This window comes from Pelodiscus sinensis, chromosome 22 (assembly GCF_049634645.1).
Source record: "Pelodiscus sinensis isolate JC-2024 chromosome 22, ASM4963464v1, whole genome shotgun sequence".
NCBI classification, from domain to species: Eukaryota; Metazoa; Chordata; order Testudines; family Trionychidae; genus Pelodiscus; species Pelodiscus sinensis.
Window position 1 is genome coordinate 5,459,270 of NC_134732.1, and position 72,089 is coordinate 5,531,358.

The following is a 72,089-nucleotide window of genomic DNA, read 5'->3' on the forward strand; positions in this document are numbered from 1 at the left end:
AGACATTTCTTTCCCTCCCAAAGGAGTGGAAAGGGGTGGCAGATTTTAGTGTAACCCTGGACAATGCCGTTTGTAGTAAGTTGAGGGTCAGTAAAATGGAGTAAGTAGGTCTGAATAGAGGCCTGTAACATGAAAGCAGCAACAGGCCTAGAATCTAGTGAGCAAGACTTTGGTTCAGTAACACAGGAGCCAAGAAAGAGGTCCTACTGATAACTGTGTAATTGTGTAAGAGGGGGTATGTCTACACTACAAAGTTAATTCGAACTAACAGCTGTTAGTTCGAATTAACTTTCATAGGCACTACACAGGCAAACCGCTAGTTCAAACTTAATTCGAACTAGCGGAGCGCTTAATTCATACTAGGTAAACCTCATTCTACGAGGACTAACACCTAGTTCAAAGTATGTAGTTCGAATTAAGGGCTGTGTAGCCACTTAATTCGAACTAGAGGGAGGCTAACCCTTCCCAGCTTGCCCTGGTAGCCACTCTGGGCATCACCAGGGAAACTCTTCTGCCCCCCTCCCAGCCCCGAAGCCCTTAAAGGGGCATGGGCTGGCTACGGTGCCCATGCCAGGTGCAAACCTGCCAGCACCCAGCCAGCAGACCCTGCACCTGGCTGACCTGCTGACACCCAGCCCTCCGCCTCTTCCCGGGACCAGGCTGGTGGCTCCCAGGAGCCTGCCCAGGGCCGCAAGAGGCGGGTGCCCACCTGGTCTAGTGCAGAGATCGTGGACCTCATCCAGGTTTGGGGGGAGGCCTCCAATGTCCATGACCTCCGCACTAGGCACAGGAAAGTGGCCATCTAGGGCAGGATAGCTGCCAGCCTGGCCACCAAAGGCCACATGCAAACCCAGGAGCAGATTTGCATGAAAATCAAGGTGGTCCAGTAGCCCTCCAATCCTGAGCCCTGAGCTTAGAACATAAGAACATAAGAATGGCCGTATCAGAGAGGGTGTGGGGCCCTTGCTGGATGAGGGAGGTAACCAAGTGACAGATGATGTGGAAAAAGCTGAAGTACTCAATGCTTTCTTTGCCTCCATCTTCACGGACAAGGTCAGCTCCCAGACAAATGCACTAGGCAACAGAATATGGGAAGGATGTGGACAGCCTGTGGGGAGGAAAGAACAAGTTAGGAACTATTTAGAAAAGCTAAACATACACAAATCCATGGGCCCTGATTTAATGCATCTGAGGGTACTAAGGAGTTCACAAATGTAATTGCGGAGCCTTTGGCCATTATCTTTGAAAGCTCGTGGAGATTGGGAGAGATCCCGGAAGACTAGAAAAAGGCAAACGTAGTGCCCAACTTTAAAAAAGGGAAGAAGGACAATCCAGGGAACTACAGACCTGTCAGCCTTACCTCAGTTACTGGAAAATTCATGGAGGGGATTCTCAAGGAATCCATTTTGAAGCACTTGGAAGAGGGGAAAGTGATCAGGAATAGTCAACATGGATTCACCAAGGGCAAGTTATGCCTGACCAATCTGATTCGCTTCTATGATGAGGTGACTGGCTCGGTAGATATGGGAAAGTCAGTGGATGTGATATATCTTGATTTTAGCACATTCTTGCCAGCAAGTTAAGTGAATATGGATTGGATAAATGGACAGTAAGATGGATAGAAAGCTGGCTAGACTGTCGGGCCCAACAGGTAGTGATCAACAGCTTGATGTCAGGTTGGCAGTTGGTTTCTAGTGGAGTGCCCCAAGTGTCTGTTCTAGGACCAGTTTTGTTCAACATCTTTATTAATGAACTTGATGAGGGGATGGATTGCACCCTCAGCAAGTTTGCAGGTGACACTAAGCTAGGAAGAGGTAGATACGCTAGAGGGCAGGGATAAGATCCAGAGCGACCTGGACAGATTAGAGAATTGGGCCAAAACAAATCTGATGAAGTTCAACAAAGACAAGTGTAGAGTCCTTCACTTGGGACTGAAGAATCCCAAGTATTGTTACAGGCTGGGGTCCGAATGGCTAAGTAGCAGTTCGACAGAAAAGGACCTGGGGATGACAGTGGATGAGAAGCTGGATATGAGTCAACAGTGTGCCCTTGTAGCCAAAAAGGTGAATGGCAAATTGGGGTGTATTAGGAGGAGCATTGCCAGCTGATCCGGAGAAGTGATTATTCCTCTTTTTTCGGCTCTAGTGAGGTCATATCTAGAATATTGGGTCCAGTTCTGGGCCCCGCACTTTGGAAGGATGTGGATGCATTAAAAAGGGTCCAGCAGAGGGCGACCAAAATTAATAGGGGACTGGAGCACATGACCTATGAGGAGAGACTGAAGGATTTGGGTTTGTTTAGTCTGAAGAAGAGAAGAATGAGGGGGGATTTGATAGCAGCCTTCAACTTCCTGAAGGGAGGTTCCAAAGAGGATGGAGAGAGGCTGTTTACAGTAGTGACGGATGGCAGAACAAGGAGCAATGGGCTCAAGTTACAGTGGGGGAGGTCTAGGTTGGATATTAGGAAAATCTATTTCCCTAGGAGGGTGGTGAAGCACTGGGATGGATTCCCTAGGGAGGTAGTGGAATCTCCATCCCTAGAGGTTTTTAAGTCTCGGCTTGGCAAAGCCCTGGCTGGGTTGATTAAGTTGGGATTGGTCCTGTCTTGGGCAGGGGGCTGGACTCGATGACCTCCTGAGCTCTCTTCCAGCTCTATGTTTCTATGAAACCAATGTAAGGGTTTGCTTGTGCCAGGAAAATGGGCTGTGCCTGGAATAGGATTGCTTCTGAATAAACCTTACAGAAAAGAGGTAATTTGGAGAAATTTGGAGTTGTGCTCTGTTTTGGCACAGCTAAACCAATGCTTATGATCTGAAAACTAGAAGAAAATATTATTAGAAACCAAATTATCTACAACCCCCCCTTTTTTAATAAAACACAGAGAATGTTAAGAATACATTTGATGGAATTCCCATTTAGAAATAAAAATATAAAGTTAAACAGAAAACGTTTAATAATCCGTTTTTAAAAGAAATCTGAAATAAAAATTAACTTAATAAAAATAACACTTTAAAAAAATTCAATCATTTAAATAGAGCATGTACGTTTTCCTTTTCTTTAAAAAAAAACCAACCACCTTAATTGCGGTTTGGACCCAAGTAAATCTGCTAGTGTGTATAAACAAGTAACATTAACTTTTAAAAAAGCTCATGTTCAATTTGAATGTAGGGCAAAAGATATAACAAAGAGGTACTTGTTCATTTTGTTTGGACCAGTAATTTTATCCAAATCAATTCACCAATCCCTAACAGGAAGCCCTATTAGAATACAGAGGGGTTTTTTTTTTTGTTTGTTTTGTTTTTTGTTTTGGAAGAAGGACTGGATTAAAAAACAGAGAACATCTTGTGTTCACTGTAACAGTAACAGCAATGGGTATGGAATAATAACTTGAGTAGATAGATTCTTTCCCTAGTATCGTCACTAGCTTATGTGATGATATTGATTAATTAAGGGCCTGCTACTGCAATGTACTGTGTGACTTCAGGGAGACTGTACCCTGAGTCAGCTGGATGTACATGAAAGACTCAAAGCCACAAGAAACTAGAAGCCTGTTCAATGACAGCACCAGGGAGATGTTTATTATTTATTGTGGAAACTGTGTCCCCTGGCTAAGTATAGTCAGCTGTCTTTGGTTGCAAGAGGCACTGTCCCATTAAAGCCATTGTTTAAATGCTTCATACTGCATAGTAAGGTTCAGAGGTGCTTCCGGAGGGTCAGTGGAAATTTGCCTGAGTGTCCTGTAAACATTGATGACAGTCAATCCCAAACACTAGCAGCAAGGAAAAATCCGGGAGGTCTGGGAGAGAAAAAGCAGTGCTGGAAAATTGCAAAACAAGCCTGCTGGAAAACTCTTGATGGTTATGGAGGCGGCTTCTAGGAGGAAAAAATTGATAGCTTCTCTGTATTTCCCCATTGCTAGTGCTGTGATTGTCAGGTGTAATTACACGGAGTAAATGGCTGGAGAGACTGAAGCAAACACACATAAGTAAAACACCTGATACAAAGGGGTAATGACAAAATGATCCGTACCACCCCGACATTAAGCACACATCTCCTGTGAGTTAAGCATGAACTCTTTAAGCCAGATTTCTGTTTTTACTAGAAGGACAGAGTAACTTTCTGCAAAGTTTTATTTTAAAGGTCTAGCATTTAAAATCACGTTCACAATGATTAAGGAAAGGCTCACTGGGGGTGTGTCTACACTGCACCCTTGCCTCGAAATAAGCTACGCAATTTGCGCTATGCATAGCACCACTTGCATAGCTTATTTTGAAGTAATTTCAAAATAGCTTATTTTGAAATTTGGTGCTGTCTACACAGCACCAAATTTCTAAATAAATTTCTATTCCGACAAGACCCTTAACTGTCATGGGAGGAGGGTTACAGGAATGCTGGAATAGCATGCCCATTATTTCAAAATATATATTTCGAAATAACGGGCATGTTAAAGACATAAAATAGATATCCCGAAATAGAGCTGCTGTCTAGATGTAGGCTGAGTGTCTAGTACAGTGATTCTGAAACTATGTTCCATGGCATACCTGTGTGCCACGGGGCAGTCGGAGGTGCACCACGGAGAACAACAGAGTTCAAAATGGCTACCCTTAAAGGGACAGGCAACTTTTTTTGCCTCCTCAATAAATTTTCCCCAACCCTATTTTTATTTTATTTTTGCTCAATAACTTTTCTCCGGCCTCTTTTTTTTTTTTTTTTTTTTTGCTTGGTGTTCCTCATAAAAAAAAATTATTGTTTGGTGTTCCTCCGTCTTAAAAAGATTAAGAAACACTAGTCTATCTGTCTGGCTTCAGTTCCTTCCAACACTTGGCTACTTCTCCCACGCAACCAGAGATATAATTTGCAGTTTGTGTGGATGTACCGCACTAGCTTTAATCTAGCCAGCCTGCCAAGAACAGCAGTAAGGGCAGAATGGCGTGGGTTGTAGCCAGGGCAGGAAATGCACATACACACCACAGGGACCGGATGGACATATATAGCACACACTAAACCCTACAGCACCACATCCCCTCGCTGGTATTGTCAGTGAGCTGATATGAATGGAAGATGCTCGACACATTGCGGCACCAGGACCAGAGTGAGTCTTGGGCTTTGTCTACACTATAGAGTACGTCTAGACTGCAAGCCTCTTTTGAAAGAGGCCTTTTCGAAAGATACTTTCGAAAAAGCCTCTTTCAAAAAAGAGCATCTAGACTACAACCAGTACTTTCGAAAAAGCAAGCCGCTTTTTTGAAAGAGAGCACCCAGGCAGTCTGGATGCTCTCTTTCGAAAAAGCACAGTTTGCATTACAAAGCGCCTTTTGAAAGAGCACTTTCAAAAAAAGGCATTCTTCCTCATAAAACGAGGTTTTCTGTGGTCGAAAAAACTGCTGCGTTCTTTCAATTTACTTTCTAAAGAACGCGGCTGCAGTCTAGATGCAGGGGAAGTTTTTTTCGAAAAAAGGCCACTTTTTAAAAAAAAAAAAACCTATAGTGTGCTATATAGTCTGCTGCATCTCTATCACTATTCTATAGTCTAAACACACCCTGTGAAGTTTTGTTGCCAAAACTTGCCTTTTGTTGACAAAACAATGAGACATGCACACTGCAATGTGACTTTTTTGTAGGGAAAAATGCACAGTTTTGGCAACAAAAAACATCCATCCCCGTGAGAGACTTTTTCTTTTCCCCTCTCTTCATTGTCAACTAAGAACCAGTGTAGACTTTGCTGATTGTTTTGTCAACAGAGCTGGCTTCTGCCTGTATCCCGCAATGCCTGCCCTGATGGCTCTGCTCAGTGTTTTGATCTCTGATGCTCTGCAGGCACATGCCCCTCCCCTTTCAAAACTCTGGGAAGTGTCTGACAGCTGAGTGATCTGCTCCATTTGGGGAACAAACAAAGAACAAGTAATTGGAATGTTCCTGGTTTTCCTTGCACTATGAGCATAGTGGCAGACAAGTATTGTTCTTCTGGAAAAACGGCTGTTTTTCCAGAAAAACGCTGCAGTGTAGATGCACACTTAGAAAGAACTTGCTTATAAAATCAGACACACATGTACAAATGTATCACAGCACATGATTAGGGATGTTTGCTTACTTTTATTTTTACCATGTAATTATAAAATAAATACATTGAAATATAAATATTGTATTTAACATTTCAGGGTATAGTACATGGAATAGTATAGAAAAGTCATTGTATGAAATGTTAGTTTGCACTGACTTTTCTTGTACCTTTTATGTAGCCTGTTGTAAAACTAGAGGAGTTGAGGTGCCCTTAAAAGACCTCTGGATACACCCAGGAGTATATGTATGCCTTGTTGAGACCATTGCCTTATACTAGCATTCACCTAATCTTATGTGTCTTTTGTTAATAAGTTTATTTCATGTTTAACACAAGCCATCTCAGTGCTGTCTTTAAAATGAAGGGTGCATTTACTCCCAGTCAATAAGCTGTGAGGAAGGTTTTGTTTCTTTACAGGAGCAAAAAGATCTTATTAATCTCTTTCAACTGACCAGGAAAGGGCTAGACATTGCAGAGCACATGGTTTGGGGGGGATATTCGGGGCTGGGAGTGTGTTGGGGCCATCTTGCTGGTTGTCACCAAGGCTGGGGGAAATAAGAGTGGGGCTGTGGACAGGCTGCTGGGGTCAGAGCGGCTGAACCAAGGCTGTCTAGCATACAGAGACTCAGGTCTTATCTACACTGCAAAATTTGTTCAACCTAGAGTCATCACACCAACCTCCCTCTGCCATTAGAATGTGTCCTCCCCAGATGTACCTCCACCTACTGAAGTGAGGCATTGGGGGGCACTGACAGCCACTCAAATGGAGCCCCTGCCTCTGGGGTGACTGCTCCAGCTGTGAGCCCCCCTGCCTCCCAGCACAGAGCATAGCAGCAGTGAACCTGACATTCTTATCCATTTCACACGGCTATCACCTCTGCTCAGAGCAGCCCCACTCCGACAGCCCTGGGAGCACCAGGGAGCTGAGAGAACAGGCTCCCGGTGTCCACCAGCCAGGCTCAGAGGAGGGAGCCCAGGCAGCCGCCTGGCTGGGAGCGGGCAGCTGGGGGAAGCAGGGCTCCCATCAGGGAGCAGGATACTGTGGCAGGCAGCAACCCAGCTGGGAAGCAGCAGGGCTCCCACCAGGGAAAGAGGAGCCCAGCAGCAGCCCACCGGGATCAGGTAGCTGGAAATCCAGGAGGTGGCTGAAGCCCCCCATCTACCCCAGGATGACAACCCGAGATGTGAGCTGTGCAGGATTCACAGCAGGGAACCTATCAGCCTAACCAGGAGGAAGCCATGAAATTGACAAGAATTTTAGCCCGCAGCACTTATGGCCAGTGTCACCCTGACTACACCGACATAAGCCTTACACTTCTTGGGCTATGTCTACACTACACTTCTTTTTCAGAAAAAGGTACACAAATTGTGCTCTGCAATTTGCATGCCTTTTTCCGATTCTTTTTTCGGAAGAGGCTTTTTCCAAAATTGGGCCCGTCTACACTGCTGGGCCAAATTTCAGAAGAAAACCCTTCGCTTTCAGAAGAGCCCTTCTTCCTTGTGAAACGAGGCTTACAGGGCTTCCAAAAGAGCGCATCTGCTCTTCCGAAAAAAATTTCAGAAGAGCAGACGCGTTCCATGGATGTGGCAGAGTTTTTCTGGGATACCTGTGGTATCCCGAAAAAACTCTGTAGTGTAGATGTAGTCTCATGGAGGTGAAGTTATTATGTTGCTGTAGTAGGGCATTGACATTGATGGGAGCGAGGCTGTAGTGTAGACACTGACATAGGCTGACATAATCCGCCTTCTGACTTAACTCTGTAGCATAGACCATGTCTCTGGTGTGACTTGAAGGTTTACTGGGAGCATCCTAGGCTGAGAGCTCCAGCAGCAAAGCAAGGATTTCATGGCAAGTTGTGACAACCCCTTTCTGGTCTGGGTTGCAGCCCTGAACTGTATCACAATTATGTTAAATATGAAAGTCGAACCAATATTTATAGATGATTTCTTGCAAACATTTAGACAAAACCGATATGAACTGATTCAGTTCAAACAAATTGGCATATTTTAATGGAAAACTGTTCCACTAGAAAATGACCATCCAGTTCTTGTTATCACAGTTCTGTGAATGTTGGAAAACTCTGCCCATATAGTTCACTGACATATACTGTAAGCCCTGATGTTCTTTGAGAGTAGTCAGGACACAATGAGTTCAATATTGTACATAATATAAACTAATCAAATCATCCAGAGTCTAGAAGGCTCCTTGTGAATGAGGGGTATTAATCTAGATATAAATGTTTACTTCTTGACTTCATGTATGTTTTTTAAAGCAATAGCAGGCGAATGCCATAAGCAAATCACTTTCCAACAATGTTTCAATGCAGGAAAACAAACCTATGTTTTCAAAGAACAAAAGCTCTTTCTTGGTGCAGCATCATGCTGGAGTTACAAGGCAAAGTAGCTTGTGATGCATCTTTCTTTAAAATGTAGGCAAAAATACTTAAAAGAACTAACTAATACAATCACAGATTTCTATAAAGCTTGCAGAAGTAGTATGGGCTACTATAGTGAGGGTACATCTAAATTACATCCCTCTTTCGAAAGAGGGATGTAAATTAGACATATCAAAATTGCAAATGAAGCCAGGATTTGAATTTCCTGCACTTCATTTGCATAATCGGTCACTGCATTTTTTTTGAAAAACGCTATTTTGAAAGTGAAACTGTGGTCTAGACACAGTTCTTTAGAAAAGAAAAGCCTTTTTTGAAAGATCCCGTACTTCTCAAAAAATGAGGTTTACAGGATCTTTCAAAAGATCGGTTTTTGAAAGATCCGTGTCTAGACCGTAGTTTCATTTTCGAAATAGCGTTTTTCAATTATGCAAACAAAGCACAGGAAATTCAAATCCTGGCTTCATTTGCAATTTCAATATGTCTAATTTACATTTCTCTTTCAAAAGAGGAATGTAGTCTAGACATAGCCTGAGTACTGGTCTAAGACTCAAAGGCTGTGGGTTCTAGTCTTGGCCTTAAATAAATCTTTTTCCTTCTCTGTACCTTAGTTTTCCCACCTGTAAAATAGGTTTAAAGGGCTTTGTGAAATGCCTTGAGATTTACTGATGAAAGAGATGGGTATTATTAATGATAAACCGTAGCATAGAGTTCAGAAATCTGAACAGAATAACCAGGATAGTGTGTAAATAATGATGTAACTATTACAAGCTCATTTTCTGTGGACCATATGTTTCCCTGTTAATCATGAAACTACATGCCACCTTGGCTATTCTCCCCGCCTCCCCCCCCCCCCCCCCCCGCACACACAATGGCTCTGGTGATGGAATCAAAGGTGGACTGAGGACAAAATGGGATGGGGAAGGGAGCTGGCCCTGTACTTAGGGCACTAGAGCAGTGTTTCCCAATTGGTGCTCCGCAGAACCCTGGGGTTTCATGAGACAAAAGTAAGGGTTCCACGAGAATGCAGCATTCCCCTGCCCCCTCTTAAAGAGACAGAGTCTTTTTTTTTCTCAACAAATTCTGGTGGGTCTTTTTCTTTTCTTTTTTGCTTGACAAATTTTACCCTGGCAACCCTAGGGGTTCTTTGAAATTCTTTTAAGATGAAAAGGGTTCTGTGGCCAAACAAAATTGGGAAACACTGCTCTAGAGTAAGACTTGTGAAACCTGAGAAGGCTTTGTCTACATTGGAAATTGAGCAACAAAGCTTTTATTGTCCCCCGGTATTTAACCCTCCCACCCCCAACCACAAAAGCTTTGTCAGGGCAAGTAGGGGTATAAACAGTGCTCTCTTCCTTTGTCAGCGGATGACTTTAGTAGGGGGTGGAAGTTTTTTAGTCAGCAAAAGTGCTGACAAATAGCGTTTACGTTGCTTGGTTTTGAGCAACATGGGTTGAATATTAGGAAAAACTATTTCACTAGGAGGGTGGTGAAGCACTGGAATAGGTTCCCTAGGGAGGGGGTAGAATCTCCATCCCTAGAAGTTTTTGAGTTCTGGCTTGACAAAGCCCTGGTTGGGTGATTTAGTTGGGTTTGGTCCTGCTTTGGGCAGGGGGCTGGACTTGATGACCTCCTGAGGTCTCTTCCAGCCCTAGGATTCTATGGCTCTGTGATTCTATGATGGGTCACCAAAAGTTGTGTAGTGAGACATACGTGTATCTGCGGTGCTACAGACGTCTGCTATCATCCCAGGCAAGTCATTGAGCTTCTCTGTGCCTCAGTTCCCCATCTGTACAATGGGGTGAGCTTGAGTTTTGTTTTTTACCTTTGTTACTTTAAATGCTTCAGATGGCTACCTGGTTGCCAAGCTTGTGGTTGGAGACCCATTCATGTCTGTGAACAAGGTGTGGCACTCTGCATTGTGTGGCTGCGCTTGACTTACAAAGACATTTCTCTCACTCTTGACCATGCTGGTCATGAGACGTCATCCACAAAAGGAAAGAGCTTCTCTCTCTCAGGTGTAAAGGGTGGTAAACGGGTGAGAAGAACGAGCAACATCATTTAACTGGAGGACAAATGAACAAAAAATCAGTCGCTCCATTGTGAAATATCCCAGAAACTCCCCAAAGGGTTTCCTTTGGTTAAAAACTGTAATTGCAGAGTTCTTGCTATTCCTCCATTTTTCTAACCTATTCTGAAAGCCCACCCAGAACCCTGTGGATTCCCAGTGCATTGGCTGAACAGTTGCTGTTCCTAGACAGTTAACCTCTAAGGGGCAAGCTATTACCACAGGAAGAAACAAAACCGAGGTGAAGTTTGGCAGAAGAATTTCTCTCCCACCCCCAGGGGTGGGGTGGGGTGGGGTGGGCTAGAGGGATTTGCTATAATCTTCAGCGGCCTTCAGGAAATGTAGGGCAGATGCAGAAATAGTACATGAGGTGTGTTATACACCAGTCATCGGGGCTGTGTCTACACTGGGCCACTTATTCTGGAAAATCAGCTGCTTTTCCGGAATAAGCTGCGAGCTGTCTACACTGGCCCTTGAATTTCCGGAAAAGCAACGACGCTCTACTGTACAAAATCAGCCGCTATTCTGGAAAAACTATTCTGCTCCCGCTCGGGCATAAGTCCTTATTCCGGAACAGTGTTCCGGAAAAGGGCCAGTGTAGACAGCCCAGTAGTCTTTTCCGGAAAAAGCCCCGATTGCGAAAATGGCGATCGGGGCTCTTTTCCGGAAAAGCACGTCTACATTGGCCACAGACGCTTTTCCGGGAAGAGGGCTTTTCCGGAAAAGCAGCCTGCCAATGTAGACGCTCCTTTTCTGGAAAAACTGAAAACGGAATAGTATTCCGTTTTAAGCCGTTCCGGAAATTCATGCCAGTGTAGACACAGCCGGGGTGTTAGAGAGTGTAAGGGCTATGCTCACTCTTGTCCACCGTGAACAGTACCAAGGTAATACAACTCACCCTCAAGCACACAGGTGAGGTGGCATGAAGTCAATGACGAAACCTGGAGTAAATCCTGAGTAAGTCAATATTGATGTAATTTATATGCAGAAGGGACTGAAGAAGTGTAACAGAGCAGAAGAGTTACTTTACCTTATGCCTTTTTTTAATAATCTCCCATTAGCTGCATTTCCTGCTGCAACCCTTTCCAAATTCTTCCTTCCTTTCCACGAGCATAACAACCATTAAACTCTCCTTGTTGTTTCACCATATAACTGAGAATGAAATATGATCGTTGGTGGGTAAGAGGCAGCAACTCTGAGTCACAAAGTGTAGCTCACTCCATCTCACCCCATACATCTTAAAACCTCTCATAAACTTGTCATAATCTGATGGAGATGGGACAATACTAATTCTAAAAATCTCTTTATATAGGAGAAACAAAAACAGAAAACAGCTGTTCCATTTTCAGCGAGTGCTACAAAAAGCAATGTTAGTTTTCCTACTTTGCTGTCTCTGCAGATTTGCTACACTAATAAAAAGTCCTTTCCCAAAGCAATGTTGGCCTCAATTGAAAGATGCGTCTGTCTGTCTTTCTTTTTCTCAGTCACTGTGCTATATACAGTAAGCAGAAGCTATAGTAATACAAAAATAGTCGTATTTTTTTCAGTTCCCTCAACACCTAACCACAAGCTCCCAATAATAGCTGCTCAATAAAACCTGAGAAAATCAGTTAAGTGAATTGATTTTCCCCCATGAGCTAACTTTCACAAGGCAAACAGTGGAAAATAAAGAATAAAGAGAAAAATTATTTTAAAAAATTGTAGTGTGGTAAAATCCCTTATCATTACTGCAATCGCCATGCTTCATAGTTTCAAACAGAAATGATTTGTAGAGCATCTGTGACGGGGTGTGCATACTCTGCTCTGAACCAGGTGAGGTTAAAATTCTGTAGGCGGAAGAAGTGCCGCCCCTCCACCAAGACTGGGCATGCTTCAAATGCTGGGGTAGCCTAAAAGGGAGTAGCACAGCTCATTCTGGGCTGGCACCTGAGTATCCTATTCCAATTTGTGGGAACTGAGGCCTAGAGAGGTTAAGTTGTTTACCCAAGGTCATACAGTGAGTCAGTAGCAGAGTGAGAAATTAGTCCCGGGAGCCCTGACTTCTAGTCTCCCTGCTCTAACCAACTGACCGCTGTCTCTCTTTAATTATATGTGTCTTTTTCTTTACTGGTGGCTCCACTCCTCCTATTTGCAGAGGGTTTTATTTGTCATTTCATAAAGGGGTCATTGTCCCACTGCATCAGTGACTGTGATACAGCATAATCCAGTGTTACTTGAAAATAAAGAAACAATAAACTGCACAATTATGTTAACAAAGATGAACATTCTAATGGAGTATTGTTCAAGAGTTTGCTTTAATATTTCCTGTTTCCTGCTCTAAAGATTCCTGCCTCGAAATGCCTCTTCTAGAGAGGACCCTTTCCCCATTCCCCTTCTAGAGGTGTGAATGTTGAGACACCGATAGCTGTTTATTTTCCAAGGGGATCTTTGGATTTGCTGTTTTCTTTGGTAGATGTTCCCTTATGCACATTTTCTATTTGCAGAGTCTTGGGAGAAGTCTTTCCCTGTACCAAGGAGTTTTGAGGTTACAAGAAAATTGCTTCTGAGGACACAAATCTTCCAACCAACTCCCCTCCCCACAACGCACATGGATTAAACACGAGCCCATCGTTTATGACTCTGACCAAGTGGGATCCAGCCATACGCTAATCTGAACCATTTGGCAATTTTGTTTTCATCAAACTGTTCATCCTGGTATGATTTCCTCTTAACAACAGAATCTTAGGGAGAGGAGCTGGCCGCAAGGCAGCAGGGACCGGACCTTGATTCTGCACAGATGCAAGTCCTGATGCCTGTTCTTCGGGCACATTCAGAGTCCTACCTCTTTAGGATAACAAAGGGTCAGTTCCAATGTTCCCTCTAATTTTTTTCCCATTCGTATGCAGAATACATTTTGTTATGTGCACTGAGGCATGTTCAGATGTGCACCACCAATAGAAACACATGCTGCTAGCTGTGGGTGCTCTGCTAATCAGCTGGACGGCATTTGAATCTCTCTAGAGTGGCCACTCAAGGGCTCAGCTTGCAGGGACCACTGGTCAGTCCCATGTTCAGCCAGCTTTGCTGTGTCACAGCCACCATCTTGGCAGAAACACCAGGGATGGAAGCAGGGGTCTTTAGAACTGAAAATTTGAGCTAAAGATCTCAGGCTAGGGCTGAAACTGACTCAGACTCTTTGCAGCCTGGACATGGAGGGGAATCAATGAAACATGCTTCCCAGTGGGTCACATTCATTGGCTGCTGAGGATCCTTCCTCATTTCTCTCACTCGTTCTTTCTTTAACCTCAAAGGGCATGGCTCAAAGCCCAATGAAATCTACGCAAGGGCTGCCACCGATTACAATGAGCTTTCAGTTGGGCCCACAAGGACAGTAAAAGTCTCTCCCCCACTCACGTTGTTTTGCCAAGAGCCCCAGCGTATGGCCAGGGACACAGTGAAAAGTCACAAGAGACAATAAACACAGAAGCTTTGACACCATTTCCACAGTGCCTGTTTTCAATGCATTGCAGGGTTGATGAAGAAAGTTCATGGGTGTGTGATTCATGGTCCTTCGCTACATAGAATCCACCTGTGAATATAAAATTAGGACCTTTGAAAATAAAATAAACACAGACACCCTCCATACTTATACTCTCTTTTAGGTTTGTACAGCACCTAGCGCAGCGGAATCCTGGTCCAGAACTAGGTATCCTTACAGTAATGACAGCTAATAGTGGTCATGTACACTCAGCTGGAGTCCCCAGGTCACTCCTAGATATGAGACTGCCTTGCCTACGGATCCCCAGAGCTGAGGACACCAAACCCATTGCACTCTGTCCTTAAAAGTTTCACAAACTTGACTCCTTCACTGGCATCTCTCTGCCATGCTGGAGTGTGGAGGGAAAAAGGAAACAGTAACAGACCCCATTAGCAAACCCAAGCTATGACTTTGTGCATGGTCCTGCAGTGAGGGCAGGGGACTGGACTTGATGACCTCTTGAGGTCCCTTCCAGGTCTAGGACTCTAATCCCACTGCTGCCAAGTCCCCACAAAAGGCAATACATGAAGCCCGAGAGCTCCTTTCTGAATGAGGACTTCAGCCTGGAAGCCAGAGAGCAATCACAAGAAAAGGAGCTAACCAAACTTTCTGCTAGGGACTATTCGAGAAGGATGAGCAATAATCAGTATTGCTGCTTGCTGCTGGCGGCCTTGGTTTACCCACCCGGGTCATGGTTCACGTTGCTAGTGATTAGTTTCAGATTGTGCCTCTGCATCTGCACGGTCCTGCGAAAGCTTTGGGTCAGATGTGGCAATGTTGCCATTTGTGTGACTCAAACGGGGGAAAAAAAGCTGCATGTTTTACTACTTCTCGCAATAAATGAACAGAACCCTCTCCTATTAAATTTAACGAGCGCTTTGACTGCCTTGCGGCTTCTCTTTTGTTTAAAAAACAATAGGATTCCGAAGAATTGTTTTCCACGGTGTCTGAGGTTTTGAAGAAGAATGTTTCATGTCACTATGAAGCAACCAGAGTCATTAGAAAATAATCTCCGAGGTCTTCCTGCTTCTTTTATTTACTCGGAGAAGCTAGTGGTCAGAAAGAGAAATGGTCTTGTGTCAAGGTGCTAGATTGAGGCTCAGGACATCTGGATTCATTTTCCAGATGTACTGTGGGCTCCCTGTGACACCTTAGACAATTCAGTCTCCCAGAGCTCAGTTTCTTATCTGTGAAATGGGTAGAATAATGCTTCTCGTGCTTACAGGATGTACTGGACATTTGCTATTTGACATGGGTGTGGTGCTTATTCTATGGCGATGGGGAATTAATAAACACCTAGATAGCTAAGGTGGCTGAGGATCAAGGAAAGGGATGGCATTAAAGGTAAGGGTCCAGCAGGCTAATGAACCAGGTGAGACAGGAAAGAGGAGCACAGCTGCATCAGCTGGAATAAAAACATTGCTGCTTCCCATCTCTCCAGTCTGGACTCTGACTAAGACAAAAGATTTTGTCTCCACTTACGTAGAGCAAAGGAACTGACTTCCTGAACCTCAGGGAACCCCTCACGCTACGTGTGAAAATCCCTGTCCCAGAATGACGCTTGGAATGGAAACCGTTGCCCCCTTCATTTGTTCTCTGTCTCTGCCCCTCTATTTTCTGCCTTCTATGGCTTGATCTAGTGCCACTGAAGTCAGTGCGAGCTTTCAAGCTCAAAAGGAGCAAGCTCAGACTCCAGCTTTATGGGTACGTCTACACTGCAAGCTTATTTTGGAAAAAGCTTTTCCTGAAGATATCTTCCTGAATAGCTTATTTTGAAATAGAGCATCCACACTGCAGGGAAGCCTGCAAATTACTCTGAGGCAGGCTCCCTTAATTAGACACACTATCTCAATTTAGAGCCCCAGGAGACGCTGGGGAGGAATAACTTAGAATGGTCCTGGGGAGGAGCTATTTTGACATAGCAGCAGTGGGAGGGCCCACACACTCTGTTGAAAGAGCTTTTCCGGAAGAGGCCTTATTCCTTGTGGAATGAGGTTTACTGTCGTCAGAAAAATCCCTCCCTTATTTCAAATTCCTTTTAAATATCGCAGTTGCGGTGTGGACACTAGTATTATTTTTCCAGGATAATGGTCATTATTCTAGAATAACAGGGCAGTGTAGACGCACTATTAAACTAAACAAACACACTGTGACAGGGCCAAGCCAGAGGGTTATGGGTGAAGAGTAGAAGGGGAGTATATTAGCCCCAGATTAAATAGATTCCTATTCCTGAAGTAAACTAACAAGGGCTATTCCAGAACAAACAGCAACTTGCCAGGATCAGTTAGGGCAGACAGGCCAATTAAGGCACCTGGGGTCAAGTAGGAGGTTTCCAGAATCAAGTGAGCCAGGCTGATCGGGACAACAGGAGCCAATGAAGAACCAGATGAGACTGGCTAAAAAGGGCTTCCCTTCTGTTAGCTCACTGTGCGCAAGGAGCTGGGGAGAGATGGTGCTGTGGAAGGTTTGGGAGGAACAAGCACTAGCTGGCACCCAGAGGAAGAGTAAGGAAGGTGTTGGACAGGGCAGTGGGGAAGTGGCCAAGGAATCATGGCTGTCACCTAGCTGAGACTGGGGACAAAGCAGGCAGCTGCTATCACAGGGTCCGTGGGCCAGAACCCAGAGTAGAGGGTGGGCCCAGGTTCCCCCTACATCCAACTCCCATTACGCTGTGGGGGAGCTGATCCCGACAGTGGAACGCCCCATAGGAGAAGGACTAATTTGGGAAAGGATCTGTCCTGTCCCCAAATCACTTGGAGGGGAAGCAGAGACTATGGGGTTTTATAGCCTCTCCTTCCCCCATGCTGGCTAATGACAAGGGTGGCTAAATAAATGGCAAACTTGTGCCCTGCAGAAAGTGTCTAAACTTAAAGCTGCCGTGAGCCTCAGCCCGCTTGAAAGCACAGGGCCCACCAAGGCAGGGGAAAAGCTTCGTCAGAACAGGCATTTATTAAACATTTCAAGTAATCCAGAACAGCCATAGCATGAATCCAGCTAAGCCAGTTACATGCGGTATTATTACAGATCAGCCCCACCTCCTTCATAGCCACATGGGAATTTAACTAAACCAGTTAAAAGTGGGTTAATTAAACTGGCGCACGGCTGTGTGTAGACATAACCTTAACCAAAGCCTGTGAGTAGAATTCACAGCCATTACTACCAGCAGGAACAGTGACAATCGGGGTCTTTTGATCACTTCTCCAAATACAGGAACAAACCATTCTCACAACAGTTGAACTAAATGAATACAGGAACATTCTAACTCCTCTGTGGTTGGCACAATATTTCCACGAGTCAGCCTCGCAAGCCAGAAAGCAAAGTGCCTTGCTCAAGGGTGTGGTTCGAGGACTTCTGGCTTTCTGAAATGGCTGAGTTAGGCACAGTTTCCCTCACCATAAAATTGGAGTTTTTAAAGATGCCTACGGGCTTGAGTTTGGATCACAGCCTGTGCTGAATTTGAGAGAGGGTCGGATCAAAGGACGAACTGAGTCATTTAGCCAGTTTGCGTCCATCCTGAGATGCTGGCCATTAGAGAGACTGCTGTAAGGCAGTTTTGGATATGGGAGACATCCCTTTTAATAGCTTTGTTTTCATTAGGATTTCATGGGAATTAAAATTATAGCCCTAATTCTTCAGTGATTTCTTTTTTCAATAGGCACATGCCTGATTTGGATAAAACATGGAAGCTGACATTTCAGCCTCTCCAAGCTGGTCCAAGCAGGTTGTTTCAATCATATCTTTCATAACTCGTTAATTTCCAGCCCATTCAGATGGCATTTCCATCCTGGTTGGAGGCTCGTTGTATAATGCAGTTGGATTATATTGGAAACATGCCCCTTATGGTTGATTTCACAATGAATCTGATGGAAATTAGCTTTGTTTAAATATTTTGATCACCCTGGGCACAGGCTTGGGCTAGCCAAAACAGGAAGTCAGTTCTCTTTCTGAATACTGAACCAGGAAATTGGGGAAATTCAGTCAGATACACACCAACAGGAAAATTCTCTGTGTCATAACTGTCTACAGCTTCTTGCACTCTGACCATTAAAGGCTCGTTCTGCTCAGAGGCAGATCCTCAAAGGGATTTCGAGTCCTAACTTCCGTTGATTTTGGTAGGAGTTAGGAGCCAAAATATCTTTGAGGATCTGGGCTTAAATCCCTGGGAGGCTCTGCATATCCAGATTATCTAACGATATTTTAATTGTAGCCAATGATTTAACCACTAGACATTTCTGTGCTGTATAGAGGGTTTAAACCTGTTAATCCAGAGAGAGAAAGTTGGTATTCAAGCAGTGTGGAAGCCTGGTTATTTGTGTCTGTCTCAACTTCTCTGTGATTCATATTATGCCAAGTTTTCATCTATGGGTGCACCGCCATAGTTATGTTATGTAGTGCGAAATACTATGCTAGAGAGAGCTGACCTCTGTTAGCAGGCCAGACTTCCAGAGCCTTGTTCCAGATAAAGGCAAACTCTCATGGGATGGGAGCAGGGGAGGATAAGAGTTTTGCGGGGCCCAGGAGAGCACAATTTCATGGGGCTCCCCTTTGGAGAAAAAATAGAAAAAAGGCGTCGAATGCGCAAATTGAAGGCTATTTTCATATTAAATGTGAATTGGGTAAATTTGATAGAAACTTAATTTAGTTGGATAATTTAATTTTAATTATATTGTAAGTCATTCTTAAACAAAATTCTGCATTAATAATTAAAAATTTTCATTTGCATTTAAGTCTCCTCCCCCTCCTGCCTCACTCTCTTTCTCTTCTCCTCCTCCTCCTCCTTCTGACTCACTCTCTCTCTTTCTTTTCTCCTCTCCCTCCTCCTTCGTGTCTCCTCCCCCTCATGCCTCACTCTCTCTCCTTCGTGTCTCCTCCCCCTCATGCCTCACTCTCTCTTTCTCTTCTCCTCCTCCTCCTCCTTCTGACTCACTCTCTCTCTTTCTTTTCTCCTCTCCCTCCTCCTTCGTGTCTCCTCCCCCTCATGCCTCACTCTCTCTCCTTCGTGTCTCCTCCCCCTCATGCCTCACTCTCTCTCCTTCTCTTCTCCTCCTCCTCCTCCTGCCTCACTCTCTCTTTCTCTTCTCCTTAGTCCTCCCCCTCCTGCCTCTCACTCGCGGAGCCCAAATGGCCATTTGGGCCCCGCGTGGCATCCTAGCTGAGCGCAGAACTCAGCCGAGTGCCATGGCGGGAGGGGAAGGAGAGCGGGGCAGTGATGTACATGGTCAGGGGATGGGACCTGGAGCCTCTGTCATGCCCTTCACCTCCCGCCCCCTGGCCGTGTACATCACCACCCTGCCCTCCTTTGCCTCCCACCATGGTGCTCGGCTGAGTTATGTGCCACTCAGCCGGGATGCCAAGCAGGAGCAAGGATCGGCGTGGGGCCTATTGCAGCACGGGGCCCGGGGCAGCCACCCCACTTGCCCTGCCCTATATCTGCCCTGCCCTATAAACTCCTGCTGGATGGGAGTTTGGATTGGATACATACTTGAATGCTAGGATCAGAGACAGGCACAAACTAATATATTCAGGGCATTTGAACTCCAGATCTGAATGTGAAGGAAAGACAGAAGTCCTGACTCTCCCACTCAATCATGTGGAATATGACAACAATTTCCTCCAAAGAAGCAGATCTTTCACTGGGATATTATGGGAGCTGTCGTTCACAAACCCTTAATGATCAGGAAAGAATGCTGGCCAGCAAATAGAGTATATTTTACTTGTGGTACTACATACACAGACACAAACACACTGTCTAAGTCTGCTTTGCACCCAAGTAGATCAGTATAAGACCCTTCTTCCCCTTTCTGTTCTCTTGAAATCCCCTTTCCCTCCAACAAGACAATTCCTCTCCATCACCTTGAGAGCACTGATTTTTGTACAGCTCTGACATGACTTCCCTTTGAATTTTCTCAGACCCTACGTGGGAGGTGTGTTAAAACAGGGATGAAAACTGTAGCAAGGGAAGGAGGTGGGAGTTGTTTTCTTTTTGTGAAATAGGAGGTGAGTTCAGAAAAAAGAAAGGTCCCATAAATAAAGCTATTTTTATACTGGTATAGGAAGGGGAAACAATAACCTGTCCCCTTACCTTATTCTCTCCCCCCACACTCTCCTTCCCAAAATATACTCTATCCTAACACCATTGGTGAAAGTAACTTAGTATTCTTACAGGTACTGTCCTATTGAAACCCGGGGCACTGCCAACTCTTTAAATAGCTCCCTGCTGGCCGTTGCCAGAGTTCAGCCACCTCTTGCTAGAGCCGTGCACCAGGGCGCACATGCTTACTTTCACTTCTGCCTTACATACAGTCCCAATCCTGTTCAAATGACCTTGCAAGAAATGCATAATCACTGCAATGCTCTGCAAGGGTATGTCTAGACTGCACCCCTCTGCCGGTAGAGTGATGCAGATTAGGCAGGTCGAAATTGCTAATGAAGTGGGGATTTGATATCCCATTAACTTAAAAAAGGCCGCAGCTTTTTTTCAGCATGGAGCTTTGTCGGAGAAAAGCGGCAGTCTAGAGGGGGATCTTTCACTAAAGAAAGCATTTTCCAACAGATCCTGTATACCTTGTTTTATGAGGCATAAGGGATCTATTGGAAAAGGCTTTCTTCAGCGAAAGATTCCCCTCTAGACTGCCACTTTTTTCCAACAAAGCTCCATGCTGAAAAAAAGCGGCAGCCATTTTTATACTAACGAAGCGCGGGATATTTAAATCCCCCTTCATTAGCAATTTCGACCTGCTTAATCTGCATCCCTCTGCTGGCAGACGGGTGCAGTCTAGACATACCCCAAATGTCCTGCCCTAGCACTAAATCAACTGGAGGGAGGGTTTGCTTTCTCTGGTTATATCTACACTAGCCCCCTAGTTCAAACTAGGGAGGCTAATGTAGGCATTCAAAGCTGCAAATCAAGCCCGGGATTTAAATATCCTCCTGGAATGAGGTTTAAAAGATAGTTCGAACTAGGGCTTTCTTTCGAACTACCAGGTCCCTGCCGCGTGTAGACGTGGGCAGTTTGTCCGGACTTGTAAATTTCAAAAATGGCGACTGAACGGGAAGATTCAAATCAAGCGTGGGATATTTAAATCCCAGGCTTGATTTGCAACTTCGAATGCATACATTAGCCTCCCTAGTTCGAACTAGGGGACTAGTGTAGACATACCCTCTGGGGCTATGTCTACACTACAGAGTTTTTTTGGAAAACTGGCTGTTTTTCTGAAAAAAACCTCATTTACGTCCACACTGCAATCACGTTCTTCTGAAAGAAAATCAAAAGACTAGAGGGGTTTTCCCAACATCAGTAAACTCTTTCTACAAGAAAGAAGCCTTTTTCCGAAAGAGCTGTTTCAGAAACAGGTGTGTGTGGACGGAGAGGAGGGAGTTCTTTCGAAAGAAGAGAAAAGATGAAAAAGCACAGGTGCCCTGGTGGCCACTCGTCCATAGTAATCACAGCTTAAATGCGAGTTAGTGTCCATTCAGTGTGGACACTATCTTTCGAAAAAACAGCTTACATTTTTGATTCGCTTTTGCAGTGTGGATACTCTCTTTCAGAAGTTTTTCTGGAAGATCTCTTGTCAGAAAAGCTTCTTCCAAAAGAAGCCTGCAGTCTAGACATAGCCTTTTTCTGACTCTTTCCAGCACCCCTCCTCCAGTTTCTTTCTTTCTTTCTTTCTTTCTTTCTTTCTTTCTTTCTTTCTTTCTTTCTTTCTTTCTTTCTTTCTTTCTTTCTTTCTTTCTTTCTTTCTTTCTTTCTTTCTTCAGTAAGATCACAAATGATCCACTGAGTGATTTAATAGCTTCTGGGTGAAATGAAAACATGTCTCATAATTCAAACAGCTGGAATATATAATACATAGGTCTTCTGAATGAGCTCTCAGTTGGAGGAGGAGAAAAGGGAAAGAGAGAGTGTGTGTGTGTCCTAAAATGTTCAGTGGACAAGGAACGGGTAGAGAATGTCAGACAGGAACTGGGGTGGTGGAGGGAGTATATTTCCCAGAGGAAGATGAATGAACTGGGACTGGACACACACAGATCTACAGTTTGGGGGTTGGTTAGCAAAAGAAAATGTTAAAATATACAAAGGAAAGAAAAGCCCCTCTCAAGAGGAGACAGCATCAATTAAGGTCTGTCCTTCTCTAGCAGTCTGAAATCAGACATTGTCAGAGGGGGCTTTAAACAATATTTTCTTTGTAGCAGCCGCTAGCCGTCTATTCTTCCTAGGACTGGCAGTATGAGAGCATGGGCGGGAGGCAAGGGGGATTTCGGAGATCTGTGGGGCTGGAGGGGAATTAGAAACAGCCCAAGCACAGATTTCCCCTTAGACCTTAGAAAATCAACATGCACGCTGGAGGATTGACTTAAGGCCTTTTGTGAGGGCTGGAGGAGATGAATTTAAATCCCACATTTCAAGGCAAGATAACATTTTCTCTAGGGAGTGCAGAGTGTTTGCATTCCATTTATCAGGCTGGAAGGGAAAGGGGTGGATAACTTTGTGTCCTGGGCATCACCTCCTTCTGCCGTTTTTGACACACATTGAAGATCCACCCGAGATGAATCTACTCTAATTCCCCCACCCCCCCCCAAGAGTCAACTCTGTTGTGGTGAGAGTTTCTGCAGAGAAGTCATTCCACTGCAAGTTTTTCCAGGTATAAAACCCCACCCGAACCAAGCTTTAAAGACCCAAATCTCCAGTCCATAACACTCTTTTAGACTGGTGTAATTCTGGGGGTTTCAGACTCTGAGTCAATGAAACTGGAACAAATCCTTCAGAATTTGGATCTTAAAAAAAGTCTATACAATATAACAAAGAATAACATCCCTGGCCTAGAATTCTAAGGTAGTTCAATACACACACACACACACACACACACACACACACACACACACACACACACACACACACCACAGCAACAAAGCACCTAAAGAAAGAACCTCACTCTTAAGTTCCATAGTTCTAAAAAACATTGTGTAAGGTCCTATCATTTCCCGCCTTATTCAATTCTACAGTTGTCCCTAGGGGTGTGTCTAGACTACCTAGTTTTGTCGACAAAAGTGGACTTTTGTCGACAAAACTATACCAGCGTCTACACTACCGCTGAGTTCTGTCGACATAACGTCGACAGAACTCCGCGGTTTTGTCGACGCTGGTATACCTCATTTTACGAGGCAAAACACCTTCTGTCGACAGAGTTCTGTCGACAGAAGGTGTTATTGCCTGTAACACTGCGTCCAGACTACGGAGTTCTGTCGACAAAGCGGCTTGCTTTGTCGACAGAACTCCATGTGTCTGGACGCTCTTTGTCGACGGAAGTTTTGTCGACAGTATCTGTCGACAAAACTTCCGTCGACAAAACGTGGTAGTCTAGACGTACCCTAAGGGGCTACCAGCATGCATCACCAGCCAGTGGGGACCCAGTTGTAACCTTCAGCTTTTCCTTCCAAGACACCACCACCACAGAATGTGAAATTGGCGAGGTTTGCGCAGCTCTGGTTAGAGGCAGATTCTGACTTTAAGAGCTGGACAACACCAACTCTGTTTCCATTTATATTTTACCACGTCATGCCAACTTTTAGTCCACTCTAGGTCTGTGAATATTAGAGTAACCTCAATGGAAGAATGTGTCCAAGGCCCACTCTTTAGTTGGTATTGCGGAAATGACTTCAACAGCCCCTGAAAATTTGGTCTTAAGGGCACAGCAGCAATGGACACAGAGGTTGGTTGGAGCTCATTTTGCTACCCTGATTAGGGTTCATGCCTTCTCTCCCGTGCTTGTATCTTGTCATCCCTGTATTTCACAGAAATAACAACCCTTCTTCCCGGATGTTAGAGGATGACCCACCTCAGTAAATAGTTTCCCTCATGCAACATTGCCTCTGGATGAGATGGGAGGCTTCTGCACATGTATTTCTGTTTTCTTTCCCATGTGTCTTCTTCTGTCACCTCTCATCTGGAAGCAGCCTTCTGCCAAATTGTCCCCTTTCTCAAGGCTCTGAGGTGGATCCTGAATGCAGGTAGCTCCATCCCCGTGCAAAATGAGCCCTCCTCAACTGGAAGCACCAAACACCATATTGGATGCTCTCATCTGGTCCCCTGCCTGTCGTCAAATTCTTCTTTCCAGTCAGCACCACCTGCAGCATGGACTCCTGCTTTCCTTGCACTCCTGAAGGCTTCGTCTTCTTCCCCATTAAGATGGCCCCGGCTGAGTCAAATGGCTGCATTGGCAGCACAGCCTGCTAGCCCATGTGCGTTCTATCTGATCCAGCTATAACCAGGTGATCTCTCCAGGCTTCCGTGCTCTGCTGTCAGGCAAAGCACGGGAGCCGTCCACAGGCAGTTCCTTGCTCTTGTGCCTCCCTGGAGCAAGGTAGGAAATAGGCAGCAGGCATCTCTGGTGTTACTAGATGCTGTGACACTTTTACAAGGATTAATGTCAGCTCAAAGTTGTGAGGACTGGAAAGAAAATATTTATAGCTTGAGACCATGCAAAGCTGTTTCCTCTGCTTAGTTATTGGATCTTCAAATTGAGATAACCCATGTGTCTCATCAGAGGACGGTGCTCTCCCCAGACCTAGCCATGCCTGCCAGGAAACGAGAACAGACTGCACATACAGGAATCCTAAAACCCACAGTGCAGCAGCAATCCACAAGCAGTGACAAATGGATCGTGCACAGTTGAAGCGAGTCCAACAGGGTTAAACATTGACAGTTAACATAATGGATACAGCTAGAAAACTCCTAGACTCAATCTCTTGCAGTTCTGGATGGTGACCGTTACCAGGGATTGGATAGCCATTTTGGATACAGGAAAAATCAAACTGAACATCACCCAGAGCTAGATTCCAGCTCAGAAGCTCTTACTGTTTACTTTGGATAATAAACTCCAGCAATCTTTTAGACCACTCCAGAGCCAAGGCAAGTCAGTGGAAAACTGTGAGAAAACCCATAGGGCCAGATCCTTAGATTGGGTCTATCAGAGCCACTGCATTGACTTAAATTGATCGACACCCTCCATTCACACCAGTTTAGAAGCTGGCTTAAAGGGATCCGCCTCCTCCAAAGGGCTGCAAGAACCAGAGCAAATGAGTGCAAAAGAGAGACGGAGGGCTGCCAAAATAATCTTTGCAATGCGGCTGTTTTGTGATTTTGGGTGTTGAGATGAGGAGGAGTGTTGCAGGCCTGCTCACAGCTTCACATGGTGTGAAGAGAAAAGATTAGCTCATCTTTCAATGACAGACAGGAGGTTGGCCGGGTTTTTTTTCACACACATCACCTTTCCCAAGGGAGAGATAAATTAAACCCTTGTCTGTGTGAAGCAATAAGTGTCACTTATCAAATGCAAACTCTCTGCCTTCAAGTCAGCACTTCTCTAGAATGACAAGCAGCTGGAGTGAGACAGCAGCACAATAAGCCATTGAGCGTAAAAGGGGAGAAAGTTCATTGCCACAGGGCAGTGTTATAGGTCATGCTAAAGTTTAGGAAAGGTAATTAGAAGCCTCATATAATCTGTTCCTGTCACGTCTAGGCAGTAATGGAAAACGGGCCTGCATAGCCAAAGAAAAACATTTGCTATAGGAGTTTAATATACTCACAGAGACCCTTGTTACCTCAGAACATGAGGCGTTTCCAATGTAATCCCCTAACCGTGAAAGACTGTGAGAAATGTTCACCTTTCAAAACCTGTTCAGCATGCAGGCTTTGCAAATTCCATTGCACAACAAACCTGTGAAATTTAATGGAAGCTTAATGGAGAGAGGGGGGTTGCAAAAAAAACAAAAACAAAAACCATTTTGGAGAAAAATTGACTCATGTTCACTTTGAAATGGTCCTGTTTCAAAGCAAAATAAAACTCATTTTCTTTAAATGTATTCCATTAGGCTAGGTCTTCACTGTGAGATCTTCAGGCAGAAAACATGGGTTTTTTGTGCAAAATGGGGTTTTTGCCCCCAAAAAAGTCCATGTTGCTTCTCTTTGCACAAAAACCCCTTGCGCGAAAAGAAATGGCAGAAAATATGCTAATGAGATCATGACTCATTCTAATGAGTCCCTCATTAGCATATTTTCTGCCAGAAGATCTCGCAGTGAAGACCTAGCCTTAGGGTACGTCTACACAGCATGCTTATTTCAAAATCATAGAATCATAGAATAATAGGACTGGAAGGGACCTCGAGAGGTCATCGAGTCCAGCCCCCCGCCCTCAAGGCAGGACCAAGCTCCGTCTAAACCATCCCTGACAGATGTCTATCTAACCTGTTCTTAAATATCTCCAGAGAGGGAGATTCCACCACCTCCCTTGGCAATTTATTCCAATATTTGACCACCCTGACAGTTAGGAATTTTTTCCTAATGTCCAATCTAAACCTCCCCTGCTGCACTTCAAGCCCATTACTCCTTGTCCTGTCCTCAGAAACCAAGAGGAACAAATTTTCTCCTTCCTCCTTGTGACACCCTTTTAGATATTTGAAAACCGCTATCATGTCCCCCCTTAATCTTCTTTTTTCCAAACTAAACAAGCCCAGTTCATGAAGCCTGGCTTCATAGGTAACGTTCTCTAAACCTTTGAATGAATTATTCTGGAATATTTCAAAATGGCACATCTACACTGCAGGGAAGCTTCAAAATTAGTCTGAGGCAGGCTTCCCTAATGTAGACGCGCTATCTTGAGTTAGAGCCCTAGGAGGCACTGAGGAGGAATAACTTAGAATGGCCCCGTTGAGGAGCTTGTCGTACTTTCGTTTCATACCTCAGTAACTTCGGTACCTTCGGTGGTCTGAACTGTCAGTGTCAGCATCGTTTGGCCCCCGTCATCCTGACGTGCTCCTGACAGGATCTCTACTCCGTCGGTGATGATAAACTTACTACAGGGCTATTTTGAAATAGCAGCCGTGGAGTGTCTACACAGGCCTTATTTTGAAATACCTATTTTGGAATAGGCGTTATTCCTCGTACAATGAGGTTTACGGATTTTAGAATAAGCTGTCTGTTATTTTGAAATTATTTGGAAATAATGGAATGACTGTATAGAGGCTTACTTTGTTATTTCGAAATAACACTAGTTATCTCAAAATAACAGTACAGTGTAGATGCACTTAGAGATTAATTTTTACACTAAAGAAATGAGGAGGTTGGTGCATTTGCTTGCTTCAGTGAGATGGTGGAAAATGTTGTGGATCTAGTATTGTCAGAAGCAAAACTGTGACTATTTTGGCAAAACTAGTTGCCAAAAGAAAGCGCCCAGTTCCATCATTTCACACATGCTTTTGAGGCCTTAATCATGCAAGTTGTTCCTGGGACTCAGAACCCTGCACTTGAAAGATATGACTGAAGTCTCCAAAATGTGTCATTTTGATGACACTTTTCTTTTGCTGTATTTTGATGTTTTAAATTATCAACATTCTCATTAAAATTTTTTTTTTGACCAACTGTGATTCTGGTTGAAAAAATTCTAAATTAGGAGCAGATACCATTTTTTGTGAAATGTCAAGAGTTTGACCAAATAATGGATCATGAAAAAAGTGGATTCACTCTATTTATTTCAGTGGTATTAAGTAGGGAACAGGTACCCTCTGAGATTGAACTCATTGAAGAGTCAGGACCATAGTCCACAAAGACCCAAAGGTACTGGTAGTTATACTCTGACAGCTGTGTCTAGACTGGCAAGATTTTGCGCAAAAGCGACTGCTTTTGTGCAAAAACTTGCCAGCTGTCTACACTGGCTATTTGAATTTGTGCAAGAGCACCGACTTTGTAATGTACAAAATCAGTGCTTCTTGCACAAATACTTTCACACTCCCACTTGGGAAAAAGCCCTCTTGCACAAGAATACTTGCGCAAGAGGGCCAGTGTAGACAGGGAAGAACTGTTTTGTGCAAAAAAGCCCCGATGGCTAAAATGGCGATCGGGGCTTTCTTGCGCAAAATTGCGTCTAGATTGGCCACGGATGCTTTTGCGCAAAAGCATCCGTGCCAATCTAGACGCACTTTTGCAGAAATACTTTTAACGGAAAAACTTTTCCATTAAAAGTATTTCTGCAAAATCATGCCAGTCTAGACGCAGCCTGACTAGTATATCATAGCAGGTACCAGCACTACCCAGCCAAGTGCACATCTAAGCCGGCAATAAAATGAAACCAAAATGTTACAGCCCTCTGAAGACTAAACTGTAACTATCCAATTACGGTTCTGCTGTATTTGCTGTCATGCCAAGTGCAATATTTTGGTTTGGGTTTTTCTTTTAATAAGCGAAGACAATAGCTGGAGGTGTTATATCACAGAGAGGTGACAACGCCTGAGGTAATCTAGCAGAGCTGGGGGAAACTGTTATTCTGGTATCACGGCCTGCTGTGAATGCTTGACACATGCCATATGCAGTGGGGGCAACAACAAGCAAGCTTGTTTCTTGAATATGAAGAAAAGTGGAAAAAATCTGGGAAAAAAACCTAAGCAGTGAAAAGAAAATAGATCTGGATTTTTCTTCATCTGCTTATGGATGTGTCTAGACTACAGGTTTTTTTTTTTTTTAAAGTGGCCTTTTTTCGAAAAATCTTCCCCTGCATCTAGACTGCTACTGCGTTATTTCGAAAGTAAACTGAAAGAACGCAGCAGTTTTTTCAGCCGCAGAAAACCTCGTTTTATGAGGAAGAACTCCTTTTTTCAAAAGTGCTCTTTCGAAAAAAGACGCTATGTAATGCAAACTGTACTTTTTTAAAAGAGGGCATCCGGACTGCCTGGGTGCTCTCTTTCAAAAAAGCGGCTTGCTTTTTCGAAAGTACTGGTTGTAGTCTAGACGATCTTTTTCGAAAGAAGGTTGCAGTCTAGACGTAGCCTATAAGAATAGAAATCAAGGTCTTGTTAACTGCTGGCTTCATTTCAAATACTTAGTATGAAAAGACTCGTTTTAAGTCTCAATCCCTTATCAGACAGTGAGTTTTCTCCATGGAGAATATATTATAGTAGCACGTAATTGGACCCTTTGTGCTAGGGTCTATACAAACACATAGCAAGTGATGCAGGAGAAAAGATATCCCCATTATACAGATAGGGAACTGAGGCACAAACTGATTAAATGACTTGCCAGCGGACACACAAGAAATAGAGCCAGAAATGGAACCTGGATTTCCTGACTCCGAGGCCAGTACAGACTCCAGACTCCTGACTCCAAACAGACCATCTTTCCTTTCGGTGATGAATCTTTTGCTCCATAACTAGACAGGATGCTTTATCATAAAAATTATCTTTATTACTCTTGATGGAGAGCATGTGTGTCGGGAAGGAGATTGGGAGAGATGAGAAAGTAAATGAGAAAAAGCAAAACAACAGAAACAGCCGAGAAACGTCAGGGCTAAAGCCATCAGATTCCTTGTTAAAGATGAAACTTCCTTCTGTCTGTCTCTAAGGGTATGTCTACACTACCCCGCTAGTTCGAACTAGCGGGGTAGTGTAGACATACCCTAAGGGCTCCAGGGAAATGTAATGTCTGAGAGAGATTTGTATTTCTTGAGAAAATTGAAAACAAAAGCTGATGTAAAGATGATTAAGGTGTGCACTTTGTAGCAACAACATCATCTGCTTTTAAAGCAGGGCACTAGAGACAGGAGGCCTGGACCACATTTCTGCCGCCATCAGTTATTTAAATGACTTTGGCTAGTCATTTTGGTCAACGTTTTCAGAAGTAGCCACTAACTTTTCCAATTCAAATGCAGACATGTAGGTTTCCAAAAAGAGCATCCCAAAATGAAGACATCTAAATATCAGTGGGCACTTCTGAATATTTTGGCCTTCATTTATCTGGGCCTCTCTTTCTAAGGCTTTACAATGAAGATACAGTAGAACCCCAGTTTTATAAACATACATCTTATGAACAACTTGAATGGGCCATCCTTCTGCTGCTGAATGGGGCTTCAGCCCATCAGCCAACATTCAAATGTCACTACAGGTTTGAAAAGATAGAAAATAGAGGCAGTTCTTTCAAACAAAGACCCATATAACTGAAATCAGAACCTGTCCACGTGTCCTTTACTTTCCCATTCCTTTCCCATGCCTGCCCAGTGTATCTGCATCATGGACTTTATTACATTACATTCACTAGAGGTACTGGGGCATCTGATAAGCTGAGTTACTGATCCCTTTGAGCCTCCTTTTGATCTTAGGCACTCTATCCCAGCACAAGAGTTGCAGCAAATATGAAGGATATTTCTGATATAAAACACTATTGGGGTACGTCTACACTACAACGTTAATTCGAACTAACTTAGTAAGTTTGAACTAGGCTTAATCCTCGTGGAATGAGGATTACCTAGTTCGAACTAAGCACTCCGTTAGTTCGAATTAAATTCGAACTAATGGAGCGCTAGTGTAGCGCCTATGAAAGTTAGTTCGAACTAACGGACGTTAGTTCGAACTAACTTTGTAGTATAGACATATCCTTGGAAACCAAACTAGCCAGATGCTATATGAGGGTCATGACATGCTTTTCAAAGGAGTGAGAAAGTGCATTTACAAAGCATTGTTGCAGCTCCCAGGACATTAGAGACTCAAGATGAGTTAGGCATAGGAGTGGGTTGAGGCCAGCTGCGGCAGCTGGCGCCCCAGGTGAAACGTGCGATCTGCAACCCCGCCTGCAGGGCCGTCAATGGACTGACATCATCATCGGGTGCCCCAAACACCCCGTGACATCATCATCTGGTGTCCCAGGCAGCGGCACCCTAGGTGGCAGCCGAATCTGCCTATAGTCACGGGCCATCCCTGATTAGGCAATCTCTTTTATCGGACCAGCTTCTGCTGGCGAGAGAGACAAGCTTTCAAACTCCACAGTTTCTTCCCAGACTTGAGCCAAGTTCTGTGTAGCTCAAAAGCTTGTCACTTTCGTAAACAGAACTTGCTCCAAAATAAAAGATATTGCCTCACCCACCTTGTCTTTCTGGGAAAGTGAACATCAGGCATGGAATTAGTTGGTAAACCTTGCCTAAGGCTACCCTGCCCTTTAATGCAGTTAATGAAACAAAAATATTCTCTTGCTTTCACATTGTAAAGGCACTGGACCCAACCACATCAGCCACTACATCAGGGGCTCATTTATCTGCACATCCACTAAAGTGATCTATGCCAGCAATGCCTCTCTGCCATGTATATTGGCCAAACTGGACAATCTCTAAGGGAAAGAATTTAATGGACACAAAACAGATATTCGAAAAAGCAACACACAAAAGCCGGTTGAAGAGTTGAAGAACACTTTAACCTGTCCAAACACTCATTAATGGATCTCAAAGTCACTGTGTTGTTTCAGGCCAATTCCACAAGCCAAATACAACAGGGAAGTGCTGGAACTTAACTTTATCTACAAGTTTGATTCCTATCACAGAGGTATGAATAAAGACATTGGCTGGCTAGCACACTACCTTCCATGCCCTAATGGCTTAACCAACTAAACAATGGGTACTTAGAGAAGACACAAATTGTTCCTATCAGCTTCTTGTAACTTGAACACTCTAATTCACTATTTTTCCCCCTTCCTCCCCTTCCCTTATTTATTCTTGGATCTGGACTTTTAATACTCCATTCATCGGAAGAAGTGGGTTGTGTGCATGAAAGCTCATGATACTATCTACATGTTTTGTTAGTCTTTAAGGTGCTGCTAGATTGTTCGTTGTTTTTGAAGTTTTTCCCATTACAAACTAACCCAGCTACCCCTCTGAAGATTGTAAAGGCAGTGACTAGTAATATTAAATAAGGCCAGGCCCGCCAAGGGGGAAGGGGGGCAAAGGGGGCAGTTGCCCAGGGCCCAGCAATACAATTTTCTTCATAAATTATTGTAGCAAACGGAGTTTGAGAAATTGAACAGGCTGATCACAGGGACTGATATCCCGAGATATGGTCTCAAAACCCTTTGATTTGAATCTTCATGGACTGGGTTATCAGCACACAACTGACAAGCATTGGCACAGTTGGGATAAGCTAAAAGGAACACTTTCTCAGTCTGAACAAGTGAGTTAGTTCAGCCCTGGGGTTACAGCTGGTTGGCAAAAGTATTTTATCTTACTATACAATAACATCATATGAAACCATAGGGTTAGGCTGTGAAGAATAGTTTATATCCAGTTGAAGATGTAGATAGGCTAGGTTCTTGGGCCCCATGGAAATAGGCTAAAACCAGAACATAGGTGGGCCTAGCTGGCATCAAGCTAGTATCCCATAAAAAAACTAAGAGATAAAAGTTGTCGGAATTTCTTGTGGGGTTGTTTGGTTTTGCACTGAAAATACAAATGGAAAAAAGACAGTTTTCCAAAAATAAAACCAACTGAATTAGTGATTTCTGTCTGACAAATACAAATTAGGTATTTGGATGTTTGATTTTTCTAATGAAAAGTTTAACTGAGTAAAAAGGGCATGTAAATTGGAAAAAAAAACCACCAAGCAAACAAAAACAAATTTTAGAGCAACTGCTCTTGATGCAGTGTAGTTACACCAACCCCACATAAGAAGGCTGAAATTCATCGATTTCCAACATCATAAAAGTTAGTAATGGGGACCTGTTTAACCTTCTCCCTCACAACACTGGATTGGTCCATACAGTATGTTTTGATCACTGGTGTAAAATATTTGCTCTTGCACTAAAGCCTGAAATACTTTTCCAGCTGAAATATTAATTGAAATTGCCTTGGAATCAATGTCTTGGTGTCAAGTCAATAGGATGTGTAAGTGGCACCTAATAGGATCAAACCTTGTTTATGTAGCAGTCTAAAGAAAAACCCTACATATGTTCCAGGGATACATTAACCCTTTGTTTTGCCACTGCCAAGGGGGAGGACCAAATATTTTGCATTTGATAAAAATTTTGGCTATTTACAGCAGCTGAAGATCTGATGGTAAAATTTTATTGTGATCCGTCTAATTTTGGAATTAAAAAAACAATTTCCTCCATCCCATCCCCCCACCACACACTTCCCCAGGCTGCTGACATTAAAGACGGCAGAAAGGCAAAATGCAATATATCGGTGAGAAATGGAACACAATGTCCAGTGACCAGAGAACAGCCAAAAATAATCTTACATTGAAGCGAACTGAGTAGGAAATGTGATAGACACACTGAGTCAGACCAAAGGTCCATTTAACCCAGTATCCTGTCTGCTGACAGCGGACAATACCAGATGCCTCAGACACTGAACAGAAGATGCAACCATCAAGTGATGCCCCTCCTATCATCCTTTTCCATCCTCTGACAGGGTATGTCTACAAAAGCCCCCTAGTTCGAACTAGGGATGCTAATGTAGGCATTTGAACTAGCAAATGAAGCCTGGGATTTAAATATCCCGGGCTTTATTTGCATCTTCCCGTCTGGGTGCCATTTTTAAATCCCCCTAGTCCGAACTAACTGCCCGCGGCTACACATGGCAGTCAAACGTTAACTCAAACGAAGTCCTTAGTTTGAGTTAAATGTTACACCTCATCCCACAAGGTGTAACAGTTAACTTGAACTAAGGACTCAGTTCGAGTTAACGTTTGACTGCCGTGTGTAGCCGTGGGCAGTTAGTTCGGACTAGGGGGATTTAAAAATGGCGCCCGGACGGGAACATGCAAATAAAGCCCGGGATATTTAAATCCCGGGCTTCATTTGCAAGTTCAAATGCCTATATTAGCCTCCCTAGTTCAAATTAGGGGGCTAGTGTAGACATACCCACAGAGGCTAGGGACACCATTCCTAATGGCCATTGATGGACCTAACCTCCATGAATTTATCTAGTTCATTTTTTATCCCTGTTAAAGTCCTGGTCTTCACAACATCCTCTGGTAAGGAGTTCCACCGGTTAATTTTTGTTCCTTCATCTCTCACTCCATTGATCAGCCTCCCAGATCTGTTCTTCACTGTCTAGCCAATCCTGGAAGATGCAAAGCACCTGATGATGTCACTGAACTTAGGCCCTGGTGAGGCTTCCTCTCTTTCAGGAAAGAGCCCATTATGCATTCTGGCTATCAGGAGGTTCTAAGGATCTAACTACAACATGCTCAGAAGAGAGAGCTTGTTTATTCTGCTCTTGAATGGGGAAGTTCATGTTTAAAGTTATGAGGCCCTGAATAGGTTTCTGGTTGGAAATAACATTTGAGACTCTCGTCTTTATTGCGTAAGTTTCTTTCCAATTAGTTATTTGTTTGCTTTTAAAATTGATCGTAAGGAATTTGCCATATTTTGTCTCAGGGTAAGACTCCATGATGTGTACTTTAGATCGCATTTGGTTAAATGCTCTCTCCTTTCTTCTCTTTATTCTCATCAACAGTGGAATATATTAATCAATGCCAGAAGCAAAGGAGCCGACACAAATTAACCAGCTGCAGGATAGAGCCTGTGCGTGTTCCCTAATGCACTGCACATCAGAGATGAGCTTCTTTCCCCTCCATGCAGGCCTGATAAATTCACTTTTATCATGACAGGCAGGACTTCAGTTGATTAAAAGCATACACAAATCACAACTTTCCCCTCTCCTTGCTAAAAGATTAATGTAAAGTGCCTTGACATTTATCTGCATGAAAAGCTACATCTAAAATCATCATTGTAAATTACTAGCTGGTATTTATCAAATACTGTCCTTTGAACAGCTGACATCTCCATTAAAAAGTCTGCCTTCGCTGGTATTCCACTCCGTGTTACAGTGTCAAGGATTCTCAGTCGGGCCCAGTGGATGCAATTGAAAAGAAACCTAATGCAAATTCTAGAAGGCTTCCGAAGTTTTAACACTCTCCATAGTTAACAGCTTCATTTCCTGCTTACTAATAGATACTGTCATGAGGTCAACAAAAGGAGTCCCTGAGATTTAGGGGCCATCTAGACTACATGGAAGATTCGAAAGAGGCTATCTCACTTTCGAAAACGGAGCTTTGGAAAGTGAAAGTAATCAAGATGCGGATTTTTTGCAACTCTCTCCCCTTTTTCGAAAAGCCGCGTAAACCTCAGTTTTTGAGGAAAAGTGGCTTTTTGAAAAAGGGCTTAGGGATTTGCCGGAAAAAAAATGCATTTTGATTACTTTCACTTTTGAAGCTCCACTTTTGAAAGTGAGATTGGAAGAAGATATGCAAATTCCCATGGAATTTGCATATCCACTTTCAAATCTTCCGTGTAGTCTAGATGAGCTCTTAGAGCCTCGGAGGCAGTGATCTCCAACCATTTTAGGCCAAAGATCACTTTTAAATGTCAGGGCAATTCAGGATCTATCCCGCCCATTCCCTAAGGCCCGCCCCTTTCCTGAGGCCCCACCCACTTAATTCCCCCCTCTCTCCATTACTTGCCTTTCCCCACACTCACTCACTTTCTCTGGGTTGGGACAAGGGGTGTGGCTCTGGGCCGGGAGTGAGGGATGTGGGAGCAGGAAGGGGGGGCTCCAAGCTGGAGCAGAGTGTTGGGGTGTAGGAGGGGGTGGAGAAGGGGATGCTGGCTCTGGGAGGGGGCTCCAGGCTGTGGCAGAGTTTGGGGATGCAGGTGGGGGCGTGGGGTGCTGAGTAAGCACCCAAGCCAAGGAGAAAACACCTGAATGCTTGTGGGAAACAGGGCTTTGCCTTTCCCCCTCAGTGCTCACTAGCATGCAGGACAGCCACCTCCCAGGCTGGAGGCCCAAAGGAAAAGCCTATGTGGGCAGGCACACCACAAGGCTAGGTGGAGTTTGCTTGACCACAAGCCCTGTAATGGGGTGGCCTGGGCAGTTGCCTAACACTATCTATGCTCCTAGCCAAGGCAGCACCGCCTCAGTGTGTACAGGCACCAGCTCCAATGCCCCAGGGTAGCTGGAAAGCCATTTTGTTATCTCCATCCACTCCCGCTCCGGAACTGCCTGCTGAATACACAGGGGCAGCTCATGCAAGGAGCCTCGCCTCTCTTCCTGAAGCGGTGGGGGCCATGCTCAGAGAGGGGCCTTCTGGCTGGACGGATCCACCACAGTAGCTGGACCAACTCTCCCATCGGATTCCAATGTCGCCCTCCCCCCCCACTCGGGTGTAAATCAGGAATAATGACACGAACACCACAGAGTTAGCTCCAATTTATCCCAGCATCACCGAGCTCAGAATCTGAAATTCAAAGGGCTAATTTCCCCATTTGCAAAACGGCGATTATAAATAAATAATATTTACCAGCTGCCAATGAGATGCTGTGAAGATTAATGTGTGTTTGTCCAGCACTTGGCAAGGTTACAGCCTAAATAACAATAATACAATTAAAAAAAATGAACACATATGAAAAGGACAAATCAAATTTCAGACCAGAAGGGGGATGGGGGGGATCAATGCCCACAAAACAGATATTAGACAGGATCACAAAGAAAAAACAGTTTCTTGCCATTTCAACCAGAAAGGACATTGTCTCAACGGCTTGATTACCTGCATCCTGCTTCAAAGGCCTTTTAAGAATATACTTGAAAGAGAATCCTCTGAACTGTCATTCATGCTCAAATTCGACACTTTACAATTAAATTTGAATAAAGACTCTAATTATCTGACCCATTACAAAGATAGCTTCCCCAATTATCACCTCTAATATCATTAGCTCACAGACATTTACCATCCCCCTTCTGTTCTGAAATTTGATTTGTCTTTTTCATACGTGTTCAATTGTATCCTTTGGTATATATGGTTATGACAATTTTCTTCCACTATTTGATCTGAGGAAGTGGGTCTGGCCCACAAAAACTCATCACCTAATAAACTATCTTGTTAATATTTAAAGTGCTACATAGTCCTGTTTTTTTCTTTCAGCTACACCAGACTAACACGGCTACATTTCTATCAATAATCTTGTGAGCATTCTTGTTGGCCCAAACACCATTTACTTCAAAGGGGTTTGGCCCAGAATGACTGACTGGCTTTTTAAAAAAAACGGGCTGGTGAACAGAAGTTGCTGAAGAGCAAATGGCTTCTTCCATGTTCCGCTCATGCAAAGCACAACACAGATGGCTTCTCTGGCACACTGCCTGCCAGACATGGGCTCCTTACCTGGTAGCAAAACCCTCTGCCAGTGCAGTGCTCAGCTGCTTGAACATATCTTTGTACAAGCGAGCAAGCAATTTAAAACCCCATGGAACTAAAAGCAAACTGCCTTTCCATTCCCATTTGCCAACCGACAGGAGCAAATCACTTTTGCTTGAAGGCCTATAATTATGGTTTCCCATGTACAGCTGGACTGCGTTAGGGCTAGACTATTATTAAGTCTGCAAGGCACCTGCGGAGCCAAGGACTGCAGACATTCATCACCAGCTAATACAACCGGATTTTGAGAAACCCTTTTTTTTATACACTGATGCCTCGGAAGTCTGATTAGGGGCTGTACTGGCCCAGGAGCAGCAAGGAGAAGAACATCCCATGCTCCTACCACGAGAACGGAGCTACACCACCATTGAAAAAGCAGCAATAAATTTAGGCTAGAAACGGACCATGCTCCCTTGGTGTGGCTGCATTCAATGAAAGAGATGAACCCCTGCATTATGCGCTGGTACATGGTGTTACAGCCATGTAGTTTTGAAATAGTCCACCACCCCAGGAATAAGCACCAAAATGTGGACTTCTCCAGAATAGCAGAGAGGGAAGGAGAAGGTGGTCCAGGCCCGGAAAAGGGGGAGGTGTGTGATGGGTCCGTGGGGACCCGTACTGGGTCCGGCAAAGAATGTGAGACCCATTCTGTAGGTGAGGTCCAGGTGATTGCAGATGTTTGTGAGAAAAACAATACAAGGGCATAGTGGCCGAGAGCAGCTTTGGGATTTGTATAGAAAGCCATGAGCAGCAGAAACAGGATGATTAAATTTGAGCGATCAGGGAGAGCAGACTTTAATCTCTTTGCATAATGCAACCAGATAGGCTAGACAACTGAGTTACTTAGATTTTGGGAGGGAAGAGACCAAATATGTGATGTTGCTACCTGAGGTACTTATCCAGGCCCTTTTAAAGGGGCCTCACAATCCTTAATGCATTTATCCTTCCAACATGCCTGTAAGGTGGGGTGGTGCCCAATTTAGCGACTAGGACTGAAACAGAGCGGTTAAGTAGCTTACTTAAGGTCACACAGGGCAGGGATCCCAAGTTTTCATAACCTTGGATCAAAATACCCCTCAACTCAGGAGGAATTCAGATCTAAATCTAGATTCCACCCTCACATTGGCTTCTCCCTTTCTTCTCTTAGGAGAAGGAAAAGGAATATGTGGGTAAAAATACTTGGAAACCCACATATTCCTGGCAGCTGAAAAGCTGAAAGAGATGGAGTTAAACAACAAATTAGGCAGCAATTTGCAATGCATGAGGGCTGACGCAATTACAGCAGCATATGCAAAGAGAGAGCAGGACTTACTGACCATTAGCCAAGGTACTCAGGGATACAACCCGATGCCCTTGGTGTGCCAAACCCACTGACCACCAGATGCTGGGACTGGATAACGGGGGATGGATCAATTGATGAGTGCTGGATTCTGTCCATTCTCTCTGTGGCACCTGGGACTGGCCCCTGTTAGAAGGGCGGATACAAGGCTCGATAGACCATTTGTCTGAACCAGTAAGACCAGTCTTATGTTTTGAAGATTATTGTCCCTGTTGGCTCGGCCCTGCGATAGTTCTTTCTCTGGATCGCTTCTGACTCCTTCAATGCACACCTTGAACTGTGTGTAAGTGAGCCCCGAAGAAGGGCAGAGAACCTTTTGCTGAAGGGTGAAGTTAAAAATAAATATTGAACAACTTCTTGGTATGCTGTGCACCCCCCTGCAGAGATGGTAAATAAAGTCAAGGGGGTCATCCTTTTGGGATCTTCACAGGATCAAGTCCTCTATAAACCAGGGAGCTGGAAGAAAACAGTTATATATAGCTAACATAATTTGCACTGTATCATTACAAGTTCTCTCTGGTACAGGTTGAACTTTTCTAGTCCAGAATTCTTGCACCCAGAAACAACCGTCATCCAGAATGATTTTAGTTAGCCAGATGTCCACTTTTCATGGGTGTGGCCAAGTTTCCCGTGGTCCCATAAAGTTTGTTTACCGCTACCAGTCCTGGCTCTCAGTGTTTTGTGCTGTTATATACCCTTAAATGCCCTCCGACAGCCCAGTAAGCAGTGGAAGTGTTCGTAATGCTGCTAGACAATATTGACCTTCTGTGTCGTTTCCAGCTCAGATGGACAGACACATGCTAGCTCCGGTCAGGTTAGCCCACTAAAAATAGCAGAGTAATGCTTAAATAGCTTAAATAGCCCTACTGCCAGAGTGCATACTTAGGGTATGTCTACACTAGCCCCCTAGTTCAAACTAAGGAGGCTAATGTAGGCATTCAAAGTTGCAAATGGAGCCTGGGATTTAAATATCCCAGGTTTCATTTGCATCTTCCCGGGCGCCACCATTTTTAAATGTCCCTTAGTCTGAACTCCGTGGCAGCAGCTACATGCGGCATGGAGTAGGTAGTTCGAATTAGGATCTCTAATTCATTTCATGAGGAATAATGGTAGTTTGAATTAGAGATCCTAATTTGAACTACCTACTCCGTGCCGCGTGTAGTCGCGGGCACAGAGTTCGGACTAAGGGACATTTAAAAATGGCGGCGCCCGGGAAGATGCAAATGAAGCCCGGAATATTTAAATCCCGGGCTTCATTTGCAACTTTGAATACCTACATTAGCCTCCCTAGTTCGAAGTAGGGGGCTAGTGTAGACATACCCTTAGGGTCTTGGATGGGATTATAGTTTCATGACTAGCTCATTGTATCATTCATGCAATTGCGGCTTCTCTGCGATGTTTAGCATGCTATGCTTGATAAAAGCTAACACTTGTGTGTCTACCTAAGCTGGAAATTACCTCTCCAGATCCAAAGCAGAAAGACTCTGAGTAATGGAAGTTGTGAAGAAACTTTCCCTCATGCATATTGTTCCACAATTATCCTTCTGCAAGGTTTCCTGCACTACTTTTTTAAGCATCTGGTATCACTCACTATAGGCATGTCTAGACTACATGCCTCTGCCGGCACAGGCATGTAGTCTAGACCTACCCTATCAGACATTAGACTAGATGGACTGAGCAGATATTGGTATACTATTCTACTGAATACCTTTTTCAACAGCCTGAAATTTTGAAACAAAATCAAATTTTATATTCCAAATTCAGAAGAGACGCTTACCCTGATTTGTCAAACTCTCTACCCAGAACATTTGATCTTAACCCCTTTTGATGCAGGATTGGTGGCCTTAATGTCCGAATAGGAGCAGAAATCAGAAACAGCTTTTGCTGGACATGTGAAATCTTCGATGTGGAGATCATTGCTCACCGCAAACTGTGCCAAAGCAGCAAGGACTTGAGTTTCATTTTGGGGAATGGTTAATTCAAGACTTGGTGGTGTTAAGCCAAGACCCGTGTGCTGCTGATGCAGTGTCTCTGCCACTAGAACTTTCCCACTGCATACGGGCTGTTGCATGAAAGAATCTTAGCTTTTCATGCAGCGCTATTGCTGCTCAAGAGAACTCTGTCCCTCTTCTCCAGACACAGTCTAGCAGGGCTGCTGTTCACCCACACGGTGCTGAAACCCTGGGAGAGAAGAGGTTCTTGTGGCGCTGAAGGGCAAAATGAAGCCAGCACAAAGGTGGTAAGTGATGGGTTAAGCGGTGCCAAGTAAGGACTCAATTAGCACCTTGCTCTAAGCAGTGTTCACTTTATGCAGGGCCAACATCCACCGTGGGCCCCAGGACAAGGTGTGTGTGTGGGGCGGGGGGGGGGGGGAGCATCTCCACACCCTGGAAGGGGCAGGGTCTCGGGTGGAAGGGGTGAAGCTGGGAGCAGCCATTCCTCAGCACTGCCCAGACCATGGCACTAGCTCCTCCCCTGAGCCTTCAGTGTGGTACTCCAACAGTAATTCAAAATGGTCCGGGGAAACTGCCCTTGTTGACAGGTCTAGTACTAGTCAAAGAAACTATGTGTGTTTCCATTAATGAATCCCTGAATTCACGTCTACACTGCAGGCTTCTTGCACCAGAACTGTTTTGTGCAAGAGTTCTTTGCAAAAGGTCTTCCACAAGAGCGTGTCCACACCGCCATGTGTTTTTGCACAAGAGCGTTCATGGCAGCGTGGACGCTCTCTTGTGCAAGAAAGCTCTGATGGCCATTTTAGCCATAGACAGGGCCGGATTAGAAGAGGGGGTCTAGCTGGGCAGCTGCCCGGTGTGCCAACCTATGGGGGGCACCAGATTGAAGTGGTAAAGGGTGCCGCATCAGCCACCCCCCATTAATTGCTGCCCGGGGGCGGGGCCGTGCATGTGCCACGAGCCTGGGGGTGTGGTGTCCCGTACACGTCAATCAGGTGCCGCGCACCCGCTGCCTGGGGCGCAAGAATGGCTTGGGCCGGCCCTAGCCATAGGGGTTTCTTGCGCAAGAAAATCATGTTGCCTGTCTACACTGCCTTCTTGTGGAAGAGCTCTTGTGCAAGAGGGCTTATTCCTCGTGGGGAGAGGAATAACTCTTCCAGAAGAAGCCCTGTTTTCCAACACTACTGTAAATTTTCTTGAGCAAAAACGCGCGTGCAGTGTAGACACCCAGCAAGTTTTTGTGCAAAAAGCCTGCAGTGTAGACGTAGCCAGAGAATATCTGGACTTATTTACCATCCTGGAAGAAACCTCTTACCACTCAGCAGCAGAAGTTAAAACCTACAGATGGAGGAAAGCAAGCTATGAGTGCCAAACCCACTTAGGGGATTTGAATGTCCTCCTCCCAGCCAAATCCCATTTATTTTAATGGGAACTGGGTGCCATTCCTTCACTGGCTTTGAAAAATCTCAGCCTAAGCTGTCACTAAGAATTATCCATCTGGGAACAAAAGAGGGCTTTTTTAGATGATGAAGCTTTCTACAGACATTCTGAGCAGCTGTAAACGATGTGAAGAGACTCCTGCAGAACATTTGGAAAAGATCAGCTGTATCTATTGTAAGACTTTATAATAGCAGATCACAAATTGAATATGAATGCTCAATATGATTATATTGCAAAAAAAGGTAATATTCTGAGTGTTGTAACAGGACTGTCATACGTAAGATATGAAAGGCAACTGTCCCACTTTGCTCGGCACTGTTGATGCTTCAGCAGAAGTATCATGTCCACTCCTGGGTGATGAACTTTAGGAAAGATGTAGATAAAATAAAGAGAGTCCAGAGAAGCGCAACAAAAAATGACACAACCTGACCTGAGGAAAATTTTTTAAAAAAATCAGGGATGGCCTACGTATACTTGTTCTTGCCTCAGCACAGGAGGTTGGACATGATGATCCGCATGGTGCCTTCCAGCCCAGCAGGTCTCTGATTCTCTGATTACTTTTATTTTTAATCATGGAAAAGGACGTACAGAAAGGAAAAAGATTGAAATGGGTTAGCAAACCCATCTGCAAGACCCAGGTTCCAACTGCAAATTGGGATCAAAAGTAGAAATTGAAAATTGTTTTGGTTCAACATTCGGAGAAATTTCAGAGGGGTAGTCACACTAGTCTGCATCTACAAAACAATGAGGAGTCCCGAGGCACCTTAAAGACCGAGGCCTGGTCTTCATTACATCAGAAGGTTGAAGTAAGATATGCAACTCCAGCTATGAAAATTATGTAGTTGGAGTCAATGTATGTTACATTCAATTTCCATACTGTACACACAGCGGGAGGCTGAAAGGAGCAAACACTCCTATCATGTTCCCTTGCTCTTCATGAGGAGCGGGAGTACCAGTACTGAAGGTGGTGCTCTTTGAGTTTGATCTATGACACCCGCTAAATTGAACCCTGGAAGATTGACCACGGCAGCGTTGATCTTCCGTGTAGTGTAGACGTGCCTGAACAGATTTATTTGGGCATCAGCTTTCATGAGTAAAAATCGCTTCAGTTCTGAAAAACGTTGCTTGACATTTCATTTAAAAGAAAACATTGTGCCATTCCCAATACTGAGATCTTCCATTTTGGAGAAGCAACTGATTTTTTTCCATAGTGGTATGTGGTCTCCTGGAAGTTATAGTCAAGAAGCATGTGGATAAATTGGTTTAGAGAGGAGCTGTAAAAGTGACTGGAGAAATAGAAAGAATGCCTGATAATGATAGACCTTCAAGGAGCTCAATCTGTTTATCTTAACAAAAAGAAATGCCCAAGGGAGACTTGATTACAATCTGCTTGTACCCACATGAAGAACAAATATTTAATAATAGACTCTTCAATCTACGAGAGAAAGGTCTAACATGACTGGAAGTTGAAACTAGACACATTCAGACTGGAAATAGGACATACTTTTTAAACAATGAGAGTAATTAGCCCTTGGAACAATTTTCCAAGGGTCATGGAGAATTCTCCACCATCAGGGCGGCCAACAGAATTGCTGAGCCGCTGGGAAGGTGTAGGGGGTAGCTCTACATTCCCAGAAGGGCCTGGGCCTCAGCCAGAAGGGGCAAGGCCAGGACAGCCAGCCCTCAGTGCTCCCCGGAGCGTGCCTCCCAGGTCTCTGGTGTCAATTTAAAGGGCTTGGGGCTCCAGCCACCACCACTGCAGCTCTTTTATCTTTGATGATGCACCAAGCAACTCTGCCAAAGGGAAATCCACATTGCATTATGGGAAAGGTAGCCCTCCAGGAAGCCAAGCCGTTAGGAAGGAATAGGAATTCTGAACCAATTCTGAACACAACATTTTGGTGTCAATTCAATAAAATAAAAAAATATTTGGATTTGAGTTGAAATTAAATAGTTCATTCTGATTTTCCTGGTAGAAGAATGAATTTTTTTCAGCAAAAAATGGGAACATTTTGATTTTTCAGAAACTGTATTTTCCATCAGAAAAATCCTGTCAAGAAACACAAAAATACAAACAACATAGTTTGTCATGGGAGTTGAAAACCTCAAAATGGCCGCTGGTCTGTGCTCAGAAGGAAGCAACGGTCATAGGAACAGAGGCTACTGTTGGTCAGGATGCAACCAGTGTTATGCAGAAAGCCCAAGACTGGGTAATTAGGAATTGTTATAGGCCAGTATCGAAAGGCATTAACACAAGATGGTAAGAAAAGTTTGTGTAGTGCCTCACATTGGATGTAATTCCAGTGACATCAATCAACGTGTCCAAGTAAGGGATATCAGCATGATGCAGTCAATAGGCCTTAGGACGGAGAGTCAATGTGGGTTCTGTGTCCAACTGTGATGCTCATTCAACTCTGTGGATATGTCTAGACTGCATCCCTCTGTCGGCAGAGGGATGCAGATTAGGCAGGTTGACATTGCAAACGAGGCAGGGATTTAAATAAACCACGTCTAATTTACATAAAAATGGCTGTTGCATTTTGCCAACTCGGCACTTTGTCGGCAAAAAACGGCAGTCTAGAGGGGGATCTGTTAAGAAAGAAAGCCTTTTTTGACAGATCCCTTATGCCTCCTGCAAGGAGGTTTACAGGATCTGTCAAAAAAGGCTTTTTTTCTCGACAGATCCCACCCTAGACTGCCGCTTTTTGCCGACAAAGTGCTGAGTTGGCAAAATGCAGAAGCCATTTTTATGCAAATTAGGCACGGGTTATTTAAATTCCTGCCTCGTTTGCAATGTCGACCTGCCTAATCTGCATCCCTCTACTGACAGAGGAATGCAGTCTAGACAAACCCTGTAGAACAAATTCCACTGAGTTCAGTAGGGTCAGGATTTTACTCTACATGTTATTTTTCCTTTTTGCTCATTTTGTCAAAGCCTCTCAGAAACTTGAAACGTGAAATCATGTAATTACTACTAATTAGCGGCCCAATGTGTGATAGCCAAATTTCAGAGAGGGAGAGACCTCTCAATATTAGTGTCTTGTAGAGACAGAACATGAGAACTCTTGTAAGTAGAAAAATGACAAATTGGAGGATTGGGCCACAAGAAATCTGATGAGGTTTAACAAGGACAAGTGCAGAGTCCTGCACTTGGGACAGAAGAATCCCAAGCATTGTTACAGGCTGGGGACCAACTAGATAAGCAGCAGTTCTGCAGAAAAGGACCTGGGGATTACAGTGGATGAGAAGCTGGATATGAGTCAACAGTGTGCCCTTGTAGCCAAGAAGGCTAATGGCATATTAGGTTGCATTAGGAGGAGCATTGCCAGCAGATCCAGAGATGTGATTATTCCCCTTTATTCGGATCTGGTGAGGCCACATCTGGAGTATTGTGTCCAGTTCTGGGCCCCCCACTACAAAAAGGATGTGGACGCATTGGAGAGGGTCCAGCAGAGGGAAACCAAAATGATTAGGGGGCTGGAGCACATGACCTACGAGGAGAGGCGGAGGGATTTGGGTCTATTTAGTTTGCAGAAGAGAAGAGTGAGGAGAGATTTGATAGCAGCCTTCAACTTCCTGAAGGGAGGTTCCAAAGAGGATGGAGAGAGGCTGTTCTCAGTACTGACGGATGGCAGAACAAGGAACAATGGTCTCAAGTTGTGGTGGGAGAGGTCCAGGTTGGATATTAGGAAAAACTATTTCACTAGGAGGGTGGTGAAGCACTGGAATGGGTTTCCTAGGGAAGTAGTTGAGTCTCCATCCCTAGAGATTTTTAAGTCTCGGCTTGACAAAGCCCTGGCTGGGTTGATTTAGTTGGGATTGGTCCTGCTTAGGACAGGGGGCTGGACTTGATGACCTTCTGAGGTCTCTTCCAGCTCTATGGTTCTTTGAGTCTATGATTCTACGACTGTTAAATCTGGATCAAAATGATCATATAACTATTGGTTGCCATTTTTGAAATTTGAATAAAATGAGGCTAGATGATGCTAAGAGGCTGATCCAACACAAATTAATCTTTCCAAGGTAAAATATAAAGGTAATGAATAACATATGTTAAGTCTTATATGGAAAGTCCATGTATAATAAAATAAAAAACTTTACAAACAAGCAGAGAATGATTTGCCTGCATGTTCATTTCTATTTACATCTCACGCACGCAGTATTTTATCAAAATTTCAGGTTCAAACTCAGCCTTTATGTTTGGTTGCCAGCACTTCTAATTGTGACCACCAAAGCTACCTTTCAATGCCGTATAAATTATCCAGTCACTTATACGGACTGCTGATGGGCCCCTCTTGCTTTTGTGCTTCCAGATAAAAGCACTTTTGCCATGACATCATTCAATAGTTCCACCGAGTTAACAAAACAAGACCCATTTTTCCACTCCGTAAAGATTTTTTGGCACCACTTCAAGGGACTTCAATACAACAAGCAGAAAGAACACAGATTCTTGAGAGGCTTATACCACTTAAATGAAAACATGTCTGGAGAAATGAAATAGGGATTCATTTTTCTTTGCCTCTCTCTTAACGGGAAAGCAGCTTAATCTCCAGCTATGGCACCTACATCAGAAGCATCACAACTTTCTGGACACAAGCAATATTGATATCAGTGTTAGCTGTCATCCTCCATATTGGAGTTTCTCTTTTTAGACTCCTTTTTATATCTTAGTTGAGGGCCTGAATGAATTCCAACCATCAGCGCACTCTCCCCTCTCCCAGCGGCTAATCCAAACTCTATGCTTCATTTAATAAATGCTGGCCCTGATTCACCACTCTCTTACTCTACAGTTTCAGCAGCCCCACTGATTTCAGTGGTGAATCAGGCAAATATTTGAGAGAGTTTGTACCGTGCATCTGTGTGTGTGTGTCCATCTCTGAGTCTATTTGTTCAAGAAATCCTCCTAAAAAGTAAGAACTAGGAGCACCAAATGGGGCATGTAGCTTCCTCTTATCATAATTGAGAGCATGGTCAGGATTTGGCTGTGCCAGGACAATGGGACGTGTGTGGAATGTGATTGTTTCTCATCAAACAGAAAGGGAGAGATGTGATAACAGGGGCAGTTATACTCCAGAATGACCTAAGGGGGCAGCGAGCACCCCAGCCTCAGAGAGCAGCACGGCCTGAGCCTGTCCCGGGGAGCAACCGACAGCCAGGTAGCACAGCCCCTGCCACCTTGGGTCTTGCGCAGGGAACAGCTGGAGGGCAGGTCTCATGAAAACATCTCATGAAAACATCATGTTTTCTTTCTGCAAATTTGTGATTTTTCTTTTGCTACTTATCCAGGTCAACGTGCAATATACTGAAGCTCTGTTTAAAAAAATGACTAGAAAGGGCAGTCCAGCAATCCTTCACTCACACAGAGTAAACCTCATGCTTGAAAAAGGGCCAGAACAATTGCTAGGTACCACTTAAATCCCACCTAATCCCTATATTTAAGTAGTGCCAAGAACTTTGGCTAGACCTCTGCACAGGGGTGAATTTCCCCGTTGCTGTCCTGCCCTGTGCCTTGGCACTCAAATGACAGTTTTGACAATGACTTTAAATGAGCAGAATTGTGGGTTTTCAATGAAGACAATATGCTAACTCTGCACCTTGCATAAGTCAGTGGAGTTCCCTACAACTCATTCATTTCCACCCACTGAGAATCCAGCCTTTACACCAGAGGCCAAACCAGAGTCTGTTCTGGGCCTCTCAGGCTGTGTCTAGACTACATGCCTCTGTCAGCAGAGGCATGTAGATTAGACACATAGGCAAAGTCAAATGAAGCCGCGATTTAAATGATCGCGGCTTCATTTAAATTTACATGGCTGCCGCGCTGAGCCAATAAACAGCTGATCAGCTGTTTGTCCGCTCAGCGCGCTAGTCTGGACGCTCCCCTGCCGACATCAAAGCCCTTTGTCGGCAGCCCTGTTATTCCTCGTGGGATGAGGTTTACTGGGGCTGCAGACAAAGGGCTTTGATGTCGACAGGGGAGCATCCAGACTAGCGCGCTGAGAGGACAAACAGCTGATCAGCTGTTTGTCGGCTCAGCGCGGCAGCCATGTAAATTTAAATGAAGCCGCGATCATTTAAATTGCAGCTTCATTTGACTTTTCCAAACAAACAAATCTACATGGCTCCATCGATGGAGTCATGTAGTTTAGACGAACCCTCACTGACAAACTGGGCAAATCACTTCATGCTTATTTGCCTCTATTTTCCCATTTGCAAAATGGGGATAATGAGGGAAACTCACTGGTAAGATCGATAAGTGCTAGATATATATTAGCAGGTTTCCTAGTCCATCTCCTTGCCAATACAGAATTTCTCTTGAAGGACATTTTCTAGTCTATATTTTCTTTTGTTCATTTCATCTCATTAATACTAGCTATATAACCTGATATAATTTTCACTACCCTTATTGTTTACGTCATTCAAATATCTACAGACTGCTCTCATGTCTCATTACCACACATGGCCATATGTACTTACCTCTTTTCATTACCCGTCGCTCCTCCAAACTCAATCTCTTCCCCCTGATGCTCACTCTTATTCTTCTCAGACGTCCATTAGTCAATATCTTTTTGGCAGAGACGTGCTCAGAGTAGGACAGGAAATTCTGGGTGCGGTCACAGAGAGAAGCCATCAAGTCAATGATAATAAATGTTGAGAAGAAAAATCTGAAAGCACTTCCTGATAAGACATGCTAACTTCTCACCCATAAATTAATGAGCCCATAGTTCACATTCTATTTACACACTATTTCAGATTACTCAGTGGCTTCAGTCCAAGCTCACAACAAAACTCTTACTAAGGAAACCCTACTTCCATTGTGATAACATTTGTGGTTATAACTAAATACTCCCTGAGACCCCACACATACACCAAAGCTCTTGTCCCCTTAGTAGAATTTCTGAGCTGGGTCACATTTTCCAAAAACTGCCTTTACCACAGAGCATATAAAGTAGCCAAATAACCTCAGTCAGAAGGCTGTTGACTGGCTCTGTAATTTGTGTGGCGTTTTATAGGCTTTCAAAACATCGGAAGAACTTATGTGTGGTCTCTACCCAATATGATGGTGGGGGAGCAGCCATTTAAGAGAGATCTTTGGACTTTTAAATAAATTGCCCCATGGATCCCAGGATGGGAGCCCATATGGATGCACTTACATCCCAAGAAGTTCCACCAACGTGACTCTCCTTAGAGGAAGGAGATCTATTTACTAACTATTTTTACTATTTACTTATATGGCAGCAAGCTCCTGACTCAACTGGACTTAATTGGGCATATCCTCTTTCCCAAAGATAGGTAAGAACAGTCTCCCTCTCCTCTTCTCCTTCCCCTTCACATTCATTCACCTACTCCTCTCCCCCAGCTCTGATAGTATTTACCTTGGGGATGACTAAATGACATGGTCCAATAGAGAACCTAACCCCTCGATCCCGCTGAGCACAGTTAGGGCTGCTAGCGATCCAGGTGCAACTTCTATGATGGACTCAGCACCCCTTTTTGAAAAACAAACAAAACCCTAGCTGGACAGTGAGGCAATATCCTTGTGACACTGGGACTGCAAGACAACTAACTTCCTCATCTCATTAAACTGACTGTACTGTGTATCAAATACCCAGCAGCTAATGGTTCAACACACAGTCTCTGATAACTGTAAGAGCTTGCCCCGATCATGAAATGTAGGGCTGGGGGGAAAGGGGGGGGCCGCCATTGAAGGGGTCGCCTAGTCCATCCCCCTTCACAGAGTCAGGGTTAAGTACACTCATGTCATCACTGACAGGTGTTAGGCTGGCCTGTTCTCAAAACCCCTTAGTGACAGGATTACCGCAGCCTCCTTTGGTGACTCCTTCTGGTGCTTAATTGTCCATACAGGGGTATGACAGTGCACATTCTGCCTGACCATGGCTTCTGGCTCCCATGGCTGGCTCAGTTATAAAAGAAGAAATGGTTGCTTAGGGCAGCAAATATTAACAATAACAAAATATTTAGAAGTGAATGTTAATTGTGTGATTGATTCCAGGCTCCGAGGGAGTCTCATTTTCTAGTGTGATTAAAGCAGCAAAACCCAAGAGCCAAGGCCCTATGATTAGTCCCATGAAGATTAAATTAAATGGATCAGTTTTGGATCTGATTTACAGTGATATAAGGAGAGGGCCAGCTCCCCAGTACTCACTTGATATATAGTGACACAGCTCTACTGCAGTCAATAGGGCTGTACCAATCCACATGAGCTGAAGATCTATGCTGGGCAGCAAATTCATTGCCTTCACTGAGGTGGCGCAGTAAATAATTCCTTTTCTTCACATTTTTCCAGGAATGCCAAACCATAACTTGTTGCTTCAATTTGTTGGGTTTCTGACCTAACAGGGGAACGAAACAAGGTAAGTCACTGTCCCACTAACTTATCTTCTCACTTACATCCCCATAATGGTGATCATTGAAAAGCAGAACAGGTATCCAGTCCTGCTGTGAGTTTACTCCAGCCCATGTCAATGATAAAGCCCCCAAGGGATGATTTTCAGAGACTCTGAGCTTCTCACAACTCCCCGTGATTTCATGATTTGAGTTGGAATTGCCGGTGCTCAACATTTCTGAAATTCAGACCATAGGGTATGTCTAGACTACAGGCTTTTGTCAACAGAAACTTTGTCGACAGATACTGTTGACAAAGCTTCTGACTACAAAGAGCGTCTAGACTACAGCCAGTTCTGTCGACAAAACAAGCCACTTTGTCGACATGAGAGTGTAGACGCAAAGGACAGTGTAGATGCAATAACGCCTTCTGTCGACAGAACTCTGTTGACAAACGGCATTATTCCTCGTAGAATAAGATTTACCGCCGTCAACAAAACTGCTGAGTTCTGTCGATGTTATGTCGGCAGTAGTGTAGACGCAGGTATAGTTTTGTCGACAAAAGTCCACTTTTGTCAACAAAACCCTGTAGTCTAGACACACCCATATTGACTACAGTGGTGGAGAACTGGACTGTCACACCCTTCTCAGTCTTCCTGGAGTGACAAGTCCATCTGGAAACAGGATCAAATATATATAAGCCTCACTCAGAAACTGTCCTCTTGGACAGTACTGGAGTGGAAAACAAATCCACCATTTAGGACCACATTACAGTAAAATAGGTAGAGATGAAAATATTCATTATAGGCCTAGTATGAAATCCTGCCCCACAGGGTACCTCCCAACTCATGTCGATAGACTCGTTAGTCAGACTCTGACTAGCGCTCTGAAAATAGCTGTGTAGACAATGCTTTGAAGATGCAGCTCAGGTTAGCACTTGAGGTCTGAAGCCTGGGATTGGGGAGAGGCCTTCAAAATGGATCTACAAATTTGAGAGATATTCCTGATTTTACCACTGTTCCCCATGTTAAGTAAAGGGAACATTACTCGGACAAGGAGTATCTTTCAAAAGCCAAGCACACTTTTAAGGGACAACAGTTGTCCAAGAGGGGCATTATGCATTCTTGTTTTTGTCATTTTCCCAGTTTTAAAATTTCCATCATCTAGCCATGGAGCAAAAGACAAGATCACTTAAATTACAAAGCAACTCACACGAAAATGAATGACTATAAAATGAATAGTCAGAGCAACGGTACACAAAGCGCTGGAAGGTAAAGCAGTTTGTCAGGGCTAGACAACCTCTAATTTACACATGTGAAAATCTACAGGAACAGTCATCTGTATTCAGTGGAACACTCAGATCTACCTACTCAATTCCCTGGCCATTACAGGGTCCTCAGGCATTAGCAACATTTTGGTGTCTCTTGTTCTGTGCCTGTGACGCACAACAGTTCGGACTCCAGATAAAAATACATGTACAGAAATCAGGGTTGGATCCCAGATAATTAGCCTTAGAGGTGTGAACTTCATAGACTATTATTCAGAATAAATATAACAACTCTAACTGGAACCATATATCACTGTCCTGTCTGACATAAACAAGTTAGTTATAATATATATAGCAGCCACAGTGTGTGGGGCTTGATATATATGTGCATCTAAGGGGGAAGTCTGCTGTAATAAACTAAACCACCGGGTCTGGGATTTTTATTTATTTATTAAAGAAAGAAAGTTGAGACACGCCACGGAAACCAGCTGGAGTTGTTCCAGCGTTCTTGCTCCATCACTCTGACTCTCTAATCAGAACCAGAGTGAGGGGAGCCAGACGGCACGCTTCTGACTCAAACCCTTGGCATGAGCAAAAGTAGAGAGCTTTTTAATTAAGTGAAAAAGTCCCAAACAGTTGATAGGCAAGCAGAAAGGGGATTTCAGAGGGATATGGGTGAGAGAGTCCCTGTGTTGCCGAGGAAAGAGGAAATGTTATATTATATGGGAGAGCTGTAGGGCTCAGCACACCTATTGCTTTATACTAATAGTCTAACTATGTCTGAGGTAACGATTTGTCACCGTTTTCCAGAGGGGGAGCCAAGTTCAGCGGTGATACATGTGAAATGGTATGAGAGCAGGAGTTAGACACTGCACACCTAAGAACAAAAAGGAAAATAGTATTGGCATTGAGGTGCTGAGAAGAAAACTCCTCCAGGCCCTCTACAACCATAAAATAGCTCACCATCAAAAGAGGAACATTTCCCAGCTTGAAAGACCTTCTGTTTGCCCCTCCTCATCAACTCCACTTAGTATGGCACTTTTGAGCTCTTAATTAAAGTGCATAATGAATCGCCTTTAAATGCACTACAAAACAGCTATAACCGATGGCACACAAAACACTCAAATGCAGCTTCCATTATGGAAGGGCATTCCACAACAAACCGACTTCAAAACCAGCCAGCCCTTTGAACTGTTTACTTCAGTGCTGGGCTAGCAATGGAGTGCACAGGAAAGGAAGTTGGTGACATGAAAGGAGCTGAGATACATGCTACTTGTGCACAGGAGTGTCTGTGTCCAAGGCAAAGATCCCTGGATCTGAATTCTGAACCTCCTCCTCTCCCCCCCAAGAAGTTCAGCGGTGTTGGTTTTGGGCCACTGTACAACTAGGGACCCAATGAAGACTTCACGTTAGGATCCAGGATTGGATTCAGAATCGTCACAACATTTGGAGGGGTGGAGGTCCCAAGTGTTGCTGTGAGCCCATCTCTACTAGAAGTTTAGGGGGACTACATTTGGGTCAAGCAATTGGAAAATGTGGGTTGCTGTTCTGTGTTATGCCAGCAGGAGGTGCATCCCAAGAGTGAGGGAAAGACGATTTTGAACCGTCTTTGTGCCCATCCTATTCTGAGGTGCTGTAAGGTCTGGTTTGGCCTCTGGTGTAAAGCAGCACACCCTTGACTGAACACCCTCCCACCCCCAATCCCTAGCTGTCTATGGGATGCTCTGCAGCTTGTAGCAGCTAAGAATCTCCATAGCAGCAGGTGCAGACATAGTTATCTACACTAGCATGCATCCTCCACCAAGGCTTGGGAAGGAGCCTGCACAGGGGGATCTGTTTCAGCTGGCAAAGGTACTTTATAGGTCGGGGTGGGCAATAATTTTTTGAGGGGGGGGGCACTCCAAGAATTTGGAAAGTGGTTGAGGGCCGCACTCTTCCATGATATGAATGGAGGAGATGCGGGGTCTGGGATGGAGGCTGGGTGCAGAGGGAAGCTTGGGGTGAGGGATTGGGGTGCAGGAGGGAGACTGGAGTCTGGGAGGGAGTTTGGGTGAAGGAGGCGGTTGTGACCTAGGGCAGGGGACTGGAGTGCCGGGGTTTGGGATGTGACCTAGGATAGAAGGGGATTGTGATCTGGGGCAGGAGATTGGAGGAACCAGATCTGGGAGGGGTATGGCTGCAAGAGGGGGACAGAGAGTTTGGGTATGCTGAGTTGTGGGGGGGAGAGGGTTGGAGAAGGGAGGCTGTGGCCAGGAAACTTACCAGCCAGCAACCAAACCAACCTGCCTTCCTTCCGAGCTAAGTCTTGCAGAGCTTAAAATGTTTCCCAGCCAGCCTGCTTGTTTGCCTGGCTATGTGCTTCAGTGAATAACTGAGCTGAGGAGTGGGGGCGGGGCTCTTTTTGGCTGCCTGTTATTCAAACAAGCAGCTTCCATTGGCCATTTTCTAGCCAGAAACTTTCCCCCTCCCCTCCAGTTTTGAAACAGAAAGGAAGCCCAGCAGCTACATTTCTGCAGGGCGTGTGCGGCTTAGGATTACCAGGTGTCCGGTTTTAAACAGGACAGTCCAGTATTTGAGCTTTCTGTCTGGGAAACAAATTGAGAAAATAGAAATGTCCGGTATTTTCTAAATAAGATATAATGTCGATTGTGATGTAACATCAAGTGTGTCCGGTATTTTTCTTGAAACCATCTGGCAACCCTAGTGGGACTGCGGATAAGCAGGGGAGCCTGCCTGCGGCTCCCTGTTGCCTCTGCAAGCCAAATCCGGTGGCTTGGCTGGCTAGATTCGGCTCATGAGCTGTATTATGCCCAGGCCTGTTATAGGAACTTCTGCACCACTTTGAAATGTAAGGGTATGTCTGCACTTGCCCCCTACTTTGAAGGGGGGAGGCAAATGAAGCATACCGAAGTTGCAAATCAAGCCCGGGATTTAAATATCCCACGCTTGATTTGCATATTCCCGGCCGGTCACCATTTTAGAAATTCACTAGCCTAGAGTAACTGCCCACGTCTACACGTGGCAGTGAAACAGGAGTCCGATTTAAAATCCCTAATTTGAATTAGCTGGTAAACCTCATTGCAGGAGCCTAAATTCACTTTCAGATACTAGAAAGAGAGACTGGAAGAGAGAAATATATTTATATACTAATTGCGGGGCGGTCTGCATGCAGTATAGCAAACCCTAAATGTTCTAAAAATTTTAGTGGTCCCTGCCCCAAACGTCAGATTTAAAAACAACTTGTTGGGATTTTTTATTTGACTCTTGCTGTTGTAGCCTTCAGAGTTCACATTTTCAAACTTTCTTCTACAAGTATGAGGGCTACAAACTCTTTAAAAAAGAATAGAGTCATGGAACACTAGAACTGTAAGGGACCTCGAGATGTAATCAAGTCCAGTCCCCTGCACTTACGGCAGGACCAAGCACCATCTAGATATTTCCTGACAGTTGTTCGTCTAACCTGCTCTTAAAAAACTCTAATGATGGAGATTCCATCACCCTCTCTAATCAATTTATTCCATTGCTCAAGCTGAGATTCTCTTCTGAGCACAGGAATACAGTATCTGGGACTTTAAGAAAAGTGCCAAATATCATGAGACTCAAAACAGAATCAGAACTAACTCTTAGCTTCGTAACACAGATCTAACTCCTGAGAATTAGTCAACCCTGACACACACACACACACACACACACACATTTATGTATATATGACACACACACACACACACTTATGTATATATGACACACACACACACATTTATGTATATATGCTGTGTTGTTTTAAATGTGTTGGTCCCCAGGACTTGAGAGACACAAGATAGGTGAAGCAATATCTTTTATCAGACCAGATTGTGTTGGCACATACATACCTGCACATGTGTGTGAGCACGCAAACACAAACACATCCTCCTAGGTGTTCATTTCTCCAACAATATTGGAGAATTATAGGAGAACAGGGACATCTTCTTCTGGCTGAGCCTTTGCAGGCACTACTAAGAACTTCAAGGACAGTCAGGCATTTTTTCTGGCTCCTGACCAGTTTCCGTGAGCAGGGTCAAGTTCTGAGTAATCTTTATGGCTCTCTTTCACCCTGGCAGCCTTCAACCTTGGTGAAGTAAAGACTGAGGTAGGCAATAGTGGTGGGGGAAGAGCAGTTGTAACTCATTCTGAATAGCTGGCAACCCTCCTTCTTTTCTCCCACTCTCTTGGCTCCCATTCCCCCACCTCCACCATTACCCAAAATGCAGTGTAGTTAGGTTGTGGTTGCCAAACCAAACCACAGAGCTCCATTTGACTGCACTCGTAAAATCAAAATACACACACACACACACACACACACACACACACACACAATAATAATAACCCCAGAAAATGTGGACTCTGCAGTGATTGGACACATCCTAAATATAGTACAGACTGTGGTGGAAAACCCTGTGGATTAGATTTTTTTTCCAAGTGAGGAAGTAAAGTTTTCATCAGCCTGAGATTCAAGTTTCATTAAACCAAGAGAGTGTCTTTCATTCAATGGAGTCTCAGGTGTGGCTAAGTGTGAAGAGTTCAGCCAAGACACGTGGATGAAAACTAAACGACAAGACACAGCATGTTAGCGGGAGAGGGTTGAAGAAGGTTGGGAAGAGCCATGTTCTATCAGGGATGGTCTAGATGGTACTGGGTCCTGCCATGAGGGCAGGGGACTGGACTTGATGACCTCTTGAGGTCCCTTCCAGTTCTAGGATTCTATCAATAATTTGGATCATTTTTACAATAAGTACAATTTACATTTTCATGACATGTAAGAGCCCATGTCACAGGCCAGGACCCTACTGTGGTAGGTGCTGTACAAACACAGAAGAAAAAGATCGTCCTTGCTCCAAAGAACTAACAATTTCATTGTCCCAAGCTTTTGAGGATCATGATGGTGTCTTCTGACCTTAGTCTGATCTCTGCACATTGTAGCCAGAGAATCTCATCCATCCATCTTTAATAGCTCCCTCCCCTACTCCCCCTTTCTCCCCACAATATCTGGCTGTGTTATTGAAGTCCTCCAATCATGGTTTAAAGACTTCAATTTACAGAAAATGTAAGATGGGAGACAGCAGAAGGATATGAATGGAGGGAAGGGGGAATAGAAAGTCAGTGGAGTTATACATGCAGGAGATTGGCCCAGTGGACTTAAGGCCCAATAGCACAAGAGGATGAGATATGGCAAGACTGACAATGCCCAAGGACTTATGACTGGAAAATCAGTGTCGTCTAGTGCAGGGTTTCTCAACCTGTGGGTCAGGACTTAAAATTGAGTTGCCAGATTTTTTCAAAGGGCCGCATGGCAGTTCCTGTCCCACGGGGCTGGCTGGGTTCATCTCCCTGATCCAGGCACTGCAACTGCTGGTGTCCCAGCGCCACTCAGGTTTGGTCCAGCCATCATGATAGGAACCTGGGGGAAGGTGGGAGCAAATATTAGTGGGAGGCATGAGTGACTCAACACCACGAACCACGTCACAGCTCCACTTCCAAAAGCTTGGTCCTGTCAGGGCAGGGGGATCAAAACCTAAGCAGTGCTGCAACCCCGCAGCTGGCAATGCCCAGAGCAGAGAGCCACACCCAGCCAGCCCCACAGCGCAGGAGCTGCAGAAGTGGTCACTGGAGGATGAGTGCTGGGCAAGCCCCAATGCCCCTAGGGGGCAGGATCCTACCAGAACCACCCCGAAGGCTCCAACTCCAGACTATTTACTGGGCTGCGATAGGCTATAAGCATTTACAAATAAGTCCCGAACCCAAAGAGATTGAAAATTACTGTTTCCATGGACAGGGCATTGGGCTGAGACTGGTGACAGGCGGCTATTGTCTGCTCTCTGACCTCCAGCAGGTCACTTCTCCTCCTTAAACTTCCACTTCCTTTTGTGTCGGGTCTATTTGTACTGTGAGCTCTCTTACTGTGTGTTTCTATGATGTCCAGTAGAAGGAGGCCCTGATATCGGTTGGAGCTTTTAGGTGCTATAGTAATTCAAATAGTAATGAGAGACATGTAGTCCAATTTCCTCCCCCTGCCCCAGGTCAGTGGGTGGCCACTCCACCTCACCACCCCCACATGGCTCAGTCACAGACAGGAATCAGCTGCAGCAATAGGTCAGGGGCGTGGGCCTATGGTCAGGCTGAGCACTCAGTCAGTAGTAAGCCTAGGCCCTAGCTCAGCTAGGAGACCCAAACCGTTGGGTCTCCTAGCGCTGGTGGAGAGCCAACAAGCACAGGCCTTTTGCCTAGACAAGCAGGAGGAGACTGCCACCCAGGGACTGGTGTGACAGGAGGACGTAGGCCCACCCTCTCCACTGTGTCCCATCCCAGGGCCCTAACAGTGGCAGATCACTTGAAGAGGAACATCAAGGAATGGAAAGCAGTGTTGATATGGCAGCGCTCAGCAGTCCTTAAAGATGCTTTCTTTGCCTCTGTCTTCGTGGATAAGGTCAGCTCTCAGGCAAATGCACTAGGCAACGCAGTATGGGAAGGAGGAGGACAGCCCTTGTTGGGGAAAGAACACGTTAGGAACTATATAGAAAAGCTAATCATACACAAATCCATGGGCCCGGATTTAATGCATCCGAGTGTACTGAGGAGTTGGCAAAGGTCATTGCGGAGCCTTTGGCCATTATCTTTGAAAACTCGTGGAGATTGGGAGAGATCCCGAATGGTTGGAAAAAGGCAAATGTAGTGCCCATCTTTAAAAAAGGAAAGAAGGACGATCCAGGGAACTATAGACCAGTCAGCCTTACCTCAATCCCTGCAAAAATCATGGAGGAGATCCTCAAGGAATCTATTTTGAAGCACTTGGAAGAGGGGAAAGTGATCAGGAATAGTCAACATGGATTCACCAAGGGCAAGTCATGCCTGACCAATCTGATTAGCTTCTATGATGAGGTAACTGGCTCTGCGGATATGGGAAAGTCAGTGGATGTGATATACCTTCACTTTAGCAAAGCTTTAGCTATGGTCTTCCACAATATTCTTGCCAGCAAGTTAAGGGAGTATGGATTGGATAAATGGACTGCAAGATGGATAGAAAGCTGGCTAGGCTGTCATGCCCAATGGGTAGCGATCAATGGCTCTATGTCAGGTTGGTGGTCAGTTTCTAGTGGAGTGCCCAAAGGATCTGTTCTTGAACTGGTTTTGTTCAACGTCTTTATTAGTGACCTGGATGAGGGGAAGGATTGCATCCTTAACTAGTTTGCAGATGACACTAAGCTAGGGAGAGAGGTAGATACTTTGGAGGGTAGGGATAGGGACCAGAGTGACCTAGACAGATTAGAGAATTGGACCAAAAGAAATCTGATGAAGTTCAACATGGACAAGTGCAGAGTCCTGCACTTGGGACGGAAGAATTCCAAGCATTGTTACAGGCTGGGGATTGAATGGCTAGGTAGCAGTTCTGCAGAAAAGGACCTGGGGGTTACAGTGGATGAGAAGCTGGATATGAGTCAACAGTGTGCCCTTGTAGCCAAGAAAGCTAATGGAATACTGGGATGCATTAGGAGGAGCATTGCCAGCAGATCCAGAGAAGTGATTATTCCCCTTTATTCAACTCTGGTGAGGTCACATCTGGAATATTGTGTCTGGGCCCTCCACTATAGAAAGGATTTGGATGCATTAGAGATGGTCCAGCCGAGGGCAACCAAAATGATTAGCGGGCTGGAGTGCATGACCTATGAGGAGAGGCTGAGGGATTTGGGTTTATTTAATCTGCAGAAGAGAAGAGTGAGGGGGGATTTGATAGAAGCCTTCAACTTCCTGAAGGGAGGTTCCAAAGAGGATGGAGAAAGGCTGTCCACAGTGACGGATGGCAGAACAAGGAACAATGGTCTCAAGTTGTGGTGGGATAGGTCCAGGTTGGATTTTAGGAAAAACTATTTCCCTACGAGGGTGGTGAAGCACTGGGATGGGTTCCCTAGGGAGGGGGTGGAATCTCCATCCCTATAGGTTTTTAAGTCTCAGCTTGACAAAGCCCTGGCTGGGTCGATTTAGTTGGGATTGGTCCTGCTTTGGGAAGGAGTCTGGACTTGATGACCTCCTGAGGTCTCTTCCAGCTCTAGGATTCTATGATTTGATCTATGTGAAATCAGAAACAAAAACTTACAGTAGAGCTGGGCAATATGTTTTGGACAAATACTTAATTCACTGAAAAATATAGTTTCAGATGGACCCAAACCATTGGTGAATCGGCACTTTTGGCCAGAAAGGACAACACCACCCCCCACCCCCATTTTCAAAATGAAACATTTTGATTTTTCATTTTTAGATGGATCTGTATTTTAAAATGGGTGAAAAATACCCCAAACCCAAACTAAATTAAATAAAGAAAACCAGCAGCTTCCCCAAAAGGTCAAGGGAAATTTTGTTCAACTTGAAACAAGTTTTTTTATGGATTTTTTGGTTTTACCAATAAACTGAAAACTTGATGATTCACCCTGCTCTTGGTTACAGGCAGTAGTAGAATTAAGTTGCACTGTTCCTTTAGTGGAAAGAATAAGTGCAGAAGAGTTTTTGTAAAATCTCTTTCACCTCAGGGAATTTGCTGTCTCTCACTTTTTTTCTTTTGATTTTTGAACCCACATGTTTAGGTTCAGATTTTCAAAACAGTTTTTTAAATTGCACCTGTGTAATTTGCGTGCACACACCATTTGCAAGCCCCAAACCTCACTTGTGGGAACACAAATCGGGTAATTGCTCATATACAAGGTCACTGAGGTCTGCAGTTACCTCATTTGCACCTGCAAGAAATAGGTAAATTGACAGACATGTGCCTAAGAGTTTACTGAGATTCACATGAGAACTGGAATAGCTCTCAGGAACACCTGGTCATCAGTTTTGTGCTCATATGTTGAATCATGCCTCTCTTTAAGGGACCTTTGAGCAGAAGGCCAGCATGAGGCTTATGCTAAAACTTAGGCCCTTATGTGCAGCTACAGTGTTCTGTTACAGTGACACAGTGCAGAATGAGTCAGTTATATTATGAGAACTGCTTTAGCTGGCTGTAGTTTACCTCCAAGTCTAGGCACCTGTGAGCTAGGAAACACCCCTAGAATACTCTCAAATCCATTGTATTGTGGTCATCCAAGTAACCAGATCCCAAGGTGTGATCTTACAGGCCTCTTCCACATGCTAAATTCTCATCTATCTTTATGAGGAAGAGCCCATGCTGAACAGAGCCTGGATCACACTTTGTAGCACAAAAGCAGAGGGGGGACTTCAGCAGTGAGCAGAGATGGGGCTTGAAATGAAACCCCAGCACTCATCACCCCCAAACTTTGGGAAGTTTAAGTCCTGCTGCAGTGTGGGGGTCTGCCCCCCCTGGGCAGGTACATGAGAAGGCTCTCTCCCATGGTTCTAGCTGTGCAGAGCTGTCATAGGAAAACCCTAGGTCATATGAAAGTCAGCTGGTGTCATTACTGCCCTAGACCTCAGACCAATATTCGATGCAACGAAAAACTGCTGCGGAGCTAATCCTATGGGGCTATGTCTACACTGGCACCCTTTTCCAGAAATGCTTAAAACGGAACAGTTTTCCGTTATAAGTATTTCCGTATAAAGCGCGTCTACATTGGCAGGATGCTTTTCCGGAAAAGCACTTTTTCCGGAAAAGCGTCCATGCCAATGTAGACGCGCTTTTCCGCAAAAAAGCCCTGATCGTCATTTTCGCGATCGGGGCTTTTTTGCGGAAAAGCAATCTGTGCTGTCTACATTGGCCCTTTTCCAGAACAGTTTTCCGGAAAACGACGTATGCCCGAACGGGAGCAGCATAGTTTTTCCAGAAAAGCACTGATGATTTTACAGTAGATTGTCAGTGCTTTTCCGGAAATTCAAAGGGCCAGTGTAGACAGAAGTTATTCCGGAAAAGCGGCTGATTTTCTGGAATAAGTGGCCCAGTGTAGACACAGCCCCAGTGTAAAGATAGAATACGGCACCGTAGCACAGCTCCCCACCCTGGGGGGGGGGGAGGGACTCAAGGAAGAAAGATGCTTCCAGATCTCCAAGCTGAGTATGCCTGTTTCACTGCTCCTCAGAATGCTATGACAAACATTCCTCTCCCCTATGTAGCTGCTTTAAATCCCGTTGAAAACAATTGAAAGAAACCCACTAAACTTCCACGCCCTTTGTATCAGGCCCCTCACATCCCCCTTGTTTCCTTCAACCACCTCCTGCACTTCTGTTTCACCAACGAAGATTGTCCTTACGCTCAACAAACTGGAGGGACTAGCATGGACCCGGAGAGGCAGCAGTAGGAAGTGGGTAACTCACAAGTAACTTTCATGAAGACGGCTCACATGAGATATCCTCACACCCTAAGTGGCTGCTGCAGTAGCTCTGAATAGCTCCACAAAGGTTGTGCGAACAACTCATCGCCTCCTCGGTAGAGGCTGTACTTGTGAAGCAAAGCAGACAAGCCCTATAGCCCCTTGCTCTGGAGCTGGCTTCAGCAATCAGCAAATTTTCATTTCTAGCACTGGCGTCCGGAGACCAGGCCCAAAAATTAAAGCAGGTTGTGCTGCTGCCTGCTTTGTTTGACTATTCCTTAACCTCCCTGAGGTAAACGCTGCACCTTTTCCCTGACCCCAAAGCTTAATTTCAATGTCATCCTAGTGAGGCCTTACTGGCTTGTGTGTTTGCTCTTCCTTGGATTTATTACCACTCTATGTCTAAAGGAGTGACAACGGTAATGTTAAAATGTATATTAAAAGCCACTGAAACTCACTGGGTCTGCATGTTGTTGGAGTCGTTTCCCTGAGTAACTCAGATGAAGTTGATGCACCTTGGACCACCTTTTTTCCCCATTGCAATTCTGAGTGTAAGTTCTGTCCTGTGCTGAGAAGTTGCCTGGGACTGGAGCATCTGTGATTTTATCCTGAACAGGAAATAGGGGCCCTACCATGACTCTTTTTGCAGGAGGTTGGAGTAGCTGCAAGCTTTCCAGAGACCATTACACCTACCCTGTTCCCCACAGTGACTTCTGTTGGGCAAAGCTGGGAGTGGATTAGCCGCAAGCTCCTCCATTTCATCATTCCTCATCTTGGCTCTTGCTTGCAAGGTCAATTATCCTTGAAGGGTTCACACTAGGATCTACTTTTTTAACCTTTGATGTCCCACATTCTCTTACAGTGAGCCTGACACTTCTTCAGTGCTAGTCTTAATTATCTGCATTCCAGTAACACAGAGGCTACATCTACCCTACGAGTTTTCTCCGCAAAAATATGCTAATGAGGGACTCATTTACTTGAGTCGCGATCTCATTTCCATATTTTCTGCTGCTGTGTTTTTGCTAGGGGATTTTTGTGCAAAAACAAGCAGTGTGGACATTTCCTTTTTGCACAAAACCCCCTTTTCCCGCAAGATCGGTATATCTCCTGGGCATAACGCTCTTCTGGAAAAAGGGGGGTTTTCGCAAAAAGGAAATGTCCCCACTGCTTGTTTTTGTGCAAAAACCCCTAGCACAAAAACAGATCAGCAGAAAATATGGAAATGAGATCGTGACTCATGCAAATGAGCCCCTCTTTACCATTTTTTTTGCCAAGAAAACTCGTAGTGTAGACGTAGCCATTGGGGGCTGAATCAACGTTGAACTCCACTGTTCTAGGAAGAGAATAAACAAATAGAGCCATGAAATTATGGCATTAGAAGAGACCATCGGGATTATCTAATGTAACCCCCTATGAAAATGCAGAGTTGAGTCTAAAATACCTCACGCTAAATCAGGGGTGGACAATCAGGTGGTGGCGGTTCTCCAAGGTTAGCCCCTGCAAGCTGCTGCTGCCAATTTACCTGCGTGCATTGCTGTTCCCAGCCAATGGGAGGTGCAGGAAGTGGCATGGATTGGAACACCACTTCCCATAGCTCCCATTGGCCAGAAACAGTAATCTCTGGCCAATGAGAACTGCAAGTGTAACTTTGCATGGGCTAGACGTCACTGCCCTTCTCCTGTGTCTTAAAAAACCACCTACTCCCATTGAAAGTAGCTGGAGACCCAGAGTTCAGTCTCTCAGGATCCCCAGCAAGAATTATACAGGTTCAAGTTCAAGTCCCCAAAAGAACTAAAGAAATGAATTTAATTAAATAACTTTATAAAATCTTATGAGGAAGAAACAAATAATAATCTAATTTTTACCACACAACATAGCTATTTTATAACCCAGAGACATTATCTTCACGGTTACAACAAACATAAATAAAGAGAAAACGAAAAGTAAACTCTGAACAGCTCAGTCTACACAAAACACAGTAAGAAGAGACTAACCCTGGTGAACCGCATCCGGCCTGTGGGCCGGTTATTGCCCAATGCTGCTCTAAATAGACAAGACAAAGGGCAGGAAGGGAAAGCAAAGCTCAAAGGGTGCAAGTTGTTTGTCCAAGGTTATTCAGGAAGTTAGCACAGCCAGGAATAAAACCCATGTCTCCAAAGTTGAAAGCCACCCACCTAACCGCTAGGCCACACTGCTTCACAAGCATGCTGTAATCTAAGATGTACTGGCACTGTGTAAAAATACAGCCACGTTTTCATATTGAAATTTCCATTTCTGAGACTGTTGCAATCTCTCTCTCTGCTTTCTCTAGATAAAGCAAAGTATGAAAACTGGAGCTAATCTGGTAGCCACAAGGCAAAGCATATATTAAGTAGCAATGACAATTGGACCCCTTTCTATAGTTGGCTGGTTCTCCTGACCATAACCATTCCTTCTCATATTTTCCATGGAACAGGACTAAAGTTCTAAAGCCCAGGCTTTCATGGTCGTAAGTTAAAAATGCCAGCGTCATGATTCCACTGAGATTCTTGTATGAGTAATAACCAGAGTAAACCCACTTGGAGCAAACAGCTCCAAGAACTTTGCAAAAACAACCAACTAAATAAAAATAAGGGCCTTTATTCTTCATGTCCAAGCTAGTAAATGGGAGTGGGCAAAAATTCTCTCTCTCTTCTGCTAGTGTAACTCCATTGACTTAAATAGAGTTACTCCTGATTTACACCAGCATAGATTAAAACAGAGTAAGGCTGAGAGGAAAGTGAGGATGTGGCTACTGTTTCTGTGTATTTGTCACAGACATCAGCTCTTATGCTTTCTCATCAAAATATGATGTGCAAGAGATGGAGTCTTCTCAGGAACTGCTCCCAGACCATTATATATCTCACCATTTTGCACTACAATGCAAGGGGCTTTTTTGCCTATACAGGCAGTCCCCGGGTTACATGGATCCGACTTACATCAGATCCCTACTTAAAAACGAGGTGAGGCAACCCCGCACTAGCTGCTTCCCCCCAGCAGACCAGGGAGACGCGAAGCTAGCATCCCCCCCCCGCAGCAGACCAGGGAGACGCGGAGCGGCTTTTCTCAGCAGACACCTCAGCTTGAGAATAAAGGACTGAGGGAAGTGAGGTGTGGGAGAATAAAACTGAGCTCTGGAGAAATGTTTGGCTAGAGTTTCCCCTACAATATGTACCAGTTCCGACTTACATACAAATTCAACTTAAGAACAAACCTACAGTCCCTATCTTGTACGTAACCCGGGGACTGCCTGTATAAATAAAGAACATGAAAATAATAAAAAAAAGCAAAACCTGTCAGAACACTTCCCTGCACACAAAATTCTCTCTCTAACGAGAGGATGAGGAAAAGAACAAACCACAAGTGAAAAATATTAGTCACATGGCTTAATGCATAACTGGAAGGTGCTTTGAGACTAAAGAGATGAAGGCAGTCTCAAGAATCCCTATAGATCAGCACAGAATGTCTTGGACTAACTTGTGTTTTGAGACCTTTCTTTCCTTAAATGGATCCTGTAGGCTAGTGCCATCCGATCACCACAAGCACAATCACCACATACACACAGATTCCAGACTTTTAACTTATATATATAGTCAGTCTCTGAAGCTCATTGCAGGTCCCATGTCCACAGCAGGATTCTGATAGCATTGAGAAAGAATGATTAAACAGATACTAATTTTAAAAAAAATCACAAAACGAGCATGAGCGGAGCTATTTAGTTCAAAAATGCGTGATGCACTTGTGTATTATGTGCATCACAGGCAAGAAAAGTAGAACACCACACAAACATTTTGATCAGCTGTAGAACTGAGCCAAATAGAAGATTCTACAGAGTTGAGTAATTTTCTGCCCCTGCACATGATTCCAGTTAGGACCAGAAGCACTAACTACTCCAAGACTGATTGTCTATATTTTGGCCCAAATCTGAATTCAGCTCTCATTAGCTAGCCAGGTCTCCTGACATTTTCACAATCCTAGGGTTTGAAAGAGACCTCGGGAGGTCATCAAGTCAAACCCCATGCCCAAAGGAGGACCAGCCCCAACTAAATCATCTCAGTCAGGACTTTGTCAAGCCAGTACTTAAAAATGCCCAGGGATGGAAATTCCACCCCTCCCTAGGGAACCCATTCACCACTCTCCTAGTAAAGTAGTTTTTCCTAATATCCAACCTAGACCTCCCCGACTACAACTTTCTAAATGTTGCAGACTCAGCAAGTCTGGATACATTTATAAAGAATGTATGAGAAAAAGTTTGTTCTTGATCTATCTGGAACCCAACATCCAACCCAAAGCCAGTATACAACTCTTAGGGTATGTCTACACTAGAAAGTTAGTTCGAACTAACGGACGTTAGTTCGAACTAACTTTCCTATGCGCTACACTAGCGCTCCGCTAGTTCGAATTTGAATCGAACTAGCGGAGCGCTTAGTTCGAACTAGGAAAACCTCATTTTACGAGGACTAACGCCTAGTTCGAACTAGCTAGTTCGAACTAAGGGCTGTGTAGCCCTTTAGTTCGAACTAGTGGGAGGCTAGCCCTCCCCAGGTTTCCCTGGTGGCCACTCTGGCCAACACCAGGGAAACTCTATGCCCCCCTCCCGGCCCCGGACCCCTTAAAGGGGCACGGGCTGGCTACGGTGCCCGTGCCAGGTGCAAGCCTGCCAGCACCCAGCTAGCAGACCCTGCACCTGGCACGGCACAGAGCCACCCACCCGATGCCTCCCAGCCCACCCCCTCTTGCCGGGACCAGGCTGGCGGCTCCCGGGAGCTTGCCCTGGACCGCAAGAGGCGGGCACCTTCCTGGGCTAGTGCGGACATCGTGGACCTCGTCCACGATCTCCGCACTAGGCACAGGAAAGTGGCCGGATAGGGCAGGAGAGCTGCCAGCCTGGCCACCCAGGAGCAGGTGTGCATGAAAATCAAGGGGGTCCACTGAGACCCCCGACCCTGAGCCCTGAGCTTACAATGGCCGTCCTGGGTCAGACCAAAGGTCCATCTAGCCCAGTAGCCTCTCTGCCAACAGCGGCCAACCCTAGGGACCCTGGAGGGGATGGACCGAAGACAATGACCAAGCCATTTGTCTCGTGCCATCCCTCTCCAGCCTTCCACAAACTTTGGGCAGGGACACCACTCCTACCCTCTGGCTAATAGGACTCCATGGACCCAACCTCCATCACTTGATCTCACTTCCCTTTAAAGTCTGTTCTAGTTGTAGCCTTCACAGCCTCCTGCAGCAAGGAGTTCCGCAGGTTAACTATTTGCTTTGGGAAGAAGAACAACTTTCTCTTACTAGTTTGAAGCCTGCTACCCATTCCTTTCCTTTGGTGTCCTCTAGTCCTTCTTTATGGGAACTCAGGAAGAACTTTTCTGAATGCACCCTCTCCACCCAACCCCTGCTTTTAGAGACCTCTATCCTGTCCCCCCTCCGTCTCCTCTTTTCTAAGCTGAACAGTCCCAGTCTCTGTAGCCTCTCTTCATCTGGGACCTGTTCCCAACCCCTGATCATGTTAGTTGCCCTCCCCTCTCCCAGCCTTTCTCTTCCCCTCTCCCACCTCCTTTTCCCAGTCTCCCCCAGTTTTTTTCAATAAAGACAGAGTCAATGTTGGAAGAAACGTTAGCTTTATTTTGTACATCAAGAAGAAGGGGGGCTAGGGAAGGGCAAGTGGAAGAAGGTGAGGGAGGAATGGGGCACGAGCCCCCGATGGGGAGGACTGGGCTGGCTCTGCGGGCTTCTGGGGGTGGAAGCTCTCCTGCAGCCCCCCAATTACTCCCTCTCCCCAGATGGCAGCCTGCGGCAAGTGCAGCCGGGCTGATGGCCGAGTGGTGTGATGTGCCCAGTGTGGGCACTCAGGGCACTCCAAGCCAGAACTTCTTTGCAAGCGGGGCACCCCTTAGAACTGTGTGTCCGGGGTGGGGGTCGGGACCCTTTAAGCGCAGCCCTCGGCTAGCCTGAGACAGTATCTCCACGCTCTAAGTCCTCCTTTTATGCCCTGCCGGCACTGCTTCCGGCCATCATTAAGCCCTGTTCAGAGTCCACTCAATGTGGACTTACTAGTTCGAACTAGCAAAACGCTAGTTCGAACTAGTTTTTAGTTCTAGATGCGTTAGTTCGAACTAGCTTAGTTCGAATTAACTAATTCGAACTAAGTTAGTTCGAACTAGCGCTGTAGTGTAGACGTACCCTTATTGACTGTGAGGAGAGCATTCCTCCAAGGGCGGAATTCAACCCCTAGCTCGCACAGCTTTGATGCAGGAGGCAGCCGTGTGATAAATGCAGCATGGCAGAGCAAAGTTTGAATCCAGTCCCAGCAAAACAATCACACCTTGGGCTACAGTCCAGTCCTTAAACTAGTAGACCATCCTTCCTATCGCATTTCTTTGTAATACTCTAATGCCTTCGGTACTTTGTATTAGCACTGCTCAGACACATATCTAATTATGCATCTCAATATACTGCACGTTGGTGGTGATGTAGATGTGTAGTATTCATAATCTGCTGTTTCCTTCTTTCTTTTATCTGGTTATTAGTAAATTCAGAAGCTGAATATTCAGCATTTAAGTACAACCCACAGAAAAACAATCTTTCTTTCCTCTGATAGTTCTGCAGCAACAATGATCATAGAATCATAAGGCTAGAAGAGACCTAAGGAGGTCATTGAATCCAGATATCTGCCTAAAGTAGGACCAACCCCAACTCAATCATCCCAGCCAGGGCTTTGTCAAGCCAGGACTTAAAACCCTCTAGGGACGCAGAAACCACCTGCTCCCTAGAGAACCCATCCCAGTGCTTCACCACCCACCTAGGAAAACAGTTTTTGCTAATATCTAACCTAGACCTCCCGCACTGCAACTTGAGACCATTGCTCTTCATTCTGTCATCTGCTACCACTGAGAAGAGCCTCCCTCCATCCTCTTTGGAACCTCCCTTTAGGGAGCTTAAGGCTGCTATCAACTCCCCCTTCACTCTTCTCTTCAGCAGACTAAATAAACTAAATCCCTCAGCTTCTCCTCATAGGACATGTGCTCCAGTCCCCTAATCATTTTGGTTGCCCTCCGCAGAACCCTCTCCAATGCGTCCACATCCTTTCTGTAGTGGGGGGCCCAGAACTGGACTCAATACTCCAGATGTGGCCTCACCAGAGCCAAATAAAGGGGAATAATCACTTCTCTAGGTCTGCTGTCAATGCTCCTGCTAATGCAATCAAAGGGTATGTCTAGACTACATGGCTCCGTCGACGGAGCCATGTAGATTTGTTGTTTTGGCAAAGGCAAATGAAGCCGTGATTTAAATGATCGCGGCTTCATTTACATTTACATGGCTGCCGCGCTGAGCCGACAAACAGCTGATCAGCTGTTTGTCAGCTCGCGCGCTAGTCTGGACGTTCCCCCTGTCGACATCAAAGCCCTTTGTCGGCAGCCCCGGTAAACCTCATTCCACGAGGAATAACGGGGCTGCCGACAAAGGGCTTTGATGTCGACAGGGGGAACGTCCAGACTAGCGCGTGAGCTGACAAACAGCTGATCAGCTGTTTGTCAGCTCAGAGCGGCAGCCATGTAAATGTAAATGAAGCCGCGATCATTTAAATCGCGGCTTCATTTGCCTTTGCCTATGTGTCTAATCTACATGCCTCTGCCGACAGAGGCATGTAGTCTAGACACAGCCTAATATTCCATTCACCTTCTTGGCTACAAGGGCACACTGTTGACTCATATTCAGCTTCTCATCCACTGTAATCCCCAGGTGCTTTTCTGCAGAACTGCTACTTAGCCAATCGATTCCCAACCTGTAACAGTGCTTGGGATTCGTCTGTCCCAAGTGCAGGACTCTGCATTTGTCCATGTTGAACAGCATCAGATTTCTTTTGGCCCAATTCTCTAATCTGTCTAGGTCACTCTGGACCCTATACCTGCCCTCCAACATATCTCCCTCTCCCTCTAGCTTAGTGTCACCTGCAAACTTGCTGAGGGTGCAATCCATCCCCTCATCCAGGTCATTAATAAAGATGTTGAACAATACCAGCCCTAGAACTGATCCTTTGGGCACTCCACTTGAAACTGACCGCCAACCTGACATTAAGCCATTGATCACTACCTGTTAGGCCCAACAAACTAGCCATCTTTCTATCCATCTTACAGTCCATTTATCCAATCCATGCTTTCTTAACTTGCTGACAAGTATATTGTGGGGGAGGCTTGCTAAAGTCAAGATATATCACATCCACTGACTTCTCTATGTTGGCAGAGCCAGTTACCTCATCATAGAAGCTAATCAGATTGGTCAGGCATGACTTGCCCTTCGAGAATCCATGTTGACTATTCCTGATCACTTTCCCCTCTTCCAAGTGCTTCAAAATGGATTCCTTGAGGATCCCCTCCATGATTTTTGCAGGGATTGAGGTAAGGCTTTTTTAAAGATGGGCACTACATTTGCCTTTTTCCAACCATTCGGGATCTCTCCTGATCTCCATGAGTTTTCGAAGATAATAGCTAAAGGCTCTGCAATGACATTTGTCAACTCCTCAGTACCCTCGGATACATTAAATCCGGCCCCATGGATTTGTGTATGTCTAGCTTTTCTAAATAAGCTAGACATATCTAAATAAGTTATACATATCTAATAAGATACCCTAAGGACAAATAAAGTACAAACATGTAACAAGATAAGTTTTTGTTCACTGTTGAGGACAATGCACCAATAAATTAACCATATTAATTTAAAATTAATTGGAAACACATGAGGAGAGAGAAATACAATGCTAGCCACATGTATGGAAAAAAACCCATTGTCTAAGAAAGTACAATGAACAATGGAAAGCAAAGAAAAATAAAACTGTACTTGTAAGTGTACCTTTAAATAACAACATGATCTAACTTGAATGCATACCAATTTCACTTTTCTGCTGTTGTTAAGGAAGGGATTGGGCAGAAGCACTTTGCCAGCCACTACTGGTGTTTTTCCTTAATAACCCAGGGTGATATGAAAAATCCAAGCCCTTGGGAAGAATTCCTCACTTGCTCCACCCTGAGTTTTTCAAAGATGTACAAGACAGATGTATTATTGTCGTATGCAATCCTGACCAAGCCCAGGCCTGTGTCAAACGCCAAGACTTCAGAATTGGAATATGAAAGTGGCAACAATTCCGAGATCCCGCCTTTGAAACAGTTACTTCTCTCTAGTAGCAGCATGCAAAATACAGCAAGGTCCCTCTCTCCTTCCTGTTCTCACTTTTTTCAAGGTCCCACAAAAGCTCTTTCAGCTGGGACTAAAAATAGGGAGCAGATCTTCAGTTGGGGCAAATGGTCATAGTTCCAACAAACTCAGCGGGGAATGAACTGTGGCAGTTTATACTTGCTGCGGCTCAATCTCCTGATGGTCCAAGTGCTATCTGGCTTTATCTGGTTCAGTCAGTCTTTGGAAGTGGGTCTCCTCCTACCCCATCTGTTGTACATCACCCCCTCAGCCTTTGCAAGCCAGCTTGTGCGTTCTTAATCATTACTCAGTGCCCTCAAAGCCACCCAGTTGCCTGACGCCATAATTCTCACTAGGATTTAATAACAGCTTTCTACCTGGCACAGCAAGCAGCAATTTTCATATTTTATTTGCTGGCTGGGGTTCCAGCTTCACTGTTCTGTGGATTCTTCATTCGTTTGGGCCTCTATTCAGAGCACCTCAAAGCTGGTGAATGTGTTACCATGCAACACGGGAAGAGAGAGGATATTCAGCAGATAGTTTCACAGTTTTAGAAGGGTATTAGCACCACTCAGATACATAGCTAAGTATGCATCTCAATGTACTGCATGCTGGTGGGGAGGTAGATTTGTGGCTTTCAAAGTGATCAGTGATACTGACAAGTAAGTTACTTTTCATTCAGAGCTGTTATATTGTCTTGCCTTGTTCCATAAACTTTTATTTTCCCAAGGGACATAGATAAATGAAAACAGGCACCTATATGAGAATCACAGTGTTCACAGGGAGTGAGGGGGACTATCTTGGAAGAACCCTATTGGTTTCAATTCAGACCTAAAGTTAGACTAGAAAAGCCTTTCCCTTGTGGGCTTTAAGTATTTGGGCACTTACGTTTCATTTTAATTTTTAAAAATAAGAGTTAGGCCCCTATTCCTCTTTAGAAAATGTTACCCATAGCCTCTTCCAAATGACAAGTAGGCAGAGATTTCTCCATTTAGAACTGGGTGGGAATTATGCATAGAATAATTCACTTGGTATTTGATATTCACAGATGTGATCTTTTCCCTCTTCACCCTGCCATACCTGCATCAGAGAGAGAGAGAGAGAAAGAGAAAGAGAGAGAGAGAGAGAGAGAGACAGACCCACCTCTCCTATGTGTAGAATGAGAAAATTGACCTGGTATCAGAGAGTTTAAGACCATAAGGGACTACCAGATCATCTAGTG

The 72,089-nt window shown here is 44.7% G+C and overlaps 1 long non-coding RNA gene across 1 annotated transcript; it reads right to left on the reverse strand.

The window, feature by feature from the left end:
- Nucleotides 1-11,223: 11,223 nt before the first annotated feature.
- Nucleotides 11,224-50,114, reverse strand: LOC142819366 (uncharacterized). The gene is made up of 3 exons (XR_012897243.1): nt 49,932-50,114; nt 48,242-48,368; nt 11,224-14,086 (listed from the first exon to the last, which is right to left on the reverse strand). It is a non-coding gene; the product is annotated as an uncharacterized LOC142819366 (long non-coding RNA).
- Nucleotides 50,115-72,089: the final 21,975 nt, after the last annotated feature.